The following is a 72,089-nucleotide window of genomic DNA, read 5'->3' on the forward strand; positions in this document are numbered from 1 at the left end:
TACAGTTTGCTTAGAAAAGATACAGGCACCTGCAGTTGTTGCCTACCACAATCACTTTGGAAAGTGATTTTAGAGAGTGGGAAATGATCCACAGAACCCAAATGAGGATAAAATCAGCTTGATTTTAGTAACTTGGACAGGTTAGGTTGTGACCTTTCAGACTGGAATAATTACCAGACTTTTTTGGGTGAATTTGGTGGTCTGTTAATTTTCATTAGATGGAAACCCCTAAATTGAACATAAAAGCCCAATTTAATGTCATTTGGTGAGTGGTTTTGATATTTACAGGGTTATGACTGTTGATTGTAAACTTCCATGTTAGTGCACTGCTTTTCATTGCTTTCTGCATTTGATAGTAAAATTCTATTTTTTGATTGATCTCTTAAGATGCTCTCCAAAGCTGTATGTGTAGCTTTTGACTCATCTGAAGATTCAGAGTCTGTAGCATTTGTATTGACTTAGATATTGACTAAATATTTCTAACTAGAAGGTTTATATTTTCTGAAGATAATTTATAAGGAGAGATTTATATGCAGTTGCAGAAACTTTGATGGAGATCTTGAGTTAAATATTTATCAATAATAAAAAAGTAAGAGTCTATTTTGGGGGATTCCCTGATTTGATTTGTAAAAGGTGTGTCTACCATATTTTTATTTCAGCTAGCATTTCAGCATTTCTAGTATATGTCAAATTTTCTACACAAATATTGCTTCCATGCAGGAAATTTGTAGCACTCATAGATATGCAGTTGCATAGAATAGACATATATGCTTACGTCCTCTATATTTGAAGATGGTTGGAAACCCTGTTTGATATCCATTGATCATTTACACTCTGACCAGTACATAAGTATTTCGCTATTAAGTAGAGAAATGGAATTTGGTATCTATAAAACTATAAAGGAAAATATTTTGTGGAATGGATGTTTTAAGTGCATGTTGTTTTTTGCATATTTCTAAAGATATGAATTGCTGCTAGCTTTGATTTTCTGTCTGTCTATGCATGCAATTACAATCTGTCCACTTAATAATTTTGTATAAATGAAGCCTGTTGAGCCTCTTGATTTCTCTGCATGAATAGAGGGGTAAAGAGTAAGAAATAAGACTTTGATGGAGATGCCTTGGGCTAAGCGGCTAAAGCATTTTTAAAGTCCAGAACTCCAGATAATGTTCAGAAGACAGACACCTCCCTAATTCATTCAGCTATAAGGAGGGGGAGGCGCAACATCATCAGACCTGCAAGATTTTATTATTATATCTAATCTCCATTTTAAAACATAGTTTTAGCCTTTCTGTGGAGTTGATTTCATGGTCTAGAGTAGCCCTCCTAGGGGGGGCTAAAAGGAGAATAATCCAAGGAGATATCTTGCACAGTGATAAGTTGTATTAGAGAAGTATTTTTTTAGAGACCTTTGTCATCTTTTATTAATTGATTGGCTGATTAAGGCTCTTTGCTCTCTTGTCTGATTTTTTCCCTGTAGATTTTTATGTTAAAGTTCAAAACCATTGGGGGTGCAAAACAGAACAGTTTGTCTCCAGCATTTGGCTGATTTAAGGTGCCAGTAGGTTACGTGATTCTGGTGGTGTATTATCAAAAACAGGAACTGGTTTATCTGATTGGTCCTTTAGGGAGGCAGATATCCTATGGATGAACTGTTCTGTTTTACATGTAACTAGAAGTTAGCATGGTGCAAAGCATCATGCCTTGGTGGCGCAGTGGTTAGAATGCAGTATTGCAGGCTAACTCTGCTGACTGCCAGCATTTCGATTCTCACCGGCTCAAAGTTGACTCAGCCTTCCATCTTTTCGAGGTCAGTATGGGGGCAATATGCTGACTCTATAAACCGCTTAGAGGGAGTTGTAAAGCACTGTGAAGCGATATATAAGTCTAAGTGCTATTGCTATCATCAAATACCTTGTTGGCCCCACATAAAATTCAAATATGTTTTTAGAAAATAAAATTAGTCACTGCAGCCTGTTCTGCTTGGAAAAGTGCTCACTTTCCTTAATTGATCTTCCTGGGATATATCTATTCACTTCAAAAGCTGGCCTGCCTTTATGTGTAGAAGTAAGGGAACAAGCATGATGCAAGATTATCAGATGGGTAAATTTGTATATACTAATTTGGCAAGCTTAAATAAATATTTGTTCAAGAAATGAGTGAGAATCCTAACTTGCTCTGTATCAAAACAAAAATGTAAAGAAGTCACATAAATAATGCTGTTCACTGTTTTGTAACTAACATTAAAGGTCTCTAAAAATGTATTGACTTCTATTATATAAAGGTGAAAGAAAAATTACTTGCTAAAGCTCTAGGTAAGGGGAAAAAAGTATGAAAGGTAAGAAAAAAATGTCATTTTCTTTCGTCACAATACAGTACACTTATACAGAATAAGCTGTGCAATCTTAAGTCACTTGGCAGCAATTAAAAATTTAGTTAATTTTACTGTAGATAGCTTATATTGCAACAGGACAGCTATAATCCTATTTTCAAAATTCTGTTTTGCTGGTCAGTGACCAAAATAGATAAACCATAAGCCTGTTAGGGTTCGTGTTTTATATACTCCTAGAAGTCTCTGCCAAGTTTTCCAGAATAAAGGACCATCTTACACTGATATTTTAGGGGGGGGAAACCTTTTAAGCATTTATATTTCTGAATCTTTGATCCAAGATATGGTTTCCAAGAAATTTAGGAAAATTATATAATTATAGCAGGCTCAGATGGGTTAACTTGATTAATTTAAGACTTGTAGACTTCAACTCCCAGACTTCCCCAGCCAGAAATCACTCAGAAAGATTGCTTTCCCGATCAAACAGGCAATGAGGCAGATGGTCTCCATTGCTTTGCTTTTGCATAATTCAGTTTTTTTCCAAACCGAATTATGTATTTACTTATGCAAAAAGCTTTTTCAAAAAATCACTTTGATTGCTATATTGCTAACCAAGTAAGCCTCTACTTCCCATGTTGCCTGAAGATTGTTACATATTTTATACGCAGTTTAACTATTTTGACTCAAAAATTCTTTGGAACAAACAAGCTGGTAGTTTCCTCCTGGAGATGCCTACAGTCTTTCTTGGTCAACTAGGGCTCTCTGACTTTGAAATTACTGGTAAGCCAGTTCAGGAAAGAAGATGAGTGGTGAAGCAGTTCAGGGGATATGATTGCCATTTGAGAAGAACTAAATATTGTGTCTGTTTGTATGTGTGTGCATTTGAATGTATCTAATATACAACCGCTCACTGCTGTGCTATTTTTGACTTCAACTGAAACATTAAATATTTTCTCTCTTGGGTATGCTCTTGTGGGTTGACACCAGTGGTGGGATTCAGCCAGTTCGCACCAATTTGGCAGAACCAGTAGCTAATTTTTTGTGGCCCAGGCCCAGAACGGGCTTCCGGAAGCGTCATCCACACAGAGAACCAGTTGTTCCCATATTTGAATCCCACCACTGGTTGACACACCCCGATTCTCATGCAGTTGGAGTGCGCTTTCCTCATTCAAAATGAGAGGCGAGAAAGTTCTAGAGAAAGATTTAAGTTTTGCAGCAGTCAGTCAAATGCACTTTCTCCTTATGGCGCCAGTTGGACTTGGCACCCATTAAGGTTGCTGTGAGATTTGTATCTTCCTGATTTTTTTCCTCCATTCTGCTGCCCTGCGTTGCCTTGCTTTAGAAGACCGGTTGTGATAGGCCTTTGTCGACATCAGCATTGGATTAGTGACCCTGTCCCGGGATCCCACAGGAGGCAGTGTGAAGCATGTACAGTATTCATTGTCTAAACATGGCACAGAAGGGAGCCTGTCTTTGAAAACTATGGAGGTAATGCATTGAACGCATTCTATTAAATAAGCTGAGCAAGATTTTGTGGCAAAAGCCTACTTCTAACATGAAAATCACGTGTGGCCAACGGAGTAGTTTGCCTTTTGTGCCGTGCTTGCTTTTTGCAGTATATGTGCTTAACAACTTGCTCCAGAACAATAGTGAAATTCTAATAATTAGGAGAGCGTCCCCACGGTGTGCTTAAGCAGAAGCTAGCAACGCACATCAACTTGTTTACTTGTTTCTTCTATATTAGTTTTGTTGTGTGCCTAGTTTTCTACTTAATCTGTCTTGCAAACTCCTTGTCTTGTCTTTGAAGTAGCAGTCCTGAAATGCAATGACTGTAAACATTATTTATAAGTTTATGCTTTTTTTGTTTCAATATTTAAATACGTTTGTCTTCAGGTTATAACCTTAAGAGATCTGTATATTTTTGCTAGGTATTTATGTTTGGTGGCATTTTGATTGTATATTTTGCATTGATTTAAAATATTCTGTATCAAGTACATTGTGACTACTGGATATGCCTAGAAATTTTTTGTTACAAATATAACAGTTAAATTTCTGTTGTACCTATCTCTTGTCTATTGTGTTTTTACGTTGCAGAAACACTCATATATCACACTAAACCCTAAACTTTAGTATAGCGCAAAGTGGAGTCAAACAAACCATATACTGTTCTCTACACGGCTTTCTAGGAAGCAAAAGGAGAGATTACTCAGAACTTTGCTGCAATTTAGCAGCATTGCCTAAGATTAAGTTCTATTTAATGGAAAATCCTTGTTTCTAACTCTGAAAAAGTGTCTTCAGTAAAGGGGAATGAAGCTGCCTATTAAAATGGCACATGATTCAGTCTTCCCCTCCTCTATATAAATGAATATCTCTTTTCCTTTTGTCTCCCTGCTCCCAATATTGTCTGCCTGTTCACCATTAGCCAAGACAATGCAATAGCTTAGCATTTATGTCCTGTCCCTCCCTCCCTCTGAAAGCTTGATGTTTCCTTGACATTAACAATATTTTCCTTTTGGAAGAAGACGGGGCGATTTTAAATGCTTCCATGCCACTTACCCATTCAATTGTCAGAAGAATAAAAAGAACCAATGTTTTTCAGTCACTTATCACAAAGTTATAATTTATTGAGTTTATGGCACTTGAGGTGTCTGAGGTGTCGACTGATTTTTAGGCATACGGCTTAATTCAGAGTTCCTTTAGAAATATTTCATGCTGTTACTGCAACATCGTCATCTTCTGTTTTGTTGGTGGAAGAGCTTTGAGATGTTTCTGCAGAGATCCTCTTGTAGTTAGTGTGAAATGTAAGGATAAAGAAACAGGATATCAAAGCGCTAATTCCAGCCATCACTAGTGTTGCATCTATAAGGGGAAAAAATTCTCTGGTCCTTTATTTTTTAAAAAATAGAAACAAAATCCAATAGCTCTTAAACTATGTTTAAATAAGTTTCATTTAGCTACCTAGAAATATCTCCTCTCGGTGAGAGGAATAATGCATAGAACTACGGCATATTGAATACTTAAAACTACCAGTTACAGAGATTTTACCCAAATCAGTTGCAGTTTGAATTATTATTATGGAATTGGTATTAGTATTTTGTAAAACAACATATGTCATAAGAAGCTTACTAAAATTGTATGAGAAAGTCATTTAACCAAAGATACAATGATACACGATAATGTCCTGAATTACTGTTTGATGCACAAACCAAAATAAGTCCATCCAATAAAACGCCCAAAGTATATACATCTGCAACACTGACACTAAACCTTGACTAGACAACATTTTGGCAGCAAGGCCACATTTCATAATTTGGGATAAACCAAATGCTGCTGATGGAGAGAGGGCGAGGCCATAATAAATGTTAGCCGTGGCCACAATTCCCCAATCAAGCAATTACCAAGTCAGACAAACAGTAAACAACAACCTAACCAACTACAAAGAACCACACTCTAGCCAACACTGGATAGGGCAAGCCACTGTACATAAACAACCAAGCTCAGAGAGCACCACAGGGACACAATTCTTTCCACTTTTTTTTTTATAAGGGGCTTGGAGTTGTGTTTTTTTTTAACAAAGTTTAATAGAATACCCTACAACTGTTTTGTACCATCAAACTTAAGTAGCTTGATCAAAGAAGCTGCTGGAATCCTCAAAAGGGATTGGGGCCACACCTGACTGGTTGGCCACAAATGATCTAAATAATAAGATGAAAGGAGTTTGTTTTCTGTCCTGGTACTAGCCATGATACTTTATTTATTTTATACCCCACCTTTATTATTTTTATAAACAACTCAAGACAGTGAATGTATTTAATACTCCTTCCTCCTTCTATTTTCCCTATAGCAACAACCTGTGAGGTGAATTGGGCTGAGACAGAGTGACTGGCCCACAGTCATCTATCGAGCTTTCATAGCTAAGATAGGACTAGAACTCACAATCACCTGGTTTCTAGCCTGGTGTCTTAATCACTAGACCAAATTATATATGGTATTCGAGTTGAACTGCCGTCATCTTATAGCAATCACATTAGCACACTACAAATTCAGAATACTAAAATTTTCTTCTTAAATAAATATCAGTGGGTATATCAACCACCTTTGATTTCACCTAGTATTGCCTATTTCAGCAGTCATTGGCTAAATTTTTCTCCTCAACATCTGGGTCCTTTCACTTGGGAAATGCCAATGGTTGAATCTGGAGCTTTCTGCCTTCAGATCAGATACTCGGCTACACTTGAGCTAGAATTAATCCATCAAGGTTAAGAAATAAACGACAATATCAGAGAACTAAATCGAACGGACTGCTTTCAAATGGCAAGCAAATAATTGTATGCTTGATTCTTCCCTATTACGATAGTATAAAGAAAACATGCTACATTTGTGGTGGTGGAAGACCCTGGCAGCATGGTGGCATAGACTCCAAGTGGGAGTGGATCTATTCCCTGTTTAATCAATCAGAAATATTACGCTTGACTAATCAATTGGAAATATTTGACTTGACTCATTCATACAATTTGTGACTAGCATCATTCTGGCTTGCTGATGTCACCCCCTTTGACCTCATGTGGTACAGCTCTACGAGAGCCACAGGATACAATGCTACTAATTATGTAGCTGTACTTAAACCCTAAGTGAGAAATGAGAAAGACCGAATGACACAGACGTTGTGTTCAACGGCAACGTTTTTGCTTTTGGATCATTGGTGAACACTTGCTTCATTTATTTAAGACTCCATGTGTTGACATTTTGTGGCTTTAAACAATTTACAAACATCTATACGCAGTATATTTTTTTGCTAAAAAGGGGTAGTAACTTAAAGTACCAGACTGGCAATCTTCACTATAGAAATGTACTGGGAGATATGCTGTAGATTTGTTGCCGTAGGGAGAACTGGGATAAGGGAGTGTAAGATACATCACTATGTGCGGCTGAACAAAAGGATACACATCTAATGATTAAAATTCTAAGAAACTCCGAAGCTTTGAAAAACACCATCGCATTTCCTCTAGGACTGAACCCTTAAAACTGTAGTAATCCATGGCAAATATAAGTCACAGTTGATTTTGTGTAGAAAACCAACCTAGGCATCTTCTAGATAAGATCCTTGGTTACTTCATCCACCTCCAAATAAAAGTCAATAGATTAAGCCATTTTTTAAGGGGGGGGGGTAATGGCCTATAAGCAACGGTTAGGATTTTATTCAACTTTATGCAACCCCAATGCTGGTGAAGAATCCGCTGGTACCTTCATGCGCCAACAAATCATTCCAAGGAACATACTTACTTGTCCAATCCATTGGTGGACCTAGAGATGGAGCACAGGTGGAGAAAGGGGCATTCTTTTTTTCTACCGCCACGTTCTGGAACAGAAGTATGAAGAGAACTCCTAGGATCTGGCTGTCGAAACAAAATTGATTGTTACCCATCTGGTGATGACATCTAAAAAAAACCGTCTATTTTGAAGCGAGATTTTTTTCAGCTTTAACAACTAAAATTTGCTTTTTAGGGTGACCCAGCTATTGATTTACTGTAGAATCTAACCTAGGTTTTTTTCTTAGCTGGCATCAATAAGCTGCATGTTCCAAAATTTCTAGCTACCCCAGCCAAAGAAGAATACACTGAAGAGGTCAGGATTTCTTTCCATTTTGGAATGAAGTAGTAGGAAATCTTCCTGTTCCTTTCTTTATCAGGAATCTAAAGGTAACTGTCCTTTTTTTCATATTGACGGAGCAGGGCAAGAGTTTGAGAAATATAGCTTTGCTTAAGTCACTAGAATACTGTTCTGTTTGTGAGTATATTACTACTGGAACTGGCGACACTGTAATGAAACAAAATCCAAAACATATAAACAAAGCAACTACAGTGATCAACGAAGCAGCACACTTTCCTAATAAGAATTCTTGCACTGTCCCTGTGATGTTTTTTCTACTTGAATGAACACAGTCTTCTCTTTTCGTCAATCTTGTGGTGACTTGAATAAGTACCTGTTTTGCAACACAGCTTATGCATTCTGATTTACGTGTAGCAGAGGGTTGAGAAGCAAAAGCTTAAACCAAGGCAAAGATGAAAGAGCCATTTCCTCCTGGGAAACATTTATTTGCTTCTATTCTGCAATGTCCAGCATTATTTTCCACTTTGCATACAAATCCTTTCTTTAGAAATGATTTGGTTTAGCTTCACTTACAAAGCGTGGGAGAAAAACAAGCTATTTACTGTAAATTTTATTAGTGATTTCCCAGGATTTGGGCAATTCTGACTCCTACTAGCTTCAAAGGCAAAAATAATCTATCGAGTCGTTGCTCCTGGAAGTGATATATTAGCTCAGTGTTTCTCAATCTTGGCAACTTTAAGAGTTGGACTTCAACTCCCAGAATTCCTCAACTAGCATTTGTTGCTGAATAACCAAAGCTCAAAGGTTTCGGTTCACATGAAATGCTGGGCCAGAAACTATGGTTTGCTAACCACAGTGGCTGGAATCGGCATCGCACTAAACCCAACCCAAATCAAGTATCCTAAAACCCAGTGAATGAATCTAGCTATTCTCCAGAGAAGATCAATTTCCATTTTCCTCACCCAATTTCAAATTTCTTGCATGAATTGCTTTATCTACCTGACCACAAAAATGATCCCTGATGACGTTCCTTCTCCTACGGGATAAGAGCATTCAACGTTTAGTTCCATAGCAATGGGATAGATAGAAAATCCAAAAAGCCCCAAAAGACTGCTGCATATTGCCACAGCATAGGTTTGGTCTCTCATCTGAGATACCTGCAGGAAGAGGAAGAGAAAATAACCCTAGCAAAAATGGGGAAGTCTCGATATTACGTCCAGCAGATATTCCTGCCATCCAGAGCGTGCTACACCTTTATATCTGAGCATGACAAATTAGGCAGTAATGCTTTCCAGTTTCTCCCTGATGCCAATGCATCCATATAGATTTAGTTCTTTAGATAATATTTCACTAGAGTGATGGGCAACTCCTGGGGTCAGCCAGTCCATGAAATTTTCTATGCAAAATTTTTGAAAAGTGGTTTGCCACTTTTGCTTGCTTCTTCCTAGCACTTGGTCCAGGGTTACCCAGCTGGTTTGGGGCTTAAGTCAGGACTAGAACTCAGAGTCTCCTGGTTTCTAGACTAGTGCCTTAGCCACTACACCAAAACTGGCTCTCTCCTTAGGTCAGGGGTAGGCAACCTCGGCTCTTTTATGACTCATGGACTTCAACTCCCAGAATTCCTGAGCCAGCATAGCTGGCTGACCCCAGGAATTCTGGGAGTTGAAGTCCATGAATCATAAAAGAGCCGAGGTTGCCTACCCCTGCCTTAGGTAAACTAAACATGAAAAGTAACGTGGAACATTCAACAGGGAATTATGGGAACTGAAGCCCCAAATCTTTTTGAAGTTGGGGCAAGTTGGGGAAGTCTGATCTAAAGAAATAATAAGTTTTTAAAGCAATAATAACAAGTGAACCCCCAAATATCCTTGGCATTATTTTAACCACCAATACATTCATGAGAACTTTTATACTAGTTAAAAGTTGGTAAATAATATGGATTAGATGATCCTATGAAATGCTGACAAGGGCTCAATTTTTATTTCTCTATTCCATTCATTCTATTTTATCCTCGTAAGACTTCAGTGAAATAGCTTGGGATCAAAGAAGTGTGATGATTCTACTTATTCTATCTTCCAATATTCCTCTCATCTCCTTCAGTATCAGCATGAAAGTGAAAATATTACAACCTTCATTATATCACTTGGCACTGGAGGGATTAAGTGTTAATCAGTTCATACTTAAACATCTATGGTTACATGGAAAACACACTTCCGCTAATAATCACATTATAAGATTTAGATGATTAACTAATTCTTAGAGGGCATGATTTATTTGGCTGAAAAGTTCATTATCTGCATTTCAGTTTCAAAATATATTTACCACTGCAAATCCAATGGAAGTCAAAGCAGATAGAATAAAACTGATTTTGGTAGTTTCTGTAAACTTCTTTGTCCTATCTACATATAATCCAAGGAAGAAGGCACCGATAAGCCCAAATATAATGAACAAGGCTCCAGTCAAACCTGCAAAAAACTGTACAAGATATTGGATTAGGGCACATAGTTGAACAACTTCAGGAATAAGAGATAGTACTCTTTCCTTCTTAATTATTGGATTTATGACTAAAAATAATAACCACCAAGCTGTGACAATTTTAGAAACAGCTGTACCTTGAAGGAACTCGATACCTCTGATCTCCAGTTCTAAAGTATTGAGATAGATAGATGATCGATAGATCGATAGATATAGAGATAGATACATTATTTCTACTTATATATATATAAAATGCATACGCGCGCACACACACACACACATATTAAGACAGTTTTAAAGTATTGAGATATATACATATTGAGATACTTCAGTTCTAAAGTATTGACATAAAGCATTGAGAAGTGGGGCAGTGGTTAGAATGCAGTATTCTAATTCTGCTGACTGCCAGGAGTTCAATTATGACTGGCTCAAGGTTGACTCAACCTTCCATCCTTCCGAGGTCGGTAAAATGAGGACCCAGATTGTTGGGGGGCAATAGGTTGACTCTGTAAACTGCTTAGAGCAGACATGTCAAACACAAGGCCCAGGGGCCGGATCCGGACCGCGAAGTGGTTTCATGTGGCCCACAAAGCCATCCTGGAAACAGTGAGGGAACGGCCCCCATCTGCCTTGGCCCTGGCCCAGAGACCCTCCTTCTGCCAGGGACCCTCAGATCTGTCCCACTCCTGCCCAGGCCCCCATAGGCACCCTTGATGCGAACGATGTAGAGCTGGCCACGCCCACCCAGTAGGCCATACGCACTCTAGCCACGCCCACCCAGTAGGCCACCCGGCCCCCTGAGGGCAACCGCAATGCTGATGCGGCCCTCAATGAAATTGAGTTTGACACCCCTGGCTTAGAGAGAGCTGTAAAACAGTGTGGTATATAAGTGTAAGTGCTATTGCTAATTAAAATGTGTGTAACCATCCCTGTAGAAGAATGAATTCAGAAATTTAAGTTAGTCATATTGGTAATATATTGAAATTAGGGAAATTTAAGAAGGAAAATAGAAGCCTCATAAGTCTTATAACATTATCAAGAGAGATCCTGGGTTCAGCTAAGTGATATGTGGTTAACCTCCCAGCTTTAATGTTCTAAGAACTGGAAAAGCTAGATGTTACCTGGGAAAACTTTGGGTCATCATTTTATGAGTGGCTTTAAAATGCAGGCCACGCAGCTGAAACATGTGGCCTAATTTCTGAGCAGGATGCGATAGAATACGACACGATACGATAGAATACAATACACAATACAATACTATAGCTTTTTATGACATTAACAAAAAAAGAGGATGACATTCTGATAACCAAAGTGGTTAACCAATAATTATAAAACCAATGTGATCAAAATTCTATTTTACAGCTGCATTAGTTAAGTGAAACTTAACCATATCCAGAGAATCACACTGATCGGACAATAATAATTGGAAATAAAATGAATTCAGCTGAGTAGACGGTGGGCTATTGGCTGAAGCAGGAATCTTTGCAGTAAGGACAATCTAGCAAAACATGGCTTAATGTTTCGACAACTTCACTTCAATGGCAGAAATTGTTATTTAAATTAATGTGTCTCAAACTTGGCAACTTTAAGATGTGTAGCCATCAACTCCCAGAATTCCATGGCAGAGATATAATACCCTTCCAAGGTCTTCTCTGAATTTGGGAGCTGTTGTTTAAGTTTAGATCTCTTGCCAGCTTAAAGGGGGGGAGTGACTGGGAAGGAACACATTTTGAGGTGGGGCAGCCAGATCTAATTGGCTTTCATATCTGCAGCATGCTGATTAAGTGTTGCACTGGAGGTTTCTATTCCATCACTGGAATCTCTCCAGGGAAAACTAGCATTTCAAATGGTCATACAAAATTTTACTCCTGGGTGAAACAAGGCCATCAATTAAAATCAGAGGGGCCTAATTCACGGGATCGGGAAAGGAAAGTTGCTTTAATCAATATGAGACAATTCCTGAGCCAGCCATTCTGGGAGGTGAAATCCACCAGTCATAAAAGAGCCAAGATTGCCTACCCCTGCTCCAGGTGAAAAACTAGCATTTCAACTTCTTGTTGTTAGTTGTGAAGTCGTGTTCGACCCCTCACGACCCCATGGACAACGTTCCTCCAGGCCTTCCTGTCCTCTACCATCTTCTGGAGTCCATTTAAGCTCACGCCTACTGCTTCAGTGACTCCATCCAGCCACCTCATTCTCTGTCGTCCCCTTCTTCTCTTGCCCTCAATCTCTCCCAGCATTAGGCTCTTCTCCAGTGAGTCCTTCCTCCTCATTAGGTGGCCAAAGTATCTGAATTTCAACTTCAGGATCTGGCTGTCAATGCTGTAAACATTGACATGTTTTTGCACTGACAATATAAGAGGCAGCCTTTTACTTTAACTATTTGGTTTTGAATCACTAAAGCACGGGAGGAATGCAACCCAGATGTTTTGACGAGATAAGGGATAGCCGCTTCAGAAGGGAAGTGAAACTTTGTGTGTTAAATTAATTGCTAAATGTGATTCATGATGTGTAAATAAGGGAGGGAAATTATGTGGTGTGTCGAGGGGAGGAGAATTCAGATTCTTGCATCACCCATGAGTGCTGATGCTCCGTTTTCATTATTATAGACTTTTTTTGAAATAAAACAATCATGCAGTGTACTTTGATCTGTCTTATTAATTGGAACCATGACACTGGCCTTCTAAGGAGCAGTCAGGGTTGATCTCCTCTAGGACTGACCAGTTTGAACGACTTGCAGTCCGAGGGACTCGCAGGAGTCTTCTCTAGCACCATAGTTTAAAGGCCTCAATTCTTTGGTGCTCAGCCTTTCTTATGGTCCAATTTTCACAGCCATACATTGCAACTGGGAAGACCATTTGAAAAGCATTTCATACAAAATCTTACTCCTGGGTGATTGATACAAGGCCATCAATTAAAATCAGAGGGGCCTAATTCACGGGATGGGGAAAGGAAGTTGCTTTAATCAATATGAGAGGGTGCATTTTATTTCGGCCAGTGAGCGTGACCAGCTTAAAACAAAATACAACAAGATTCGGCCATGTAAATATCATGCACTTAAGTATGTAAAACAATGAGTAAGTGCCCTATTGAAATGAAAATTAGGAACTAAAGATTAATCTAAAGACTTTTCCCCCAAATTAATTATAAGTGAATTGTAAAACTAGAGTCTCAAGTGTGTTGTAAATTAATAAATTAACAATATAAACATAAATTGCATTATAAAACCCAATGATCTAAAAACTCAGTGATAAGTTACAGTTCATAGTTCATTCATGCGTGATCAAATATTGGAGTAAATATGAAGATGTTACTCATGTAGAGCAGAAGTCATCAAAGCCTTGCTATAGTATGTGTAATACTGTAGGGCTTTTCTTACATGATAAGAAGAAGTTAACAAGCAACAACAAAGAAAAAAATAAACATTCCAGGATCTTTATAGAATAAAAGTGGTGACCGTGCCTGAAGGTGGATTCAACTGAGTCCATCAAATGATCTGGACCTGTTCTCCATTAGCTTTGAGAACGTTCTTAAATCTCTTAGACAAGCAATTTCATCTGAATCTGAAGGAAAAACCTCTGCTGAAATGGAGAGATTAGCAAGTGGATATAATTAGCTGGTTTCCACTTAGGCTGATCAAAGTGTACTTCGATATATTTCAGAAAAAGGTCCCTCATTATAAGATTCAGTATCAAAAAGCCTTTCTCTGATAACAGCTTGTGAAAATTTGACAGAATGTAGGAAATCAAGAGAGAGGCTTCACGATGAAAGTTTTCTAACAATTGTCTGAGTCCAAGAGGACTGGAATTTATTCAATAAAAGAAATGAGATCAACTCTACTGGGAAATCATGTCATTTAAGCCGGTAATTTGAAAATTAATAACCGGGCTGTTTCCTCAATCCTCATCTGGCCAGCTTGTACTTCAGAATTACCTTGGATTTGCGTTTTGGAGCTTGAAACACAGTTCGGATTGCCTTAGTGTGTTCTATTTCCATCAGCCTATACTTTAGGAAGCTCTATAGGGGATCCATAAAGCAAACAAGCCAACTACTGTATGGGACTGCAAATACGTTTTAGAGTTGTGGAGATGCATTTCCTGCCTTTTATGTGAAAAAAAAATGAAATTGAGGAGACCTAGATGATTTTGGGAATAAAATAAAAGAGAAAATATTTTCCAATAGAAGACTTGATCAGTTGTGTTTTCCTTCACTGTTGGACAATTTGGCACTATTAATTACTACCAACATACAAGCTATCGAATTCTGTTCATATGGCTGCCCTCTGCTGCTGACATATCATCTTAAGGAAATCGTTTATTCGTTTATCAAATTTGTGTGCTGCTCATCTCACAGTTTGAGGTGGACCAATTATGCATTTGGTTCGCACCACTATACGGGTGCTCTGTGTCCCCTTTTGCTCGCCAAAACTGTGTTCTTCTCCCGCAGAAGCCACTGAACAGAAGAATAAGAACGGAAGAACAGAACCAAACTTAAGAAGTTAAATATTCGTATCTCCCATTCTCCTTCTCCCACCAGACTCTTTGAATTAAATGCCCAGAAGGATCATTGCCAGTTTGGAGAGGACCTTTGGTATGCCTTGTGCAACCATTAATCACAAGTTCCAAAGATTCCCATGAGTAAAAAGGCACTTCCTGGTTTTCCATCAGCACTGTGTCTCCCACTGCCACACGATGGAAAGAAACCATCCAAGTTGGTGGGAGGGCTGAAGCAGGGAATTAGTCTGGATCTATTAGGTAAATACAAGAGGCCACAATCTGACTCCCACTGAATACCTTTAAACCTTATCTAGTCTTTCCCAGGCAAAAGCTGTCAAGTCTGGGGAGATTCATGTGCAACAGGCACACAACAATAAAGCAATTAGTTTGAACTCTACCCATGTGGGTCCGGTTAACCGCACCTGACACCCCGTGATAGCTTCTTCTCCTTATCCTACAATCCAATCTCACATAGTTCCTGGTTGTCTTAGCTTCTCCTGCCATTAAGCCCCATGTTGGCAAAGACACATAAAAAGAAGAAGAGACTTACATCAGAATATCCATTGACACACAGGATCTGTTCCAACAGAGCACTGAGACATGTGAATAGTGCTATCCCCGTGCCAAAGCAGAGGGTCAGGACAATGTAAGGCTTATTTCGCATCAGCTAAAAGCAAGCACAACGAGAAAGAGTTGTTAAAAACACAGCACACTATGCAAGATGCCAGTAGATGTTTTATTTAGTTTCGTATTTAATTTATATGCCACTCCCCTCGCTTTGCAAGGTGACTCTGGGTGGCTTATTATTACACTTATAAATATAAAAAATACTGAAATATGTTCATGCTGAGAATAAGTTGCTTTTGGGACTTCTGATTTGCAAGGCTAATGTTCAGAAAGTAAGGTTCATATTCCAGAGAAAGGCCACTTTAACGTGTGCAAGGGATGTCATGGCATGTCATGTCATGTCATGGCATTGTTCTGAGCATCCTGCTTCTACTGCAGACACCACTAGGCATTTCATCAACTCCTGTCTGCAAACAGGAAATAGGTCTTCATCAGCCTTTGGTCTCATCCAGCAGAGTTCTGGGAGAAGAATTGATTGATTCCTTAAACACTGACATAGGTAGTCAACCAGACTACCTAGCTAGAAGATACTTTTTTGTTTCCATATAACCTAGATTTGGTTTTACACACACACACACACACACACACAATTTATATACTAGCCATCTTGCTATCTTGCTGTTTGGGATAACTATATATACAGATAGTAATAGAGCCCAGAATTACAGTAGTAAGTTGTGCCAGTCATTAAGGGGGCCATCATGTGACCCCACCTGATTTTATAACCTTTTTTGCAGTGATCATTAAGTGAACGTAGCAGTCATTAAGCAAACACCATGGTTGTTAAGTAAACCCATTGTTTGCAATGGACGTTTTTCCCCCCCATGAAAACTGGAAGAAAACGGCAAAGCAGGAAACAGTTTCTTAGTGGGCAGCAAAAAAAAAAAAAAGAAAGCATCACAAATTGCAAATCACGTGACCACGAGACTCTGCAAATGGCTGTATATGTGGGCTGCTTGCCGAGCATCCAAATGCAATCACGTGACGGAGGAGGTAGCAATTGTAACAGGTCGAAAGTACCATTTGGGGGGGGGATCCGTCGTAACTTTGAATGTTTGTTGATCAAGAAGAACTACCTGTAATTATAGCGGCAATCCCCACGGTACTCCTTTGCTTTGCTTGCAGCTTACCATTTTCAAACCTTCACAGAAAGTTGGTGAATTTAAATGATCGGCGCTTGCTGACGGTGGAGTTGGGGGGACACTACTGCAAATCCCGAGGGTGGACAGGAGGCAGCCGAGGATCGCAGGCGCTGCAGACACTCCAATCTGTAAAACAAGCACCCAGCCAAATTTTAAAAACATCAGCAGTTGTGTAGTTTGCCCCCCAAAAGAACAGATACGTCGTGCTGAATTCTAAGTGAAATTTCATGTTCATTTACCAGTAGAGGGACATCTTTTGCTGCTGGAGCAAGTGTCGGTGACAATAGGCTAACTATGAGCATGCCCAACGGATTGGCTAAATGGAAATGCAAAAAGAAAGAAAGGGATGATTGCAAACGATTTCACCAAAGCAAACTGGAACACATTCAACATGCACAAGAATTGACAGGAGAACAAGTAGGATCCCCTTTCTGTCCCATACCTGAAGGCACAAATCTATTCAGAAGCTTTTCATTGGACTTCTTGCTTCACTAGAAAAGAAGCAAATTGAGAAATGGGAGCCTTGGGTTTGCCTCATTTTTTTGAAAAGCCCTCTAAATGGGCTTTAAGATTCTCGTAAGTGGCATAACTGTGCCGCACATGGAAAAAGGGGTTTAGGTGTCTATTTCATCAAATCAGCCCTTGTGATCAAATAACAATTTTTCAGGTAGAAGACTAGCAAATCAGGGAGAGCCCCTTCATTGACAACTAGCAAAAGAGGAAGAAGATTTTTCAGTTTGAGTCGTTATCTGACATTCAAGTGTTGTGGCCAATTCCGTGAGATCCCATCTACAGAATGGATCAGGACATACTGAGTTTCCCTGAAAAGAAGACCCGGACTTATATATATATTTTTGCCTCCAAAACAAGCACAAGGTCTTATTTTTGGGGGATGCCTTACCTTAGGACCACCGCAGCCAGGCTTCCCACACCCCAACATCTGTCGCGCCACTGCTTGACTTCTTCAGTGGCCATTTGCCACCACTTGCAGCTGGATGCCACGTGGCGCACTGCGCTGTTGCCACTGCTCACAGCAGGAGGCCGGGTGGCGCTTCGTGCCATTGCTACCACTCATGACAAGAAGCCGCGTGGTGCTTCAGGCTGTTTCCGCTGCTTGCAGCAGGAGTCCGCATGGTGTTTCATGCTGTTGCTGCTATGTGCTTTGGGCCATTTCCACTGCTCACGGCAGGACGCTGTGCGGCTCTTTGGGCTGTTACCATCGCTTGCAGCAGGACGCCACACGGTGCTTTGGGTATCCTGCCACGAGCGATGGCAATGGCATGAAGCACCCATGCAGCCTCCTGCTGCGAGCAGTGACAGCCCAAAGCACTGTGTGGCCTCCTGCTGAGAGTGGCAGCACCGGCATACAAGCCACACGGTGCAACAAGTGTCGGGGCATGGGAGGCCTGGCTGTGGCAATCCTACCGGTAAGGTAAGTGGGTGTGAGGTGCGTAGGGCAGCTCCACCCCCTCACCGGTCCTAGCTTGATTTTTAGGTGTGTGCCTCACCCCCAAACTAGGGCTTATTTTTGGGGTAAGGCTTATATTAGGCCCACCCCAAAAAATCAAGCTAGGGCTTACTTTCAAGGTAGGTCTTACTTTCGGGGATACATGGTAGATATATTATCTTTTTTTATTCTTCCTAAGGAGCAGGCAGCATTATTTATTTATTCATAGCCATCCAGAGTCACTTAGGTAAGATACCATGAAATAATGAAATAAAATTAATATTCAACTCAAGTTTAATTAGCAGCATGATTTCTAGAAAATATAGTATGTATACCTAGAGTGTCGCAGATGGAAAACATCATGAATATAGATGATAGATGTAACCTTTGGAGTTACACTTAACCTTTCTTTCTCTTTGGGATGACCCTCTAAACCTGTGTTTATCAACTTCAGCAACTTTAAATTCTGGGAGTTGTAGTTTCTCATATCTTAAAAATGGCCAAGGGCGAGAAACACTGCTCTAGACATTACTGAACTGCAATTTCCAGAAATGCTGGAAGTCCTACCTCGGCAACATCTGGAGGGCCAGAGATTCTCCACCCTACTTATATATAGTGTTTTTTAAAAGTTCAAAAATCTAGTACGTACACCTTCACAAAAATAGCCCTCTCCAGTAAGCTAGTAATAAATTCTTGCGTCGACGATGGCAGCCTCATCAGGGAAAGTATTGTGTTCCCAAGAAAAGCAACATCTGAACCCAGGGCTCCCATCTCCCTCGGCTATGGAATAACCAAGACAGACTCTTCAGTGCTCAGTTACTTACACATAGAGGCAATCATGTTGGCTGTGGCTCGTTGGTCTTCAGGGAACCAGAGAGCTGCTAGCTTAGTTGGTGCAAAGATGACGAGTGGCTGGGCCCCAGCACAGAGACACTGTCCTACAAGAAGGTAGATGTAGTTTAGGGAGCCTAAGCTCAGGCTATCAATGACACTGAAAACACGAATGATGCTGCCCACCATGTTGAGCCAGGCACAGAGTAGCACCTGCAAGAGAAAAAGCCACACAGACAGGGTTAACATAAATCAAGTCTTCCATGACCTGATGCTATTTATGGCCATAAGACTGAGTAACGATGCTAAAAATGCACTCCTGGGTTATATTTCCAAGTGTGTAACCACGTACTTAATAGAAGGCTGCCTAATCTTTGTATTAAAGAGCACGAGACAGCTAGCCCATGGTGAAGCAGAGAATCTGGATGATGGACAGGGATATCCTGTGGCACAAGTCTCACCCAGCATAAATTCAGTAAGTGACGCTAATGAAGCAAGTGGCACACTGATAAAGGTATAACAACCAACTCGTCTAGCTCTGCCACTGCCGTGCCACTAGCTGCCAAACAACGGATTGGTATCCTAGGCTTTGCAGCTCAACTCTGCTCTCAGCTGGTTTGCTAAATTCCAGAAAATTTAACAATTGCTTTTTACAAACCAGTATCAGCCAGCTGTGGCACACCACTGTAGGTAAAGCGTTCAAGGAATGACATTCCCTCTCTGAAATAATGAAAGGGGGCAAGGTGCTGGACGCTGTCCATGGTCCTCAAATGTCAAGACACTCTCAGCTCATTCTCAATAGAGCCATTAGGGCATTAGTGAAAAGAGACCACGTGCACGCAGGAGTCCCTTGCTCAACTGAAGCTGGATCAATTCCATTTGCAATTGGGTAAATGAACCCAAACGTATAGGGTTAGCAGCAAGCAGGCTCTGCCCACCAATACGGAATTTGCAGTGGCTGGGATGCAGCTAAGAACAGCTATTAAGGTATTTCCAAGCAAAGTTACATGTCCATGATCAAAGATTAGTTTTCAAACACAGTGAAATCAGATGGGAGGATGCCTACTCCAAAACCGTGGGCAGAAAGGAAATGGCAGCAAACCCAGATCACAACGTTGCTGCTAAACAAACATCCGCACAAAACTTCCTTAAAGTCATTTAAAGTGATTGTGCAGCACTGTGTTCTGGGCATGTTCAAAATAACATTTTCCAGCTCCATGGAAACATCCCCTCATCCATGGCTGCTGAAGAATATAGGTACAAAGGATCCTATCACATCTTTTAGGATGTACGCTGAAGGCCAAAACTAGGTGATGTCTTCAACTAGTGTCCATATTTGTACTCCCTGAAGTATAGGCTATATAGGCTATGGGGGTAGGCTATAAACACTGTACCAACTAACCAAATGTATGAATAAATAAATGCGCCATTTTAATACTTTGAGTCTATTGCTTTGGGGTTATCTTGGGATTCTAGTTCCCAGAATGTCTATCCACCCTATGCTGGCTGTGATTCTGTGAATAGAAATCCCAACATATATAAAAGCCAAATGAGAAACTAGAACCTTGATACTTTAATGCTCCAGTATTAAAGTAGCAGTTTTTTGAGTATTTAGTTGGGTGCTTTTCATGTGATTCAGGTTTGAAGTGCAGGAGCGGACAACTCTTTCGCTACTTCCCCAGTTGCAGTGAAAATCCATAACACATTCCTCTCATGAGCTAAATCAGGTGTCTCCAAACTTGGCAACTTTAAGACCTGTGGACTTCAACTCCCAGAATTCTGGCTGGGGAATTCTGGGAATTGAAACCACAAGTCTTAAAGGTTTGGAAACCCCTGAGCTAAACTGCAGTGTGTTTGCGTGTGTACATACACACAGAGAGAGACATGTTTTTATTAGAAAATTGAATGGAGGGGAAAAAAATCCAAACCAGGTCCCGAATTTTGTTTTGTTTTGTTTTTTGCTTCTTAAAGCAAAGAAAAAGCAAGTATGAAATCCATCTCTCCCTTCAACCAAACATCTCACTGTTTTGCACTGCTGTCTCCATGCCTTACTGCCTGCCACACGTCTCAATGCCCCTCAGCCACGGCTTCCGGTTGTGTCAAGTCAGCAGTGGAACGTGAGTCATCTGATTTGGGGGGAAGCTCACTGGCCACTTCTGATTTTCTAGTGAAGAAGACCCCGGCAATTTTTGGAAAAATCCTGAGAACCCATTCCAAAGATCATGATAGGGTTAAACCAACTCATGCTCATCTCCATTTTGCTTACAGCACATCTAAGTCCGATGGTGTCCAGAATCCATATTGCTAGAAGCCCCACAGGAACTGATACCACAAAGTACACAATGGTGAGCCAATTGACCATATCCAGTGAGGTGTGGAATCGTTCAGCTGTTATGTCAGCCACTGGAGCAAACGTCAACCATAGCTAAAGAAAAGAAACGAGAAGAACAAAACACTGTCAAACATTCAGGTACCCTTTTTTTGTGAGTACTAAAATCGAGGCACCTTCTAAGCTACGCGCACTATGGTTACTTACGGTACATCTTGTATATAATACAACATTTTCAAGCACCCTATATCATTTATCATCAGCATCACCACCAACACCCTCTTTTGGATGAATATCTAGCAATTCTGAAGAATGTGCTTAAGACAGTTGACAACAAAAAGAATCCTGCTTGTCTCATCCACAACATTTACAGTAGAGAAGTATGAAGATGGCCTTAAAGAATTCAATAGCTGTAATGTAAACACAACTCAGCCCTGAAAGGGAGGAGTAATAAAGAAACTCAAAGCTGCCTTGCTTTGATTCTCTTTCGTATAATATATAGGGATGAGAGAATCTCACTCAGAGTTTCAAGATTCTGTTATTGTACCATGAAGCAATAAAGTTGAGTTATGCTGATTCTTCTGGCACTGGTTTCCTGACCAGGTCTATTTTGAAGGGTTGACAGAGTATTATTAAAACTGAAATGATTTGCTAATGATCTGGAATCAGTTCCATATGATACAATGTATGGATTCAAAACAACATGATCACTGAAATCAAAACATTTATATGTCTTTATAGTATATCAGCCTAATAGAATCCGAAATAGTAAAGTTGTTTTTTTTAACCACCAATGAAGATGTCCATTTCAAAATAGGACATCTTCATGATCAGAAGTTAAAACCTGGAGCACTAAAGTTTACTTATCTGTAAAGTTACACTCCGTCACAGAAGACAGAAAAATTGTTTGTAGAATATTGTGCAGTAGGTTTTCCTCTAACCTCAGAAATACAGCCCTTGAAACAAAAATAAATAAATAAATCCAGATCTAATGTAAGATATAACCGGGTTCTGAATGCTGACTCTGAAGTTGTTGCTTTGCGTTCAAAAGCTGGAGCATGACAATGACAGCTTGGTTGTACTCAAGAGCTGCTGATTCGTTTTAGATTTATCTAAAAGATCAGATCTTTTTCAGCTCAAAAAATCATCATTAATTTATTTAGAACAATGATGAGGATCTTTAGCCTTTAGGCCAAGTGAAAGCCAGCTCATCTAATCTCCCGGACCTTTGGTCAAACTTCTGCCCCTGACCACTAACTCTAGAAAGCCATACTGGAAAAAGATATGTAGTGAGCAAAGCCAGGTCTCAAATCATAGTTCTTCAGGGTGTTTCCAACTATGAATACTTTCAGTCTCTGGCTGAAAATATTCCTGGCTGTTCATGGAGTTTCTTCTTGGGATCTGGAAGACATCCGTGAGAGGGCGCACAACTCTCGGCTTCCCTGGTCATGTCATCTGGCTCCAAGGAACAGGCTTGGCCTGGGATTAACCTTTTGGAGCAAACCTGGTTTCTTGATATTTCCCTGCAGCCTAGACCCATAGGGTGACATAGGAAAAATAACAGAGGAAACACAATGGAAGGTCAGCAAAGGTAGTCATAATAAAATGCAGCGTATGTTTTTCCAGAGATGGAAAAGAGTGCGATAGATATAATTTAAGATAATCAGGGATGAAGCATTACTTCAGAGTGTAGGATATATCATCATCATCATCATCATCATCATAAAAAATTGGCAGTAAAATGATATACTGAGATTAAGTGCTCAAATTAAAAGTTATTATAAGGCAAAAAAAATATCCATAAGGTATTCGTCAGTTAGAAAAGGCTTCTTTTGAATAGCTAGTTGGCATGCAAAGATACTTGGAACAGAGCTTCTCATGTTGGCTTCAGGATTTCAAGGGATGTAGATACAGTACCTAGGATAGTTACATTGCCTTGCTACGGTACCACTGAACTGGTTTCCTTCCACGTAATTGGTTATTCCTTTCATGAAATTAGTAATTAGTTGCTGCGAGTCAAGCTGCATATAAATTTAATAAACAGTCATTACAGTAATTATTCTCATTATATCCAATGGAAAAGCTTAGGGATTTATAAATTGGTATATCTGATCTAAGAGGTGCAACAAATCCAAGGTCAACATCAACATTAGTCTGATTTAGTTGTCAAAACCCAGCAATGACGTGTCCATCAGCACTGTGTCTTCTGCCCTTCCAAGGATGATTTACAAGCCCGTCTTAGATAAAAATCCTACCTCCACAACATTCTCCATCATCAAGCATGCCTAACTCTGAACTGAAACTGCTAAAAGAAATGAAGTTTATGAAGCTTTAAATGAGTCAGGCAAAGTGACAGGACCAGCCAAGCTAACTGTAATTCAAGAACCATAATCCCAAAATAAAACATGCAGCATTTGAAGCTGGGAAAACAGCTTGCAGAGAGGAAATATTTAATGGGTAGATTTTTTTTTCTTTCCAGCTTTCCCCCCCCCCCAAGTGCATAGTCTGCTTTTTTTTATCAACCGATTAAAAATGCGCTCCGCAAATGGGGCTGCTAGCAGCAACATGAGGCTCGCAGCTCACAGCTCAGCTAGCACTGGCGCGAGGCTTGAGGCTCAGCTAGCGCCGGCTTGGGACTTGGCTAGCACCGGCGCGAGAGGGGGTGAGCGCACGCACTGGCCAGCCACTCACGCGGCCCAGTGGCCAAGAGACCACAGCCCGGTAGCAGGCTGCGGCCCATAGGTTGGTGACCTCTCCTCTAGAAATAAGGCAGAGAAGAGCAACAAAAATGATTAGGGAATTGGAGGCTAAATTATATAAAGAACGGTTGCTGGAATTGGGCATGTCTAGTTTAATAAAAGGGACGCGGTGTCTCAGTGGGTTAGGACGCTGAGCTTGTTGATCAGAAGGTCGGCAGTTTGGTGGGTCAAATCCCGAGTGCCGCGTAACAGTGAGCGCCTGTTACTCGTCCCAGCTTCTGCCAACCTAGCAGTTCGAAAGCACGTAAAAATGCAAGTAGAAAAATAGGGACCACTACGGTGGGAAGGTAACAGCGTTCCGTGCGCCTTCGGCGTCTAGTCATGCTGGCCACATGACCACGGAGACGTCCTCGGACAAGCGCTGGCTCTTCGGCTTTGAAACGGAGATGAGCACCGGCCCCTAGAGTCGGAAATGACTAGCACGCATGTGCAGGGGAACCTTTACCTTTACCTTTAGTTTAATAAAGAAAAGGACAACGGGTGACATGATAGTCATGTTGCAATATTTGAGGACCGCCAGAAAAAAGGAGCCAAGCTATTCTCCAAAGCACCTGAGGGCAGGACAAGAAGCAGTAGATGGAAACTAATCTAGGAGAAAACCAACCTAGAATTAAGTAGAAATTTTCTGACAATAAGGACAATTAACTAGTAGAATGGTTCACACAAATAAAGGGATAAGGCAAGGGTGTATCCTGGCCCCATTATTATTTAATTTATACATCAATGACTTGCCTGGGTTAATGAAGGATACCATGGTACACATGCCGATGATCCTAAATACTTATTGTAACAGCTTGCTTTATGCTGATGATATGATTTTATTATCATATTCACAAGTAGGATTACGTAGGCTATTAAGAAGTTTCACCTCTTATTGCCAGGATAACTCCCTAATCATTAGCAAATCTAAATCAAAAATAATGGTGTTTGGAAGAAACCATCAGAGACATAAGTGGCAATTAGATGGTGAACCAATTGAACAACACCTCTGTATATTTGGTTGTAACTTTTTCCAAGACTGGATCTTGGCCCTGCCATCATCAACGGAGTACATTTAGAGCAAAAGACCGTTTGAATTTACTGCTCAAACTAAAGAACCATAGTTACCCAGGGTCCCTAGCCCCATTAATCAAGGATACCACAATGCTCTTGTATGGAGCAGAAATTTGGGGTCCTTACTCAACCACAGTCCTAGAACAAACACAGTCCCAGCATTTGAGATGTATTTTGGGTGTAGATACAAGAACATCTGCTGCAGCAGTTAGAGCTGAATTGGGAATTCATACAATTCATGCATTATCTAAAATTAGAGCTTATAACTACAGTACTGGTGCAAAGTTAATGAAATGGAGACTGATAGACTCCCCAGGTTATGCCTACTAGAGCAAATAAAACTACAATCACAAATCTCTTGGATCACCAAACTAACAAATTTTGTAAAAAGCTGTGGCCTTCCCGTCTCTTGCGTAACAGGAGAACAATCCAAAAAAAGAGTTGCCCAAAGAATTAAGGATATAGAAGCACAAACTGATATAGCTATCCTTGGTAAGGTGGGTAACTTGAAATGGCTGAGTAAATACAAACATACTTTTCAAGTAGACAGTTATTTGAAGTCACAACTCCCAAAACATCTTAGGGAGATATTTACGTGAGCGAGATTCAAACAGTTTGACACAATGGTCAGATATTGGAGATTTCATGCTATACCCTATAATGAACGTCTCTGCATTTGCAGAGCAGCAGAAGTAGAAGACCTGGCTCACATCCTATTTGACTGTTCCCTGTATAAGAGGGTGAGAGACAGGTATCTTGGTCTATATACCAAACAAATGACCCATTGGGATCCCCACATCAAAAACAACTTACCTTATGTCCGGCCAGAACTTGAAAATAACATTTAACGTAGCACAGTACCTAAACAAAATGGTCCAGTTGAGATCTGCATATGTGGGGCTGATTGGGGTAGATTGCAAGGGCGACTCCGAAATATACTTTTATCATATTTTATCTATATCTTAAATGATTGTACATTATTACAATTTCATTTTAGATTTTATTTTATTACCATTTCATTTTAAATCGTATTTTATTCTAATTCAATTTTAAATTGCTTTTATCAAATTTTAGTAACAATTTGTGCTGGAACTTTGCACTTTGATATGGCCCAAGGGCTAATCAATAAAGTTGTTGTTGTTAAAAAAACAAACAAAAAACTAGTAGAATGGGTTGCTTTCAGAAGTTCTGGGTGCTCTGTCACTGGAGGTTTTTAAGAAGAGATTCAACAGCCATTTGTCCAGAATGGTATAAGACAGAGGTCCCCAACCCAAAGCCTCCCTAGCCCAAAAAACCTGAGAATATAGGAAAAAGTAGAATCACTGGATGAGCTCACAGGTGAAAACAGAACCACATGTGTAGAATTTAAACTAACTACTTTGCTGCCTATAATACAGGAATCTGCCCAAACTGCCTTGATCTATCTTGTTGCATGGAGCTCGGCAGGCTGTGTGTGTGTGTGTGTGTGTGTGTGTGTGTGTGTGTGTGTGTGTGTGAAAGAGAGAGAGAGAGAGAGAGAGAGAGAGAGAGAGAGAGAGAGAGAGAGAGAGAGAGAGAGAGAGAGAGAGAGAGAGTGAGTGAGTCCTGGATCTCTTGTGGCCATGTAATAATTCAAGGCTAATTCCCCACTTCAGTCCTCCTCCCTACCTGGCTGGGCGTTTCCCGACAACTGCACTTCTTTTGATATGTTATTTGTAGGAAAACGGAAAGAGGCAACTCTTTGGTATGCACTAATTATGGGGTTTAATTAGTTTCATTGGAGAGCGGTGGTCTAAGAGATGTCAAGTAAGTAGAACAAATGTCAAAACAGAAGGATTTGTCACCACACCCTGCTTACAAATACCCCTAGAGCATTGAGCTGCTTGCTGTTAGAAAGAGAGTGACAGAACTTGTGGATCTGAACCATTAAGGCAAGCCTAATGTTACATATGCTGGTCTATGATTGCAATAAAAATCTGACCTAAACATTATATGTGGCAATTTTAAAATACACATCTACCTGTAATGGGAAGTTGAAACAAGAGGAAGAGCCACAACCAAGTCAGATGAAAGAAATCTGAGTTTTGGGCAGAAACATAAGTTGATGATGAAGCGTCTCAGACATGAACAGTCCCAGTTCTTTTGAAGATAAAGAAATAGGGTGCAATCAGACTTACAAGATTCTGTTATTGTATAATAAAGTAGTATTAGCATTCATAAATCTGGCATCCTAGTCTGGTCTAAGTTGAAGGGCTGCTCTTTGGGAATGACCCTTCAGCAAGGGGTGGAAATCTCCAATTCTTCTCATCCCAGCCAGGATGTTAAATTATTCCTCTTTCCATTACAATGAATTCAGAGAAAGCTGAAAAGCTGTGTAGCATGTCCTACTGTATGAGAGAGAAACCTTCCCAATTCCCTAATCATAAACTACTTTAATATATTTTATTTTGTTTCTATATAGCAGTGGAGATCTGTTACCTTCCAGGAATTCTTGGACAGTAACTCCCAGCATCCTTCACCATTGGCTGTGATGGTTCACACTGCTAAGAACTATAGTCAAGCAATGTCTGAAAACCTCCAAGTTCTACTGAATATGCCATTAACAGGCAAGTCACATGCTCCTACTTTTACGTGATAACAAATTTTACAAAGCAGATTGTGAGTGCTCAGCAGTTATTGATCCTGACAGCTGATTGATAACCTCGGCAGAAAGGAAAAGAAGAGACGCAGTACAGGTAGTCCTCAACTTACGACCACAATGGAGCCCAAAATTTATGTTGCTAAGGGAGACCCTTGCTGAAGGGTCATTCCCAAAGGGCAGACCTCTGCAAACTTCTGACAAGCAAAGTCAATGGGGGAGCCAGATTCACTTAACAATCACGTTACTAACCTAACTACTACAGTGATTCTGTAGTAGACATTTGTTAAGTGCATTTTGCCCCATTTTATGAACCTTCTTATCACAGCTGTTAAATGAGTCACTGCAGTCAGTATCCTAGGACACTGCAACCATCTTAAGTATGAACTAGTGTATGAATTTTGACCATGGGGAATGCTACAACGGTCGTAAGTGGGGAAAATGGCCATAGGTCGCTTTTGTCAGGGCTGTTATAACTTTGAACAGTCCCTAAATGAACTGTTGTAAGTTGAGGACTACCCGAATAGCAGTAATAGTATGAAACAATGTAGCAGCTTCCATGTTCCTTCCTGCCAGAAATAGGATGCAGAGATGAAACAGCATCTGAGAAGGCAGAAAAGGATTCCTCCATGGATGTCTCTAGTTGTTGCCATGGGAACCTAAACCCTAGAGAGGGCTGTAAAGCACCATGAAGCAGTATATAAGTCTAAGTGCTGTTGCTATTGCTAAACCTAGGGACAGAAGCTGAGTGACAGAATCCATAGCCAATTATATGGTGTGCCTCATTTCCTACATTAAACTGATCCTCAGCAAATGTATACAACACGAAAAGTAGCCATCAATCAATCTTAATCCCAACGTTTCCTCCACGCAAACAAATTTGAGTTTACTTAAACTCATGTTTAAGTACTTAAACCATAAACAAGCTGCGGTATTGTCTATCCTTGTAAGCCCATCCTACAGACCTGATTACCCAGATTATTAAACAGACAATGAAGATTAAGAATGCTCCTTGTACCGTGATTCTATAATCGCTGAAGTCTTGGTAATCTAGAAAGATCTACACAATTTTAAAAGATTGTGTATGATCTCTCCAAACTCTCCAAAAAAAAATCACTGTGTAGAAAATAAGTGGTTTTTCTCCCTCCTCCATAGTCTTAGAACTTGGGGTTATCCAGTTACATCCTGTATCCATGTGGGAAGATAATAAAAGGGCACAGTTCTTTGCACAATGGGGCATTGACAGTGGAATTTGCTACTACCATCTGATGATGGTCATCAGTTTAAAATAAATTTCAAAGGCTGATTCATGGAGAATTGACCTTTGGGTGGTTGTATCCTGACTCCAAAATCACCAGCCTTTAATGGCAGCCGCTGGAGACTGACAGCATCGGAGAATTAGCAATGTGTTTAGTCCTAAATTCATCTGCTTGGACCCCATGGCTTAACAGATGGCTGGGCTAGATGGGCTATTGGCTTGAGCCAGCAAAATGTAACCTGCTGTACATTCCTATGCATTTAGGAAGTTTGCAAGCACGGAGCAAACAGGAGGCAAAATGTACTTTTTCACTCTGTGGCCGGCAAGGGACATGTCAGATAAGCTACCCAAGATGATAACAGTATTAAAGCACTTAAATATGTTAAGTCTTGGAAGTGGCTGGCTCAACACAAATCCGTCTCCCAGTTAGAAAAGCATTTAACAACTTACATGCCTCTACATCTCAGAAGAGCTTTTTTCTAGAGATCATTTCCAACAACTGGACTCCATGGGACAAGATAGATCAAGGACAGCAAGCATGTGAGTTGCCATGGAGTTCTGCTTGAGGAAAGGCTGTGCATTCGTAGTACAGGAGCCACTGAACATATTGGATATATACTTTTTGCCTGCAAACTATGTGCTGCAGAAAGAGCTGCTTATTTAGATGATTTAAAAACTAAAAAAGGGGTCTTATTTTTTGCAGGGAATGAAGCCGCATATTACTAGTAAAATATGTGGCGAGATGGGCAGCAAACAAATTTAATAAATAAATAATTTTAATAATCAAATAATCAAAGCCCATTTCAGACAGAACAAAAAGTTTAGATCAAATCGGAGTTAAATGTAGGGCCGATGACTTACTATGTACATGTCCTATTGTTTTCTTAATCTATTTCTATTAGTTTTATACACTGATATGGTTAAATGACTAAATCAATAAAGTTGCTAAATAGGTAAGACTGTGATTCCAGAAATGGAACATCTTATCCCAATGACTTATTTTCTCCCCATCTTCTGCACATCCCAGAAAATTAAGTATCTTTAGATTATTAAGCCTCTGTTGGTATACAAAAAATAGCTATAACAAAACAATCAATTATTTTATTCAGTCTCTGTTGGCTTTTGATGCAAATTACCGTAGATTATACAGGTGACGCTTTGGCCCTTCACTTGGGTTGAAAGTACTAAGAGGGGAAGTGCATCCTGTATATAGTCAGACTATAGCTAATGTTTATCAGTTTGTTTTTTTTACATTCAAGCCTGGAGTAAAACCTGTAATAAAGCAAGGTTCTTATTGAATACAGAATTGCAGAAGAGATCCTCTTGGATTTTTTTTCCAAGCCTGCTGCCTTCTGGATGTCTTCATCTCCACTTTTCAAAATCCTTAACCTTTGATTATGAAATTAGGGTCCCCAACTCCGGCTCTGTGGCATGCCAGAAACCAGCCCCCCTAAACAAGCAAAGTCCGTGGGATGCAGGCAGCATGCGAAACCACAACCTCTCCTGTCCGTGGAAAAACCTCTCTCCACAGAATTGGTCCATGGTGCCCAAAAGGTTGGGGTGGGGGAAGGCGCTGAATTGGGGGATGATCGGATTGGGGAAAAAATGTATTCAACTATTAGGGTGCCTCTGCCATGAACCTCACTTGGCTAATTTTTCAGCCTACTTTGGAGGGCTGTTGTAAAGATCAATAGGGGGGGACTATAAATGCTTAACGAAAGGGACACGGTGGCTCAGTGGGTTAGGACGCTGAGCTTGTCGATCAGAAGGTCGGCAGTTTGGCGGGTCGAATCCCGAGTACCGCGTAACAGAGTGAGCGCCTGTTACTCGTCCCAGCTTCTGCCAACCTAGCAGTTCTAAAGCACATAAAAATGCAAGTAGAAAAATAGGGACCACTACGGTGGGAAGGTAACAGTGTGCCTTTGACGTCTAGTCATGCCGGCCACATGACCACGGAGACGTCCTCGGACAAGCGCTGGCTCTTCGGCTTTGAAACGGAGATGAGCACCGGCCCCTAGAGTCGGGGGAACCTTTACCTTTAAGTCCTTAGCGGATAGCCAAGAAATTAATGAAATTAATTAAAGAGACACCCAAGTCGTTCAGACCGACCTCGCTATGGAAGAAGACACGCATGGATCGCATGTTCTCACGTTTCTTTTTTAATCAGTCTCAGACGAGACTAGCGCACTCCCGCTTCAGGAAATGCAAGGGCCTTTCCCCCAAGCAGGGAAAGGCGTAGAGAACTTCACATATCTCCTACAAACCCAAGTCCCCCACTACAGACACATCCGGAAGGAGCCTGGCTGGGGATGCCGCAGAAAACTCTCAACTCTTCCTTCCCCCCCCCCCCCCGCCCAGGCGAAGGCACCAACCCAAGTCAAGGCAGGCGGAGGCGACCTGATATCCGGGCGTTGTGATTTGCGTTACGTAGTACACCGCCGTGGGGTAAAAAACAAAACAAAAACCCGCCTAGGATCGTCTTGTGTACTGTGTACAAGATAGGCGTTTGCAAAGAGATTAATAAAAATGAGCCAGGACAGGTTGGTTTGGGAAAGCGGAAAAGTAGGAAGAAAGTCCCGACCGGCTTCCACACAGACGCGGCCGCCGGAGGTGGGAAGGAGACGGAGAAGCGGCGGAGGAAGGAAAGCGAAACTCCCCCTGGCCATTACCTACCATCGCATTGGAGCAGTTCACCACGCAGACGGCCGTCAGGATGAGCCAGCGCCGCTTGTAAACCTTGAAGGCTTGCTCCGAGGGAGGCTGGGGCTCATGGTTGATGCAGCGGCTGTCATCCATCGGAGCGCCCTTCTTCGCGCCGTCCTCTCCCCTCCGCCGGCCGAGGCTGCTTAGTGGAAAGTCTCCGCCGCGCGGCTAAACACCTTCTGAACCCATCGCCTCCCATATGCGGGTTTGCCTGGAACGTCGGAGTCGGCAAAAAAAAGGAATTGCCACATCGCGCTAGGAGGGGGCCTGAAAATCCGGTTTCCTCCCGGTGCGAAGCTCTCGCCTCCGCTGCTTTTGGCAGCGGCGGCCGCCGCAGAAGAAGACTAGCTGACTTCTCGCTTTGGGAAACAGAGCCTTCTGCAGCCCGTAGCCTCCAACGGGTCCGCGGGATCCTAGCGCCTGCCCGGTTCTGTCCGCGCCAGTCTGCTTGCCGCCGGCCTTGTTTTCAAGCTCTGGCGGGTTGTCTCAAAGGTGTTTTTTTCATGAGGCAACTGACTTAGAATTGCTTAGAATAACAGAGTCGGAAAGGAACCTTGTAGGTCATCTCATCCAACCCCCTGCTCAAGCAGGAGACCCCAGGGCTTTTTTTCTCATAGAACACAGCACCTTTTTTGGATGGAACCTTGTAGGGTAGGCAAGGTGGGTTGTATGACATGTGTGAGTTCCAGCACCTTTTTCTTTTACAAAAAAAGCACTGGGAGACCCTGTAGCATTTCAGACAAGTGGCTGTCCAGTCTCTTCTTGAACGTCTCTGGTGATGAAGCGTCCACAACTTGGTTGATTGTTTTCACTGTCAGGAAATTTCTCCTTATTTCTAGCTTAAATCTCTGCTTGATCAGTTTCCATCCTTCGGATGCTTTGGAAAGTAGGTTGCTCCCCCTCTTCTCTATGATAGCCCGTCAAATATTGGAACACTGCTATCATGTCACCCCTGGTCTTTCTCTTCACTAGATCAGCCATGCCCAGTTCTTGTAACCGTTCTTCATATATTTTAGCTTGCAGGCCCCTAATCATCTTTGTTGCTCTTCTCTGCACTCTTTTTAGAGTCTCAACATTTTTTTTTATAGTGTGGTGAGCAAAACTGGATGCAAGATTCTACGTGTGGCCTCACTAAGGCTTTATAGAGCAGTACTAGTACCTCACATGATTTGTTAGTTGGTTAGCAAAAAGTGCATCTGTTTTTTCTGCTTGGTTGGGTGGCCTGTAGTATATACACCTATGCCAGGGGTAGGCAACCTCGGCTCTTTTATGACTCATGGACTTCAACTCCCAGAATTACTGAGCCAGCTGCTCCCCCTCTTCTCTATGACAGCCCGTCAAATATTGGAACACTGCTATCATGTCACCCCTGGTCTTTCTCTTCACTAGATCAGCCATGCCCAGTTCTTGTAACCGTTCTTCATATATTTTATCTTGCAGGCCCCTAATCATCTTTGTTGCTCTTCTCTGCACTCTTTTTAGAGTCTCAACATTTTTTATAGTGTGGTGAGCAAAACTGGATGCAAGATTCTACGTGTGGCCTTACTAAGGCTTTATAGAGCAGTACTAGTACCTCACATGATTTTGATTCAGTCCCTCTGTTAATGCAACTTAGATTGCACTGGCTTTTTTGGCTGCTGTTGCACACTGCTGGCTCATATTTGATTGATTTCCACTAGGAATCCAATATCCCTCTCACAGCTACTGCTATTAAGCCAGGTTTCACCTAATCTGTACGTGTACCTTTGGTTTTTCTTGCCTAAGTGTAAGATGTTACTTTTTCCTATGTTGAATTTCATTTTATTAGAGAGGGCCCAACGTTCAAGTCTGTTGAGATCAATCTGTATTTTGAGCCTATTATCTAGATTCTAGGATGTTGGCTATTCCTGCCAGCTTAGTGTCATCTGCACATCTGATGAGTTTCCCTTCTATTCCCCCATCCAAGTCATTTATGAAGATATTGAAGAGTACTGGGCCTAAGAGAGAACCTTGTGGTACCTTCCTGCTTACTTTGCTCCATGTAGATGTAGTACCATTAAGGGCAACTCTTTGAGTTTGGTTTGTCAGCTAGTTAAAAATCCATCTGGTAGTGATGCTATCTATCCCACTTTTTTCTAGCTTACCAGGAATTAGGTTGTGGTCTACTTTCCTCACTTCATCTTTGCAGATTCTGGCTATCTGCTGATATTCTGCCTTAGTTATGTGACCTTCTTTCCATTTTTTGTACTTCTCCTTTTTGTTTTCCAGTTTGTTTATTTTTATTTATTTTATTTTATTTTTATTACATTTATATCCCGCCCTTCTCCGAAGACTCAGGGCGGCTTACAAGCTTAGCAGTTTATCAGAGAAATCCTTGTGCAGCCAAGCTGGTTTCTTCTTGGATTTCTTTTTCCCCCCCTTTTTCAATGGTATTGAGCTGGATTAGACTTTTATGATCATATTTTTCAGTTTCCCAAGCTTCTCCCCTTTAGGATTTTCCTCCAAGGAACCTTTCCCAAGCTCTGAGTTTGTTAAAATGAGCTCTTTTAAAATCTAAGAGTCTGGCATGATTATATTTTATTGCTTGTGTTTGCATTAGGTTGAATTCCAATATGACACAGTCACTCTCACCCAAGGTTCCTGTAATTTCAACTTCTATCACTTCTTCTCTGTTAGTAAGAATTAAGTCCAGTATGGCTTTCCCTCTAGAGGAATACTCTTTGGACAACAAAATTGTCAGCTAGTTTGGTCAGGAACCTGTTTGATTTCTCACTTGATGCAGAATTAGTCTTCCAGTTTTTGTAGGGTAATTAAAGTCCCCCATTACTACTACAATGTGTTTCCTATATTTGTTAGTTGGTTAGCAAAAAGTGCATCTGTTTTTTCTGCTTGGTTGGGTGGCCTGTAGTATATACACCTATGGCAGGGGTAGGCAACCTCGGCTCTTTTATGACTCATGGACTTCAACTCCCAGAATTCCTGAGCCAGCTGGCTCAGGAATTCTGGGAATTGAAGTCCATGAGTCATAAAAGAGCCGAGGTTGCCTAACCCTGACCTATGGCAATGTCGTTCTTTTTTTTTTAATTGACCCATATGCATTATAGGAGGTTTTCATCTTTGATTCCGTGCATTTCTGTAGCAATATAGTGGTCTTTCATATATAATGCAACTCCACCTCCTCTTTTATAGGGTCTGTTTCTTTTGAACAGTTTGTATCCTTCTATCAGTATGTTCAAGTCATGGGTTACATCCCACCAAGTTTTGGTAATTGCAACTATATCATATCTGCATCTGAATCTCCCCAGAGAGCCGGATCATGGTTGTCCCAAAGGTGCTTTTCAAAAGGCAACTTGGACTTTCTTGGGGTTTTTTTTTCCTTGAAAATGTTTCGCATCTCATCCGAGAAGTTTCTTCAGAACTGATTGGATGGATGAGAAGCAAAACGTTTTCAAGGGAAAAAAACAAGAAAGTCCAAGTTGCCTTTTGAAAAGCACCTTTGGGACAACCATGATCCGGCTCTCTGGGGAGATTCTCAGTCAGTCCGGGTCATGGTTCTCCCAAAGCTGCTTTTCCAAAAGGCAACTGCAGTTTGTTTTTTTCCTTGAAGACGTTTTGCTGAAATGAAATAAAGAAAGCCCAGTTGCCTTTTGAAAAGCGCCTTTGGGGAAGTATTCTCACCCGGCTGCTTAAATGAGGAGGTGGAAGTGAGGTGGAGGCAGAGGTGGGATTCATGTATGTCAACAACCAGTTCTCTGTGTGGATGCCACTTCTGGAAGTCCATTCTGGGCCTGGGCAACAAAGAAATAGCTACCGGTTCTGCCGAACTGGTGCAAACTGGTTGAATCCCACCACTGGGTGGAGGGGTCTCCTAGGAGAAGCCTTAGTACAACCCAGTTGAGCCTATCTAATCTAGGCTTGGTTATGATGGCTAGGAACTATCTGAACCGAAGAACAAAGCATCTGAAAAGTCCCAGATGGGTGCAAAGACACTTCGATCATCCAGGAAGGTAGAAGATCGGAGAGTCCTAAAATAGGATGTTTTTCCAGAAAAAGGATTCCTTAGGCAAGGGATCAAGCCCTTGCTCCCCTTAAATCAAAGATGCAGAAAAGTTCCCAAACCAGTTGGGGCTGGTTTCTGAAGTCAGAAAAGGAATGGGTGTTATTATTTAGCAGCCTACTTCATTTGGCACAAGCAGGCGGACAACTGAGGCATCAAAGTTTGAGCCGCACAAGAGAGCATTTTTTTTTCTTTTCTTATTTTTTTAAAAATATAAACAACTTCTAATTGATTTCATCGCTATTGCTGTATAATTGCCAAGGATTGAGATAGAATCCTGAGGATTTTTTATTTATTTACTTACTCATCTCAGTGCCAAGGTCTTGGCTGAGTTGTCACTTGCAAGAAGAAACCACTCGAGCTGTGCGTTGAGTAGAAAAATACCTTTTGCTGTTCCAAAGCATCACTAAGCTTTGGAGATTAACAAGATGTGGGTACTCATGGATATGACCAAGTATATGGGGAGGTGTCATGTAGTAAACATGGCCAGTCACACCCTTGCCTCCATTTATCTGCTGAGTAATTCCTTGCCTCTTTTGTAAATTCTCCCTGCTGAAGCTTTTTATGAATACAGTTGACTTTAGAAGAGAGTATTTGTAGCTCAGGGTTGAATTGTGGGGTCCTTGATGCTCTGTGAGCATCACCACCAAATTCAGGAAGCACCAAGGACTCCACAGTTGACTTTGCTTTCTTTCCAGGCTGGTGGATGAGCTGGACTGTAGGTAGCTCTTGGGTTACAACCGCTTAGTCAGCGACCATTCAAAATTATGATGTTGATTTCTGATGTTCTCTGCCAACTTCCCACAAGCCAAGTCAATGGGGATGCAGGAGGAAGTTGGAAGTTGTGATCATATGAGGTCCTTGCCTTGCTTGTGCAATCCTTGTGAGCAACAGTCACAGGACTTCCAGAATTGCCATCACTAAGCGATGTAGTCATGTTACATTACATTTTACTAACTCTATCACTTAGCAATGGAATTCCCGGTTCCAATTGCCATCTAATTTGAGGACTATCTATAGCAGACACCATTTTTTACATTCTAAGAAGAAAAAAAATCTGTGTTTTAAATCAATTCAGCTCCACTCAATTCTGGTGCAGAAGAGAGCTCGTAAATGCCAGAAGGAGCCACTGTGAAATTTTGGGGGCACAGCCAGCCCTGGATTAACCGTTAAGCAGAATAAGTATGTGTTTAGGGCACCAAGGGAAGGCAGCACCACAGAGTATTTTCCTTGTAGCTATATATACTTAATTATTTCAGGCAACTGTAGCTTTCAGCACTTACTGAATCTTAATGTGCTGTCCATTAAGCAATGGAAGATGGGCAGAAGCATCATTGGACTGTGCTTCAGTTGGCATTTATATGGCCCTGCAGAGAGTAACCACAGATGGCAACTCCCTGGTCTAAATTATTTACTGCATTACTTTTCCACCTCTTCTCCTAGGGCAGGCGTAGGCAACCTCGGCTCTTTTATGACTCATGGACTTCAACTCCCAGAATTCCTGAGTCAGCTGACTCAGGAATTCTGGGAGTTGAAGTCCATGAGTCATAAAAGAGCCGAGGTTGCCTACCCCTGTCTTAGGGATCTCCCATTCATATCCCGCACTTTGTGTATGGAAAAAAGTGGGATAAAAATAACATGGTGGCAAAAATACCTAATACTCCTTTGTCCTCTTATTATCCCAACAACCATCTTGTGAATTCTTCAAATGGGCTTTCGCTTCCGCAAAGTAAGTATTATGTGAAAGAAGGGAGAGATGTTTGGGGAAACTTTTTTTAAAAAATTTGAGTAGCCATTATTAGACAAGAAGGAGAAGTGAAAACTCTTTGAGTTTAGTCCTAGGATTGAAACTTAGGTTTGGCAATTCAAGAGATCGCTCCAATAGTTTCCTCAGAAAGAAGAGCCGTGGGCTGGAGGACAAGTGGAGCCCAGGATTTTATTGCAGTAGAAGGAGAGAACTGAAGAAGCAACACCACGTTTCAGCACCTTATCTCTCCTAAAGGATTTTCGGAAGTCCACTGCATCCCTACACGTCATTGTGGGAGGAGAGTTGGACCTTCATTCTGCATGGTTTTCATCTCCTCAGCCATCTCGTAGCGTGACATTTGTGAAGTGGCTCCAGCTTCCTGCACTCTGGAGGAAGGACCACCTTCATAGGATAGAATGAGGGGCAGATGTTGGGGAGGGAGGGGGAAACAGCAACATTTTAAAGATCAGACCTTTGCATGATCTGGTTCTGATGTGGTAGAAAACACTATCCTCGAACCAGTTTCCTCTGCCGGTAGGTTCGGCTTGGAAATGGAAGATCAGTCTTTCCATCTCTAGCAGTATAATTTCTTGGTTTTGCCCAACTGAGGTCTGACAAAGAGAGATGGAAAAGCAGAAATTGCTCATACGGCCAGTGACTCAGTTCCCACAAACACACCCACTGCTGAACAAACAACTTGGTGATTCTAGAAATGCACAGCAGATGTGCTGCAGACGCATATTGTGGACGGTATAGTAATGCAGCAGCTGGTGGTCTTTCCTTCCACTTGATTTCTCTGTTGTTCTTCTGGCCTGTGGCCACATCTGACTGATGAATTCATGTCTGCTCTGTCATTATACAGTTTGATCCTCATGGAACTTGTTAAAAGAATGATGCAAGTGTTTTTCAAGTGTTACACCTTGTGACATATGGTGTGGGAAAACGAGGATAAGCCTTCAGGCTTTCGTCTTCTCCATTCCAACCTTCCCTGTTGAAGAGCATCTAGACTAGAGTAATACCTACAAATATAGTTAAAATGTAACCCCAGGTCTTTAACAACAGGGAAAGGTGAGCGTGGATAAGGCAGTGTAAGCATCTCCAAAGAAGCTACTGATTAAATAAAAAAAAGCATCCGTTGAATTTAAAGCTGTTCTAGTCTGTTGCCCTCCAGGTGTATAAGGATTATAGTTACCGGTATTGCCAGCCAGCATGGCTAATGACCTCCCAAAATATCTGGAGTACATCAGTTTTGGAAATGCTGCTCTGCTTCATTTTTGTTCCTAATTAGCCCTTGAAGTTGATCAAAGAGCTTCATCTATAGCTATTTTATAAGGTTTATGTTAATTTTTATTGTACATTTGGTAAAATTTAGTAAAATTATAGCAATCTTACAAGGCTGAGGTCTCGAACATTTCTCAGTTGAAGGGAAAGGGAGAGGGAGAGAAAGGGAGGGGGAAGCATTTTACGTGCACACCCACAAACGGGGCCGCGAGCACACGCGACGCCAACAGGGCAGTGCTAGTGCCTGTGTGACATTTGCTAGTACCACCCAGTTTTTGCTGTGCGACACCCCATTTTCACCACGTGGCGACCTGTTTTCACTGCATGGCGCCATTTTTGCCACATGCCCCATTTTCACTGTGTGGCACCCTGGTTTCACCACGCAGCATCCCATATTTGTCATGTGGCACCCCATTTGTATAGCGGCTGCGCTAGTGTGAGTAGAGGAGAGTGCGCGCACGTGTGCACACACTGGCCAGTCTGTCCCGCAGCCCAATGACTAGGCCACAGCCCACTAGTGGGCTATAGCCCACAGGTTGGGAACCCCTGTTATAAGGTAGGCCACTATCAATATCATCTCAAATATCTGAAGTATTGGGCATCCAACATTTACCCTATAAGTTAGGGTTTATCAAATACACCCTAATGGAATGGATTCATCCATAATGCAATACTATACCCCATAATTTGGTTGAGTTTACTCATCATACTAAGCCAGGGGTCTTCAAACTTGGCCCTTTTATGACTTGTGGACTTCAACTCCCAGAATTACTCAGTCAGTAGTTGAAGTCCACAAGTCATACAAGGGCCAAGTTTGAAGACCCCTGTACTAAGCCAAAGCCAAACCATGATGACTTTGCCCAATCCATCAACCCAACTGTATGTCACCTGAGAGTTTGTGGATGTTCTTGAGGACAGCTCGCACTCTTAGTCTTTAGATTAGTTTTTATTTGCTTTTCTATACCTGAAAATACCCTTCCTCCCAAATTTGTCTATAATCATACTACAGATACCCTCAGATCTTGGGTGTATAGCTTCACCAGCTGGAGAGCTGCATCAGGCTTTTTTAGTAGTAACAGTTTTGTTTACTATATGCTTATAATGATGCACAATCATGGAATAAAATAAATGCTTAGGGAGTTAGATCTCAGATTATAGCGTGAGAGACATGCACAAAGAAGTAAGGGTCTCTGGAGATGCTCAGTCATCCAAGTCATAGTTGTCCCAAAGGTGCTTTTTCAGGAGGCAACTGGACTTTCTTGTTTCTCTTTGAAGACAATTTCGCTTCTCATCCAAGAAGCTTCTTCAGCTCTGACTGAATGGTGTGGAATGGAAGGATTTATGTTCCATCTTTGGGAGAAGCGTCACTTACGTTTTGAAAACATAAGAAGACACCCACTTCAGATATTAAGAATTCCTAGAAGCTACTGCTATATTGAGGGCCATATTCCATAAGTGGACTCATGCTACATTTTTTGGTGTAGGGAATCATTTAATGTTAAGAAGTAAAATGAGTGTTTTTAACAAGGTGATCTAGCAAACATTTTGCTTGTTAACCTGTCAGTTCCCCCCCTCCCCCAGAGGAAAAAAAGCTAACATGTTTGGCCCCACCATCTTGAGGCTACAAAGGGGAAACTATCAGCAATTCCCAAACATCAGTTTTGTACCCTTGACCTAGGCATAAAGCTGCCTTGTATTCACTGTTGGCCTATCTAACTCAGTATGTCTTAGCGTTTGAGTTAAATTTCTTCCACAGCCGACTATTTTGAATCTTTTTTGCGTGCTTTTGTCATAAAGTCACTATGATCCCTTGTTTTCTTTTGCCTTATTTGTATAGTGTGTGGTCGCACAACTTTATTGCCATACAAAAAATGTTGCTGTACTGTCACAACGAATCCAGAACCAGAGTCTGAAGGTTCACACCTATTTACTATAGTTTATCTTCACAATGACGTGCCAGATTTGAACTTTGCACACATACTTGCTGGTGAACTTTGGCACAATAAGGATCAGGGTGTTTGCATACGTACTTATCCAAACTGGAACTTTGATGTGATATTGTGATGGAACCTATTCAGTGGTGGGATTCAGCCGGTTTGCACCACTTCGGCAGAACTGGTAGCTCATTTTTTGTTGCCCAGGCCCAGAATGGACTTCCAGAAGTGGCATCTACACAGAGAATCAGTTGTTCACATATATGACTCCCATCACTGAACCTACCACATGATGCATTCTGACTTCTTCAGACTTAATGTGTGAAGAGTGAAGGGAAAGAATTTCCTTCCCATGAAAAAAAGTAAAGTTAAAGATTTTCCTTCAGTTATGTTTGACTCTAGGGCAGAGTGCTCACTTTTGTTTCTTGAGAGCCATCTACTTGCATTTGTACGCTTCTGAACTGCTACGTGGGCAGAAACTTCCCACCAAAATTGGTGCTCTGTGCAAGAGGTGGAGACAATCATATGCAGCTACGTTAGCTTGGATCTTGCATTTATAGCCTTGCCTAGAACAGGGGTCTTCAAACTTGGCCCTTTTATTTTTTTATTTATTTTTTTATTTTAATCCCATTTATATCCCGCCCTTCTCCGAAGACTCAGGGCGGCTTACAAGCTTAGCAGTAGCCTTCATTCTATGTATATGCCTGCTTATTAGGGCTTTCACACACCCCCAAGCGGCATTATTACAAAGTCAGCTTAATTGTCCCCAACAATCTGGGTCCTCATTTTACCTACCTCAGAAGGATGGAAGGCTGAGTCAACCTTAAGCCTGGTGGGATGCGAACCTGCACTAATTGCAGGAAGCTGGTGTTACTTAAGGAGGCATTAGCCCACTGCTCCACCAAGGCTCCTTATGACTTGTGGCACGCTGGCTGAGGAATTCTGGGAGTTGAAGTCCACAAGTCATAAAAGGGCCAAGTTTGAAGACCCCTGCTTTAGAAGGTTAGATCTATTAATTCAGTTTTAAGCTCACACTTCATTCTTTCTGCTTTTTAAAGGCTGCTTCTATATTATTGGGGTGGGTGGGTGGAGAAGAATAAACATCAAACAAAACTATTGACTAGCTTTGACAAAAGGAAAGAAAAATACTGAGGATATTTATTTATCTGTATCCTACCTTTATTATTTTTGCGAATAACTCAACACAACTTCCTCATCCTATTTGCCCCACAATAACAACAATCCAATGAGGTGGATTGGGCTCAGAGTGAATGACTGGTTCAAAGTCACCCAGCCAGCTTTTCATGCCTAAGGCTAATGTGAAGCCTTACCAGGTAGGCCCCACTAACAAGTGGATAAATGTAAATCCTGATTGTTAGCTTGAGGGGGTGGGGAAAGAGGAGCCCTATGTTCATCTTGCTTCTAGGCCTGTGCAAAAAGGTCAAAAATCAATCTTGGCTTTATTATAAATTTTTTTAGCATCAGGAATAAATATATATAATTTTTAGTGAGAATTTTCACATGAGTAAAAGACAAATGTAAGTAAAATAGGAAAACTAAAGAAAAAAAATGTGCACAAAGTAATGCAAAGTAAGGACAAAGAAACAAGAATCAGAAAATATAAACGATTTCTGGTTTTCTTGTCAACCATTATAAACAAATTTATTTTCTCTCCTCCCTCTTGGTGTTAACGGAAATTCCTTCAGACCCTTTTTAATCCCTTCTCAATCGTCAAGTCAATAAATCATCACTTTGCTTTTTTCCCCACTTTGAGCAAAAGGTCTGTAAAAGGTTTCCGGTCTTCTAGAAAAAGTACTTATTTTTTTGTCCAAACAAATCGTTTTTGCCATTTCTGCCAATCCTGACAAATCACAACCCATTCCTCCATTGTGGGAGTTTTAGTATTCCTCCATTCCTGTGCATACAAGTAATCCTCAACTTACAACCATTCATTTAATGACCATTCAAAGTTATAACAGCACTGAAAAAAAAGATTTATAACCGCTTTTCACACTTGCGGCCTTTGCAGCATCCTCATGGTCACATGATCAAAATTTGGACACTTGGTAACTGGCATTTATTTATGATGGTCACATGATCCCCTTTTGTGACCTGACAAGAAAAGTCAATGGGGAAGCCAGATTCACTTAACAACTGTGTTACTAACTTAACAGCTGCAGTGATTCACTTAGCATCTGTGGCAAGAAAGGTCATAAAATGGGGCAAAAAACAAGTGTCTTGCTGAGCAGTGGAAATTTTGGGCTCAATTGTGGTCATAAGTCGAAAGCTACCTGCGTAATAATCTTGCTGCAGTTACCATATATAATATCAATCTAGTTCTTTTTGTTTTTCAGTACTGTTTTTTAAAATCCTTTCTATCATGATATGTATTCAATGAGTTCTTTACAGGTCCACTATGTAAAATGTCCCTTCACATTTTTCCCATTCCAACCTTGGCTTGAAGTACCTTTATGTATCTGTAATAAATTTTCTGTGTCATGTAGCAACAATACCTCATTTTATATATGTTTGCATGTATGTACATACAGTATGTGTGTCTGTGTGTAGATATATATATAGATACATAGATAGAAAGAGATAGAGATATATAGAGATGGAGATAGAGATAGATATAGATATGTATATAGATATATGTGTGTGTGTGTATGTGTGTGTGTGTGTAAATTTTTTGGCTTGCTAACACTGATATGATCATTTCAAACTTATTTGTTCTCATCAGTCAGCCATACCCTTCTGAGATTCGAACCTGGGCCGACTGCATCTCAAGCAGTTGTTTTAACCCCTAGGCCACAAGCTCTCTCTCCCTCTCTGTTAGCTGAGAAGCAAGGAAGATATGTGTTAAATGTTTGTTAAGCATTCAGAATATACTTGCTTAGTCCCAGACACGGGACAAATCTTATATCCTGTTTCAGCCTAGCCCAAGGCCATCCACAGGCAGTAGCCACAGCAGTGGCAGCTCATATTTGTGTAAATTGTTTTGGCTTGCTAACATTTAACACATATCTTCCTTGCTTCGAGAGAGAGAGAGAGAGAGAGAGAGAGAGAGAGAGAGAGAGAGAGAGAGAGAGAGAGAGAGAGAGAGAGAGAGAGAGAGAGAGAGAGAGAGAGAGAGAGAGAGAGAGAGAGAGAGAGAGGGAGGCCTAGGGGTTAAAACAACTGCTTGAGATGCAGTCGGCCCAGGTTCAAATCTCAGAAGGGTATGGCTGACTGATGAGAACAAATAAGTTTGAAATGATCATATCAGTCTCCCTTTATTCTTTGTTAGCAAGCCAAAAAAATTACACAAATATGAGCTGCCACTGCTGTGGCTACTGCCTGTGGATGGCCTTGGGGTAGGCTGAAACAGGATATAAGATTTGTCCTGTGTCTGGGACTAAGCAAGTGTATTCTGAATGCTTAACAAACATTTAAAACACACACACACACATATATAAAATGTTAACACCATGTGATTTTCATCCCATTTATCCACATTGCCTTCCATTAATCCATCTGTATTTTATAACCAAAATTCATAGTCCATTTTATCATGTAGTCTTTAACTCGTTCTTCTTTTCTTTCAAACCACACCTGGAATACTGCTACCAATTTTGGTCACCACACTTCAAAAAGGATGTTGAGACCTTGGGAAAAGTTTGGAGAAGAGCAACTAAAATGATCAAAGGCCTGGAGACTAAAACATACGAAGAACAGCTGCAGGAATTGGGTTTGGCTAGTCTAAAGAAAAGAAGAAACAGGGGCAACATGATAGCAGTATTCCAGTATTAGAGGGGCTGCCACAAAGAAGAGGGGTCACGTTATTCTGCAAAGCACCAGAAGGCAGGACAAGAAACAAAGGATGGAAACGAATCAAGGAGAGAAGCAACCTGGAATTAAGGAGAAACTTCCTAATAGTGAGAACAATTAACCAGTGGAACAGCTTGCCTCCAGAAATTGTGGGTGCCTCATCACTGGAGGTTTTTAAGAAGAGACTTGTCCAGTCACTTGTCCAGTTCTCCTGCTCGAGCGGGGGGCTGGTCTAGAAGACCTCCAAGGTCCCTTCCAGCTCTATTCTAGTCTACTATTCTACAAATCTTAATAAAAAATTGTACATTTTTCAAAGCACATCATCATTTATATTATTTATATTTATTTATATTTATTAAATTTTTATACCGCCCTTCTCCCGAAGGACTCAGGGCGGTGTACAGGGCAATAAATATTAAAAGACAAAGTACAAAAGTTAAAAAACAATTAAATAATTTATGCCCGATGTATACAAAAGTTAAAAGTTAAAAGCCATATTAAAAACCCAACCCCAACCCCATCAGACCAGGCTGGATTGCTCAAATAAATAGGTTTTCAGATCCCGCCGGAAGGAGCGAAGGTCGGGGGCCATCCGGAGCTCAACCGGCAAGCGGTTCCACAGGTCTGGCGCGCCCACAGAGAACGCCCTGAACATAGTTCACTTTCAAATTTCACCTTCTGTTAATTGGTTCCAGTTACTGTTTTACCTATCTTTCTCTGCGTACAAACCCCATTGATCACTAAACCTTCTGCCATCTGCAGTGAAGCACTGAAGTGGAGGCTGACTTGTGTTGATCAGCTGCTTCCCTTAAAAAAAAAGGCTTATGCACAAGACCAGTAAAGGGGCAGAGAAGTGGCCAAAATGGCACAGCCAGCCAGGTTCAATCAATGGACATTTTGTGTCGCTTTATAGATCAGCTTTACTGGGGAGGAGAGGAGGTGTTCAGGGAATCACCTTGGAATTTGATCATCCCATCAAAGCTTTCCACTACCGTAATAATTTCTCACCCTGGAAACTTGTGTGTTAAGCACTTCTGGTTTGTTAAATAAATGCTTATTACAGAAGATGTTGCAGCAATCAACATGCCTGTGGCTCTGATATTTGGTTACACGGTTATTGCTCCTTTTTTTGTTGACATCGCAATTTAGGATTATTTTATGTGTGATGATGCCAGCTAAGCAACACCATAGCCTAATCCATGTTCATTAGGCTATGGCTGAGAGGAGACCTCAATTTGATTGGTCTCAGGTTTTTCTTAAAATCTATATATCTTATAAAACTAAATTTGCCCCCATTAAAGATTAAAAGATACAGGTAGAATATGTGATAAAGTCTAGGACCCAAAATAGTATTAAAATAGTATTAAAAATCACCCCTCACTTCCTTGCTATTATATTAAATGTGCTGAGTTGGTAATTCTTTATAATTTCTGTGAGAAATGCATATAAATACAAGAGGTTAATGAAACTCTGATGAATATGAATATGGAAAATCACCAGTTAGGTAACATATAACACATTAAGGTTTCAGAAAAAAAGATGAGGTGCATCAGGTAGAAAATACTATGCTTAGATTGGGCATAGGAGTTTAATTTTATTTTTTTAATTAATTTTAATTATATACTATATATGTATAATCCAGTCTTATTAAGGCATACAGCCAGTTGAAAGAATCTTTGAGTGAAAACACAAAGATATGAACTGCTTATAAGATCTCTGATACAGTTCATACTGCTACACCAATAGAACATATGCCCTTCTGTGCAGTAGGAAGATGGATGTGCTAACCTAAAGAATAGAATGCAGAATAAAAGAGATGGAAGGGATGTTGGAGGTCTTCTAGTCCACCCCCTGCTCAAGCATGGAGCTGCACAGTTCCATGTGTTAAATCACCTAAAAACCAAATGTTGCCAATCACAGAAAAAACAGCCATATAGAATGGGTGATGGGATAATGTTTATAAGGTCTGGATGCTCAGTTAGTCAATTTTGTCCCCTAATTTTTTTCTCCAAAAGACTTTCATTCTACAACCCACAACAACCACCAGAGGGTAGCAAACAGATAATCTATCTCATCTTAAAGTTGCCAAGGTTGAGAAACAGTTTGAGAGTTTGACTCTCTTGGCTGCCATCTAGTGGCCATCTGGATTTGGACAGCCACTAGGTAAGAGCTGCAATATGAGAAATCACTTCTATTGATTCTGGTATTAGATTGGAATATACATAAAAAGAGGGGCAAAGACAGCAGTACCGGTATTTTGAAGCCATATCTACAACGGATTGTATTCCAGGACGGAGTGAACTTTTTCAAAGCAGAGAAGTTGGGAGCCAGGTCTTCCTTTCCTGATGTTCTCTCTTTGGAAAGCCCTGCCTTTTTGTTGCCCAGAAAACGTGAGCTAGTTGAGTCAGGCACAAGCAAGTAAATTTCAAAGTCTCACATCCTCTAAGCTCAGTCACAAGGGGACGCAATAGCTCAGGGGTTAACGGAAAGCTGACAATCTGAGTTCAAGACTTGAGCGCCACGCAATGGGATGAGCTCCCGTTCCTTGCCCAGCTCCTGCCCACCTAGCAGTTTGAAAGCAAGCAAATGCGAGTAGATAAATTCCATGTACCTCAATATGGGTCCACCCTGGCTGCCTCTCTAGGAAACGGAGATAAGCACTGTCACTTAAAATCAGACACAACAGGATAGGGGAAACCTTTACCTTTACGCTCAGTCCATTACCCAATCTTGCACCTCCAAAAAGGTAGCAGTGAAAAACCATTTCCATACTGCTGTCCCCAAAATCTTGATAAATAACAAATTCTTCCATAATATCACTAAGAGCTGAGCTCAGCACAAAACAACTTTACTTTTTAACGTTATCTCTACCAGAATAGTTTTTGTTGTTAAGCGGAAAGGTCTTCAAATAACTTTCTTCTCCAAATAATAAACAGGTCAGTCATCACTAGCCCTGTTCATTCATTGCCTAGAAGCACTAAAATCTGGGGTGGAACTTTTCTTTCTTTTTTTTTTCAAAGAGGGAAGAATAATGATTATACGTTTGTCCCATATCTCAGCTTCTAAAAGAGCTAACTTTTCCCTTCCCTCCCCTCCCCTTTTTCCTTTTTTCTTCCTTTGACAATTGTTCCTTGTTCCTCTTGTGGGTACATGAATATAAGAATTCAAGTTGGAATACTTCTTGACACTGTAATGACAAGATACACTCAATTACAATGTGAAAAGCTCTCCCTTCCATTTTCTTTTCCCTCAGTCATTGGATGGCCTCAGGTAAGCCAAAGGCGCTTGCTAAGCTTCCACCCCTTAATCAAATACTAATATGGCAGAGGATGATTGCATTGTAAGGATAGAATGACTCATACTTGATAAGTATTTGGAACACGTTCAATTACTAGCTTCCAGTTAAAGTTCCAAGTCAGCTTTCACTGAAAGATTGCAAGTGATTAGATTAGATTAGATAACCTTTATTGTCATTTTTTATCCTGTGGGCACAATGGCACACATTAAAAAAAAGAAATTTAGTTGCTTCCTCTCAAAGTGTACACATACATAACACACATTTAAAACATACTATATACAACATATGTATAGACCTAAGGTAAAGGTAAAGGTTCCCTGCTCATCTCCGTTTCAAAGCCGAAGAGCCAGCGCTTGTCCAAGGATGTCTCCATGGTCATGTGGCCGGCATGACTAGATGCCAAAGGAGCACGGAACGCTGTTACCTTCCCACCATAGTGGTCCCTATTTTTCTACTTGCATTTTTACGTGCTTTCGAACTGCTAGGTTGGCAGAAGCTGGGACGAATAACAGGCGCTCACTCTGTTACGCGGCCTTACATATAAGTAACATATAATCATGCACAGTATGACAAGACTTCTGGGCCTACCTTTGCACCCAAACAGCTTTTGATCAGCAACTTATCCTATTCCCTGTGTGACCACAGCACTGGAACCAATAACGGCAGCTGAATTTGCCTTACCCCAATCTGCACTTTTGAAAATCAAATCGTGTCTAAAAGAAATCATGTTGATGTCATGCCCTTCTTGAAGTCAGAAGGGAATCTTAGACGCCGGATACTCTCAGAACCTTCACAGATGTGGCTCCATTCCACTGTTAGGCAGACCTGGTGACAGGAGGAGAAAGATGAGGAATAGTGGAAAGGTATTGAAGGACACAGTTTAGTCTCCTTTTTGCAGCCTAGCCCATGATGGTATTACCCAGTTGGGTAATGAAACATCTGAAAGAAAACAACCAAACTCTGAGGACCCCACAAAATGCAGTTTTCTCTGCCATGAGCTCTGCTTCCAAGCTAGTCTGTTTGCCTGAAATCTGGAGGATACATGCATTGCTAGGAAGGTCATTGTCCGTGCGGACAGCAAACTCCCGTAGGCTCAGATGTAGGGTGTGATCTTGGTAAAGAGAAGAGCAACAATGATGATTAGGGGACTGGAGGCTAAAATATAGGAAGAACGATTACAGGAAGTGGGCATGGCTAGACTAGTGAAGAGAAGGACAAGGGGGGACATGATAGCAGTCTTCCAACATATGAGGGGCTGACATGGAGAGGAGGGGGGTCAACCTATTTTCCAAAGCACCTGAAGGCCAGACAAGAAATAACGGATGGAAACTGATAAGGAGAGATGCAACCTGTTATGTATTGGGCTCAATTGTAACACCACGTGGTAAGCTGGAGCAGCTAACGGCTCTCCAGCAACCCAGACTCCAGGTCTCCAGTCCTGCTATTGGTTGCCCCTAGGCGCCAATGGGTTGCTTTAAACCTATTGGCTGCCGCCTAGGGGCCAGGCTATAAATTGCTGCAAGCTGCAGCCCAATTCTCAGTTCAGATCCTGCAAGCAATAAACCATGAGCTTAGTGGAACTCACTTGCCTCGTCTCCTTTCCTGCGCGAAGAACTCACTACACAACACAACCTAAAATAAGGAGAAATTTTCTGACAGTGAGAACAATCAACCACTGGAACAGCTTGCCTTCAGAAGGTTCATCACTGGAAGCTTTCAAGAAGAGACTGGACTGCCATCTGTCAGAAATGGTGTAGGGTCTCCTGCTTGGTTGGGGGTTGGACTAGATCAGGGGTCCCTAACCTATGGGCTGCAGCCCAGGAGCAGACTGTGGGCTTTTGGCCAGTGGGCCGTGGAAATGGCTGGCCGGTGCGTGCAAGCGTGGGCGCGCATTCCCCTCGCTAGTGCCAGTGGCCCTATTTGCACATGCGTGCGGGTGCGAATGGGGCCGCTAGCGTGGGGCAGGTGTGTGCAGCCCATTTGTGCATGCTCAAATGGGGCTGCTAGCACCAGGCGGGTTGCGTGGCTGTTCACTCATGTGCATGGCGCCAGTGCATGCTGCATACCACATGCGTGAACGGGGCTGCTAATGTCACACCAGTGCATGTGGTCCTGTTTGCGTGCACGCCCATGTGCACACCAATTTAGAGCTGCTCTCCTTCCCTCTGGGCCGTGAGTCCGGAAAGGTTGGAGACCTTTGGACTAGATGACCTACAAGGTCCCTTTCAGCTCTGTTATTCTATTTTTCTAAATTAAAATTCCCATATCCTACCTCCTCAAATTGAATACTTCATTGAGCAGAAGATCCTGCCCATATCCCTGATGGGATGATGACTTCTTTGGGATTTAAATAAAACATGCATAGGCACAGTTCCCGAAGATGGTTCCAAAGCGCCAGGGAGTACAATATATTGCTATCAGGATCTTGGCTGGGTCAGGATAGGCTTATTAGCACTGGCTTCCACAGAAGAAGCTGGTTTAAGAGGATGGTGATAAAAATAGCCCTATAGGGTTTTTTTTATTACAGTCACAGACCAGCATCACAAATAGGAAGCATTAAATATCAATAATGACAATAAGCATTACTTCAACTGCAAAAGGCAGCTTTACTCAGAACAATTTACATCCTGTGACAATACCTCTTAACACCATAAACTTCCACACCTGCATATCTCAGGTCCTTTAGGGCTTGATAGGTGGACAAAAATACCAAATGCAATCTGAACATCTGGCTGACTGGGTGATGGATCAAAAGACAAGATTATATATATCACAATTAGTTGTCAGCGGGCAAAGTCTGCCTAATTTTGGAGACAGTGCAACAAAATTTAGCTGCGTTCAAGAGACTGCATTGCTCTGATCTGATAACAGTAATTAAACATAAAAAAGATCAGTGTTTCCTGGGTATTTTAATCAGGTGAGGTGTTATGAAATGGGTTCATGAGTCCTTATAGAAGGTACAGTATAGTAGGACGTGCAGTGTAGTTTCGATAGCTCCTTGTCCACAAGGGCACAGTCTCAGCTCAAATTGATGGTTGTTTTTTTTTTACTTTTACACCTATCTTTAAAAACTGCTGTGGGAGACCTCACTTCAGAGTAGTTGAAAAAAAATGCCTTCTCCCATAAGAACCTCCTTTAAAAGTATGAAGCTCTATAGCAGAGGTCCCCAACCTTCTGGGCACCAGAGGTTTTCCCGTGGACTGGAGGGTGTGTGGTTTTGTGTGCTGCCTGCATCCCGCAGATGGGGCTTTGCTTGTTTGCGTGGACTGGTTGCTGGCATGCTACAGCCCGGTACTGGTTCAGGAACTGGGGGTTGAGGACCCCTGCTCTATAGGTTAATCTTGTTCTGGTTTCTTCCATCTATAATATAGAATTTTCTGATACCTGAAGTAGAGGCTTTTCACAGGTGGGGGATACCCATCCAATCTTTAAAAAATAAAAATAAAAATGGTTCCCCCGATGATAAACACAAGTATCTTTGCTAGGTGTTTTATTTGGTTTCTCCTTTGTGTTTATATGTACGTGTGTTTGGCTTAAACGAGTACATCCTCTTTTTCTAAATACACACTGTCACGCACACTTAACTTTTGCATCTTGTTTTGACTGATGGAGTTACTTGGATGAGTATTGAAATGTCTCAGACTAACACACTTTGGTCCAGCTGCCATGATTTAACCTTTTTTAAAAGATGTTTTTGGCCTGGATGATTGAGTTTTCATTGACATAGTTAACCTTTGTGGACTTAATCTACCAACAAATCAACTGGGAATCAACTCGGAGTATCATTTTAATGCATTCCACTTTATTTGTATTATTAAACTTGAAGGCTGCTCGCTGAACTAGATACCAAAGCTTTTTTAAAATTTGCTTGGAGTTGTCTCTTTTCTATTTTTTTTAAGATTGTTTTGTTAATTGTGTATGTTAAGAAGGTTAGATAAATGAAAGAAGAAAAAAGAAACGAGAGGCTGCTTGATTCCAAGTGACTCCAGGCAAGCTCACACTTTAAAGGAGTCAAGAATAAATAATAAGATAAAAATAAAAGATCATGTCTGGAAGAAACAAACACAACACGCCAGAGAAAACCAACAAGGACTAAAAGAAAAACCACCCTACTGCCAGGCCTGGGAGATCAGCCAGGTTTTCAAAGCCTTTCAGAATATTATCTAGGTGGGACCCCCAACAGATGGCTTGAGAGTTGTCTTTTCAGAAGGCAGCAGCCACAAGAGACAAAGCAAATTTCCTGGGGCCCAGAAGGTGAGACTGCTTCATTGAATGGACTTAGATTGCACCCAAACCTACCAGGAAGACAGAAAGATTGGAGATAAGTGGTCCTTTAAACAATCAGATTCTAGCCATAGACCAATCATCATTTGCCATGCATATTATGTAGGTGTTATATATCTACCAAGAAACTAGAATTAGTTTAGGCTTCCTGTTAATGGTTTATTTATTTAGCATATGGCACCTGTTAATGGTGAAAAGACATCTTCCGATCAACAAGCACTGCTATCCAAAGGTGCTGACTGATCTGGTTTCACACCTTGTGCTAAGCCACTGTTCATTTTAAACATAGTTTACTAAATAAACTTCAATTGGCTAAGATCACCCAACAGAGTACAGGTAGTCTTCGACTTACAACAAATCATTTAGTCGCTAAAGTTACAACAGCACTGAAAAATAAATGACAATTTTTCACACTTGCAGCATCCCTACGGTCATGTGATTTACCTTCAGATACTTGACAATGGATTCACTTTTATGACAGTTGCAGTGTCCTGGGGGTGGTGGTCATGTGATCCCCTTTTGCGACCTTCTTACAAGCAAAGTCAAAGGGGGAAGCCAGATTCACTTAACAACCGTTTTACTAATTTAACAACTGCAGTGATTCACTTAAACAATGAAAGGGGCGAGAAAAGTCGTAAAGTGGGGCAAAACCCACTTACTTAACAGATTTCTCACTTAACAACATAAATTTTGGGCTCGACTGTGGTTGTAAGTTGAGGACTACCTGTCACTCAATCTACCTATCAAACATGTATGCTGCCCGCAGCTTAATGACTCTGAGTGGCTCACCGCATTCAAAACAAGGAAATTACCATAAAAACATTTCTTTAAAAAAGATAAAAGAAGTCAAGAGCAACAGATTGGATGGAACAATGCAAAGGGTCTTGCTCTCACCTTACCAAAGGTCTGGGTGAAGAGCCAGGCTTTCACCACTCTTTTAAACAACCACAGGATGGGGAGCTTCCGAATCTCAAAGGAAAACCTCATTTTGGAAGGCAGGTGTCGCTACAGAGATGCTTCTGAGATGACATATTTGAATCAAAGGAATCTGGAGTGCATCAACCCTGCAAGACTGAATCGATGATCAAGTAACCAAGCCCTATGTCATGTAGGGATTTACAACAACAACAACATCCAGCACCTTGTACTGCTGCAGCACCCAGAAGCAAACTGGCAACCAGCATAATTCACAAAGCAGAGATGTTACGTAGGCATATTGAGGCATGCCCTTCACTGCCTACATTGCTGTTGTTCTGGGTCAGTTGGAGCTTCTAGATCAGGGGTAGGCAACCATGGCTCTTTTATGACTCGTGGACTTCAACTCCCAGAATTCCTGAGCCAGCCATGCTGAGGGGAAAGGGAAGGTTTCCAAGCTGAGCCATGCTGGCTCAGGAATTCTGGGAGTTGAAGTCCACGAGTCATAAAAGAGCCAAGGTTGCCTACCCCTGCTCTAGAAAGTTAACTCATTTTAGGCATGGTGGGTTATGGTTAGACTATCAGAAAGAGACAGAATATATGATTGTAGCAGCAATAAAAGGAGTTCTGATTGCCACAAACTCTTAGATCCACCATTGGATCCAAACTTGGTGGCTTCCATCCCTTTGGTTAGTACACGGGTAGGCAACCTTGGTTGTTTTATGACTCATGGACTTCAACTCCCAGAATTCCTGAGCCAGCCATGTTGGCTCAGGAATTCTGGGAGTTGAAGTCCACAAGTCATAAAAGAGCCAAGGTTGCCTACCCCTGTTCTAGATGGTTTTCAAGGATAGTCCCATATAGATCACATTGCAGCAGTCCAAGGGTCTTAATGCAGGGTGTGAACCTGGCTGATGGTTAGCTGTGAAGTTACCATGATACGTACATTGTATTTCCCTAGCCAACTGAAGATAGTCAATATACAGGCAGTCCTCACCTTATGAGCAGTCACTCAGCGATAGTTCAAAGTTATAAGCAACTATTTGGGGGTTACTTATAACTCAGATTTGAAATTAAAAAGGTTGTTTTTCCTCTCTAGTCATGTGACCAATTTTCAGGTGCTCAGCAACATGGCAGCATTTGCGGGCTTTTGCATGGCATTCCGTGGCCAGTTGACCACATTTTATAATGTTTTTGTCAAAAAACTGGCACAATTGCACCTATAACAGACTGTTGGTTTCTGAAAAGATTGTAAAATTGGATCGGTCATACAACAGACCCATTTTACAACCACAATGGCTTGCGATGGTGATGGGCAGGCTCCATTACGCTCATAAGTTAAGGCTTGCCTGTAGAGCAATTTGGCTACCCCTTATAGACATTATATATACCCTGCCACTCTTACTACAAAATATAGTATTGCTTTAGATGCAAACCTGGTTTGATATTATAATGATAAGGAAAGATTTGCTATCATAAACCCAAGCCATTCACTTGCATTCTTCTGGAAATCTGACTATAATGAGGGCAAAGTCTGTTTTGCATCCGGCTTCACTCTTAGAGACCCATCAGTACAATTTTATTTGGATGATACAAAATAAAATTGTTTGCCATTTCCTTTCTCTGGGATTTTTTTGTGTTTTATTTTTAATTTCAACTTCCCAGTTTAGCCTCTACAGTAGTCTAGTACAGGGGTGTCAAACTCGCAACTTCACTTGACGTGTCGCGACTTTTTCCCCATTACCGGCAATGGGGTGGGCGGGGTTTTGGCATGACGCATCCGGCCTGTGGGCCGGCAGTTTGACACCCCTGCTCTAGTACTTATCTTCCAAAGTAAGGTAGTCTCTCTCCAAGTACTTAGTAGGCCTGATTTTGCCTAGCTTTCTAGATCAGCTAAAGGCATTGCTGCCATCTGCTGAGGGAAACAGAAAAGAGAAGCAGCACTAAAACCTACTGTAGGTAGTCCTCGATCTACGGCAATTGAGTCCAAAAATTCTGTTGCTAAGCAAGAGGGTGGTTAAGTGAGTTTTGCCCCCTTTTAGGACATGTCTCGTCAAAATTGTTAAGTGAATCCCTGCAGCTGTTAAGTTAGTAAGACGATTGTTAAGTGAATCAGGCTTCCCCATTGACTTTGCTTTTGAGGAGGTTGCAAAAGGTGATCACATGACCCCCAAGGCCCTGCAACTGTTATAAATACATGCCAGTTGCCAAGGATTTGGATTTTGATCACATGACCATGGGGATTAATACCATGGTCATAAGTCTTAATTGTAAAAAGCGGCCACTTTTTTTTCAGTGCCTTTGTAACCATATTTAAAAAGGTAAAGGTTCCCCCGCACATGCGTGCTAGTCGTTTCCAACTCTAGGGGCCGGTGCTCATCTCCGTTTCAAAGCTGAAGAGCCAGCGCTTGTCCGAGGACGTCTCTGTGGTCATGTGGCCGGCATGACTAGATGCCAAAGGCGCATGGAACGCTGTTACCTTCCCACCGTAGTGGTCCCTATTTTTCTACTTGCATTTTTATGTGCTTTCAAACTGCTAGGTTGGCAGAAGCTGGGACAAGTAACAGGCGCTCACTCTGCTACGTGGTACTCGGGATTCGACCCGCCAAACTGCCGATCTTCTGATCAACAAGCTCAGCGTCCTAACCCACTGAGCCATATTTAGCAGGGTTCAAAAAGCAGTGTGATTCTACGTAATTCCTGATGGAATGAATCCAAGGTCTTCCTGGGTTCAGTTCTGTTGTATCACTAAAGGTATGGTTGTATGTTGAGGACTATCTGTATTGTTTCTTCTTCACTCTGCCCATCTCTGTTGGGAAGAGCTGGCATTTCAGGCTGATCAGTTCAAAGTTTTCCATGTTGTTTCATCAAGCAAATATTGTTGTTGGCAGCCTAGATTAGCACACCCATGCAGTTTTCTTTGATGATACAAAAATGTTTACCATGTCTCCTTTTTGGACTGTGTTTCAACCTTCCAGTAAAACTACTGCTTTGGACCACCCAAATAATCAAGGAAAACCCTGCTTAGTTTCTAAGGCCAACTAAGATAATCTAAAAGAGCCTAGTTACTAACCAAATGCAGAGCAAATCTTTTAGCATTGATGTTTTTGGCTGTTAAGGGTTAAGCTCTTTGGTCTGTTTTATTTCTGTAGCCAACACATTTTTTGATATATTCAACTTGAAGTCTCATATTGTGTTGGAAGACTGTGATAGTGCGATTTGATAAAGCTAATCTGCATTGCAGCACAGAAGAAGTTAAAATTTCAGAGAGAAATGACCTTGTTAGCTTGCTGTAGCCAAAACAGTTTTCTGATAACTATAAACTTATAAATAATAGCATATTTTTGTGACTTAAACCTCACTTTGTGGATCTGATGAAGCAGATTCCAGTCTGTGAAAATAATGCCTTAATGCATTTACTCGCCTCTCTACAATTCTTGTTTATGTAGTTCTATGAACTACATCCAAATAGGCAATCTTCATTTTAGTTACTAGACCTGAAATGATGGTTCACTTGAAAGGCATATATTGTTCAAGGTTTGATTTTAAAACTTCATTATCTTCATGAGAAGTAACTTCAGAGTGTTCGTAATTGTTAACTTTCCTGTTTTAAAACAATGATTTATCAAAAACTCTTACATGTTAAGCCTATTTAAATAACAGAAATCTGGGCAGCTTATAAAAAAAACCCACAAAAACCACGCAACCAGGATAAAAATGACAAATAGCAATAAAGAGCAATATGTGACCTAGCTAACATACACAGGAAATGCCAGCGCAGCAGGGGGCTGGACAGCTCCAGGCGATAACCGCTAAGGCGGGAAAAGCCGGACGGAGCTAGTTTGACAGCCCCCGGCATGGTCAGCTCTGGCGGGAAGCCAGGGTTTAAACCTATTGGCCACATGCACTGGCGGGAAGCCCAGGTTCAATTCTATTGGCCATCATTCACCTGGGCAGGTAGAAGAAACACCAGGTAAACCCCTTTGTCCCTGATTCATTCCTGATCCGAATAAAAGAAATACTACCCAGCTCAAGTGTCCGTCTCTCTGTGCGACCACGCGACTTTGCACTGGCGACGAGGGTGGGATCCTGCATCGGACAACGCTAGCCGCGGACGGAATCCAATCGGCAGCCCCGGATCCAGACGCAGGACAACCGAGACGACGAGATGACACAACTGGGTCAGTATCCCCTTTTCAATAGCAGCCGCCCCGAGGAGTGGGAAGCCTTCGTGGGGCAGATAGAATGCTACCTGCGGGTGAACGGGGTGAAGGAGGACCGGCAGAGAGCGGCGGTACTACTCTGCAGCTGCGGCACAGAAACCTACCAGCTGGCGGTTGGTCTCTGCGCTCCCGATGACATCCACTGCGTCGGCTACAACGAATTGCTGGCGAAGCTGTCTGAACATTTCAAGCCCGAGACGTCCGAGATCGCCTGGCGGTATCGCTTCGAAAAACGGGATCAGCGACCAGGTGAGTCTGCCAAACAGTATATGGCAGCTCTGAGGCTGGCAGCTCGCCTCTGCAATTTCGAAAATCTAGAAATTAGGCGGCGGGATCGGCTCGTTTGTGGGGTGAGGGACAGGAAGCTGCGCCAGAAACTTTTTGCCAAGCAGAAACTGACCCTGAGGGATGTCCAAGACGAACTCCTAGCCTGGGATGCAGCCGAGGAGCCCGAGACGAGGGAAGGCGGATCCATCCACCAGGTGAGAAGAGGCACCGACGCAGACGGGGCAGAGCTGGAGGTGGATGCCATCAACCGACCTCAGCGATCCTTCAATCCCGACCGAGACAACAGAAAAGAACCGAGATCAACCACGGCAGGCGAGAGAGACCAGGAGTGCAGATGCGGAGCGAGCGGACCCCGGTCTACCCAGCCTCACGGTCACAGCGCGAATCGCCCTCGGTCTACCCAGCATTGCGGCTGCAACTCCCGGTCTACCCTGAACAGCGGCTACGGACAGCCCCGGTCTACCCAGTGCTCCGGCTGCGGCGCGAGTGGCTCCCGGTCTACCCGCTGTGCAAGCTGCGGAGGACAGCATCCCCGGTCTACCTGCCGTTTCAAGTCGGCGAAGTGTCGGTCGTGCGGGAAAACGGGGCACATCGCGGCGGTCTGCAGAAGCAAGCAGCGGGACAGCCTACACGAGGTGGAAGCCGAGTTCCAGTATGCCACAGGTACTGGGAAGCGGTCGCTGGGTCTGACTGTGAGTCACACGTCGGGACGGCCGGGCGTTTTCAAAACAGGGGCTCCTGCGGCGCTAGCCCGAAAAATAAAACTGAGGGTGAGGCTGCAAGGGGTCCCCTGCTTGATGGAGCTGGACTCAGGGTCAGCCGTATCCATCATCTCCGCCAGAACGTTTTTAGACATTTGCAAGCAGAGCGGCCAACGGGTTCCCTTGAGGACATCCAGACTGACCCTCTCTGACTTTCAAAATTCTCCGATCAAAATCCGGGGGGAGGCGTTGGTGTGGGTGCAGTACAAGGGATTCAAGGGTAAATTAAGTGTGCTGGTTGTCGAGGGCCAGCGGACTAGCCTTGTGGGGTTAGGGTGGTTTAACGCCTTGGGCATCAAAATCACAGGGATTAATCAGACATGAAGCCATTTGTCCCTAGAAGCAGTCTGCGAGGAATTCGCGGACGTGTTCGATGGTCAGTTAGGAAAGTACACGGGTCCCCCAATCTCATTTAGACTAGATCCCCAGGTGCAACCCATAAGGATGAAGGCGAGGCGTGTTCCATTCGCGTTAAAGCAAAAGATAGAGCGGGAATTGGATAAGCTGGTAGACCAGGGGGTGTTAACACCAGTTGATGGAGCGGATTGGGAAACTCCCATCGTAACGCCAATTAAAGCAAATGGGGAAATTCGTATCTGCGCTGATTATAAAGGGACTATAAACCAAGCTTTAAGTGCCCATTCCTATCCGGTCCCTGCAGTCAGCAGCATCTTAGCGTCCCTACAAGGCGGGTCGGTGTTCGCTAAATTGGACCTCGCCCAAGCTTATCAGCAACTGCCGGTAGACCCAGGGGCTGCCAGAGCACAAACGATCATCACTCACAAGGGAGCGTTCCGGGTAGACCGGTTGCAGTTTGGGGTTAGCGTAGCGCCTGGGATTTTTCAGGAGGTGATGGAAAGGACGCTTAAGGGAATACCAGGGGTTTGCCCTTATTTTGATGACATCCTGATCGCAGCCAGCTCCCCGGACGTGCTGGCAAACCGTTTAAGGGCGGTCCTTGAGAGGTTCAGGGGGGCAGGTCTCAAACTCAAAAGGGAGAAGTGCAAGATTGGGGTCCCAGAAACAGAATTCCTGGGGTTCAGGATAGATGCTCAAGGCATCCACCCATCTGCATCAAAAGTGAAGGCAATCAAGGAAGCCCCTGCTCCCAAAAACAAGCCTGAATTGCAGGTGTTCTGGGGGCTCCTCAATTTCTACCACACATTCCTGCCTCACAAAGCCTCAATTGTGGAACCCCTACATAGGCTGCTTGACAAGCAAGCGCCTTGGGAATGGACTGACAAACATGCAAAAGCATTTCAAACACTAAAAAACATGTTAGCAAGCGATGCCACTGTCACCCATTTCAGGGAGGATCAGCCAATCTGTCTTGCGTGCGATGCATCCCCTTATGGGATTGGAGCAGTGCTCAGCCATCTCAAGGAGGATGGAACTCAGGCTCCCATCGCCTACTACTCCAGAACCCTGTCAGCTGCAGAGCGGAACTACGCCCAGATAGACAAGGAGGCACTGGCAGTGGTTGCTGGAGTAAAGAAATTTCATGATTACCTGTATGGCAGAGATTTCATAATCTTCACAGACCATAAACCTTTATTAGGACTATTCACAACAGAGAAACAAACACCACAGATTTTGTCACCTAGAATGCTAAGATGGTCAATATTTCTCTCTGCATATTCTTGTAAATTGATACACAGACCAGGGAAGGAGATGGGGCATGGTGATGGTCTCAGCAGACTGCCCCTAATGGACAGGGAGCCGGACCCAGCACCGGCTGCCCAAATCCTGGCAATCCAAGAACTGCCAGAATGCCCCCTCAACGCGAAGGACATAGCCACAGAGACACCAAAAGACAAGGTTCTGAGCAGGGTTCATTCGTGGGTGAGTAGTGGGTGGCAAGACAAATCACCAGGGCAAGAGTTCACTGCTTACTTTTCAAGAAGGTTTGAACTGTCCACACACAAAGGGTGCCTTTTGTGGGGAAACAGAGTCATAATTCCCACAAGGCTCAGGGAAAGAGTTCTCCAATCACTACATGAAGGACACCCAGGGATAGTAAGAATGAAGGCTCTAGCAAGGAGTTACCTGTGGTGGCCAGGGTTGGACAAGGAGATAGAAGCACAGGTAGCGGGGTGTTACACATGCCAGAGGACACGGCCAGAACAACCACATGCACCAGTCCATAAGTGGGAGGAAACACACTCACCCTGGTCCAGGGTGCACATAGACTACGCTGGCCCATTCCAAGGTCACACATTTCTGGTAGTTGTGGATAGTCATTCAAAATGGCTTGAGCTGGTACCTGTAAGCAGCATGACATCAGCAGGGACCATCCAAGCATTGAGGGGGATATTTGCTACACATGGGTTGCCTGATGTAATCGTGTCAGATAATGGAACGCAATTTACTTCCTCGGATTTCCAGGTGTTCCTGAGGACCTTGGGGATTAGACACGTCACCTCGGCCCCCTTCCACCCTGCCAGTAATGGATTGGCAGAACGATTCATGAGAACAACAAAAGATGCACTCAAGCGCATAGTACAGGGAGATTGGAAGCAAAGACTAGCCACATTCCTCCTTCACCAACACACAACACCTTGCACTGCCACAGGCAAAAGCCCAGCGGAACTCAGATGGGGGAGACGCCTCATTACAACTTTAGACAGGCTCCATCCAGACAGAGTAGCCGCAGACACGGGGAACCCCAACATCAAGACACATTTTACCTCAGGGGACCTCATTTGGGCCAGGAACTACAGTACGGGTTATCCATGGGTGCCAGGGGAAATTATAGAGCAAACAGGGCCCCTTTCCTACAGAGTAAGGGTGGAGGGGGGACTCCTGTGGAAAAGGCATCTGGATCAACTGAGGAAAAGGACTCCTGAAAGGGCGGCAGAGGACGCACTGGGGGTTGAGGAGGAAGATCCAACACAAAAGCCAATACAAACACATTCACCAAGGAGGATGGTTGGGGGGGAGCAATGGCAACCCCTGTACAGGCAGGAGTCTGATAGAGAAACCAGGCAGTCACCAGGAATCAGCAAATCACACACACAGACACACAGCAACCTTCCTCAACAGGAGCTTCAGGAAGGAATGAATAGCCATGCCACCATAACTCCGGAAGAACATGTACCAAGAAGGTCAAGTAGGCCACACAAAGCGCCAAGCTACCTCGCTGACTATGTACGTTCATAAGGGGGCAACAGAACAACAAGTGTATCCATTGTAACCATGTTTTGTAAATATGTGTATATAGTTGGAGATGGTATGACAGAGGGAAATCCTCACTATGGGGGAAGGGGTGTAGTGTATGCTGCTAGCATACACAGGAAATGCCAGCGCAGCAGGGGGCTGGACAGCTCCAGGTGATAACCGCTAAGGCGGGAAAAGCCGGACGGAGCTAGTTTGACAGCCCCCGGCATGGTCAGCTCTGGCGGGAAGCCAGGGTTTAAACCTATTGGCCACATGCACTGGCGGGAAGCCCAGGTTCAATTCTATTGGCCATCATTCACCTGGGCAGGTAGAAGAAACACCAGGTAAACCCCTTTGTCCCTGATTCATTCCTGATCCGAATAAAAGAAATACTACCCAGCTCAAGTGTCCGTCTCTCTGTGCGACCACGCTACTTTGCATTGAGAATGATAAAGTATTTTTCCAATTAATTTCTCTACTCTTCTTCTTCTGAGAGGAGCCCAGAGAGATACAAATAAGTAGGGGGAGTCAAGAATGAAACCATGGCAATAAAAACCAAAATTGCTTAAAAGCAGTAAGTACAAATAGTGCAAACTAAAAAGAAACAATATAAAAATAGACAATCTTTAAAATAACTAGTTCTAGAGCAGATGTTACCCTCCAAAATGCCTGGGTAAACAAGCCTGTCTTCATTTGTTTGTGACAAAAATCCTTAAGTAGGTAGTGACACTGAGAGAACGTTATTCCTGGCCTCTGTATCATGAGCCAAAGCTATTGTACAGGTAGTCCTCAATTTACAACCACAACCTAGCCCAAACTTTCTGTTGCTAAGTGAGACAGTTGTTAAATTTTGCCCCATTTTACGACCTTTCTTGTCACAATTAAGTGAATCACTGCAATTAATTTACTAACATGGTAGTTAAGTGAATCTGGCTTCCCCATTGCCTTTGCTTATCAGAAGGTCACAAAAGGTGATCACATGATCCCAGGACATGTACAGCCAACATAAATATGAACCAGTTGCCAAGCATCTGAATTTTGATCATGTGATCATGGGGATGCTGCGTTGGTCTTAAGTGTGAAAAATGGTCATAAGTCACTTCTTTTCAATGCTGTTGTAACTTTGAATGGTCACTAAATGAGTGACGGTAAGTCAAGGAATACCTGCAGTGTGAGAATAGATTGAAGCTGCCGTACCTAAAGATGAAGCCGGCGTAGAAGCAGGGTGGGCAAAACCCAGGAATCTTGTCAAAAATATCCCTTTGGGAGATAAATAAGAAGGAACCAAGTTGTTAAGGAAACAAAGGCGGGGGGGGGGGGGGAAATGTCACCTGAGCCAGACAAAGAAAATTGGGTCTGAGCCCATGAGAAACCTCTCCCCAAAAACCTATCAACGGCTACCAGAGTTTATAATCAACCAGGCAAGAGTATCTACCAGCCTTATGAATCATCAAAGTAAGGACTTGGGGGTTAAAAGGAGTTCTGAATGCCACAAACTCTTAGATCCACCATTGGATCCAAACTTGGTGGCTTCCATCCCTTTGGTTAGTACAGGGGTAGGCAACCTTGGCTGTTTTATGACTCGTGGACTTCAATTCCCAGAATTGCTGAGTCAGCCATGTTGGCTCAGGAATTCTGGGAGCTGAAGTCCACAAGTCATAAAACAGCCAAGGTTGCCTGCCCCAGGGTTAGTGCCTGCCAGCCTAGGTAAGAAGAGTGCAGGTAAGTGTGAATGAATGTGTGTGTGTGTGTGAGTGTAAGAGAAAGAGAAAATGAATATTGCAACCAGTAATGTTTTGCTGTTATTTTAATTTCATTGGGTCTCCATGTATTCTGAAGACCTCCAAGGTCCCTTCCAGCCCTAAACAAAGCCTTTAGGAACTAACTCTAATGAATGCAATTAGGGAGGAGACCTTAAGTAACTGATCCCTCAGCCATTTAGAGCTTTTATTGAGCTGAGGAATTCTGGGAGTTGAAGTCCACAGGTCATAAAAGGGCCAAGTTTGAAGACCCCTGCTTTAAGGGCTGTTTGTGTAGCGTTTAGCATTTAAGAACCAAGCAGCTATGTTCCAAATTAGTCCTTCTGAACCTATTTATATACTGTTTATATGTCACCTCAATTCCAGAGAATTCTGGGCAACACACAGCAAGACAGAGAAATATTAAATTGTAAGGCATCACCATTAAATACAGAAAATGAACACACTCATTCAAAACCAGTGGCTCATTCAAATAATCCTGTCTTCACTTCTTTAGGGAGCATTAATATCTTGAATGATGGCCCCATGTGAAGTACATTAGAGAATCTAATTGAAATTTATTGGGGCATAGATCACTGAAACTAGGCTAAGTAGGGAAGGTGGTAGCTATACAAAACTAGGCAAGAAAATAAAATTTGCAGTTGGATAGTAGTTTCTAGAATATTCTCTACATCTTTGGGAAACTTCTTCAAGGATGACTGGCTCTTAATGTTATAATATAATCTCAGCTAGATCTGAGTTGATTTGTTCCACAAGATAGGTCAAGGCTGTACTGTAGAAGTCTCTCTTTGTGAAGCACACAACAACAATAAAAGCTTGGGGAGGCTGTAGAAAATCGAAGAGAACTGGAACTCATAGTAGTATTAAGGTAGGAAAACTTTGGTGCCTTAAAATAAATACTACTTATATCCTCAGACATCTGATAAGCAATGAATGAAATGCTGAGAGCTCATGATCAGTTCGCCTAAATGGAATTTAAATCTCGATCAGACTTATCCCAGGTGATTAACTACTTTGAATAGAATGGAGCAGAAGATTTAATTAGGCAGCAGAGACATATAAGAGCACACTTGTTCTTCTGGTGAATGTAATTCTTCTGACTGTAAGATTTAATAATGTTCTGGGTTAATGGTAGTGTTGGCTAAGGATAGAGTGGCTATCTGTTGTATAGACATTGAATTTTAGTGGATTTGGCTTGTGAAAATGACGATCCCTGTTGAAGATCTTGTTTCTACCTCTGATCATCTCAAAGGTAAGAGCTTTGAAACATTGTTTTCTGGAAGCAGGTTATCTCAATTTTCCTAGAATGATAGGCTTATGGTCTGTTGGTGCCAAGTTCATTAATATCTAGAGAAGGTTGATATTCCTAGAATTGAATCTAGATCAGGAGCCCCCATACATGATGAGGAATTGGAAGGTCTTCCAGAATTCAGCTTGGGAAAAAACCCACACAGCTGGTGTTTACACTGTAACATTGTTATAACCAATCTTTAGCCATGTTTCTTGGAAATAATACTTCAGGAAGGGTACAGCAAACCGACATCCCTTGAGGTCTCAAAGAACAGCAATTCTTGGGGAGTCTAGACAGACGAAATTACTATTAAACTCTTTAAAATCTCTTGGGGAATCTGTATTATTGACTGGCTTCAATTAGGTTTGCATTAAAATTAAACAGGGAAAGCTTTCTCTTGAGTTCCTGGAGAATAGGTGGGATATGAATCTAATAAGAAAAGTAATTGAGGATTAATGGTATTTTACGGGTGAGAGTTTTTATTGGAATTCTAATAGAAAAAGATTGTTTATCTGTTCTATTTCATGCATTCTATTTCTAGTGAAAAAAATCACTGTTGGTTAATGATAACACGCACTCTCACAAGCTAGCCAGACGTGTTGTAGCCTAATATTGTGGAACTTTTGCCCATATGGTTTATGATTCGGTGTTGTGCAAAATTAGACAACTTGCTGTAGTTTTTAACCCACGTGGATATTGGCAACCTTGGCTGGGAGTGATCTGCCATGGGAGAAATTTGAAAGTCTTCCCGGCTGGGGAAATTTGCATGAATTTTTGGCCTAAGATCAGTTCCCCCCACCTTCCTGACTATTTATGGTTTCCTTTCTATTTACACATTCCTTTTTCATATAAGTAGATCATCACAGAGAGCTAATGAGTTTTCTTTCATCCTGCCAGGAGCTTGTGGTTAAGGTTGCTCAGGAATAGGACTCAGGCCTTCACTGAGTCCATAGGTAAAGACTTGCCTCTCCTGAAACCTGGTGTGACATCTATCAACCCTTTGATCCATCGCCACCGTCCTATATCCCTATTACTTTTTGGCTGGTGCCATAAGATGCAAAAGCTTTAAGCACACAATGTGAGCCAGACTGTGGCTTATAATCTTGCCTGCCTCTCAGTCTTACAATAAGCTAGAATCGGCAAAAAACAACAAAAAAAGTACACCGACTATGGCTACTCTATTTGGGTTGCAAAGACATACAGGTATATCTCTTCATTGCCATCTGGTGGGCTAGAGGAAGCTGATATTCGTTGACGGACCTGTATGAATCCTTATGCAAGTCATTGAAATTTTAGAATCGGGGCCAATTTGATCATTGCGCAGAGTGATCTAATCCATCCCCAGTTTGATCCAGGGATTTTGAGGCATGAGTTCAAAAGGTCTGTAAGACCTACTGCACAACATAACTGGCTTTCCAAGCAAAAGTTTACATTTCTGGGTTGCTTTTACCATAAAATAATCATTTCTACTCTTCAGCCAAAATCCTGACTTGCAGCATGAAATCTAGCCCAGTCCATAGAAAGCAAGACCTATGCAAATACCTTTACAGATCTTTGAGCAGTATCGTTATTTTATTCCTCTCAGTTTTGCCAATTCCTTCCATCTTTCCCGATAGGCTTATTTTCCATAGCACTAATCCTTTCCGATGGCTTTTAAGGTAAGGCATATAGAATCAGGTAGAATCCATATAAAGTTTATAAATTAAATACTATTAATCATGCTTGGGTATGGCAGTTTTATTAATCTAATAGGGATGAGATGGTTCCTCAGGTATTTTGGCCCCCATGCAATGAAGGGTTTTAAAGGTAATGGACAACCCTTTGAATTGGACCTGGAAGCAAACTGGCACCCAGTGAAGCTCATGTAGTAGAGGTGTTAGGAGCACCCAATACCTATACCCAAAGCAATATATTGAGTCCTGCAAGAATGAGTCAGGAAGGTGTACAGCCATCTTAACAGGGATGGAGTCCAAAAGCTAGGAGATGCAGGGAGACAGGAGTTCCAGCAAATGGAGAAAGATGTGTCCCATGAACCCCAGAGATGTTTATGAGATTTCTTGTGGTTACAAATACAATAGGGGTCAGCCAGAAATTCTTGAATGCAGCCAACATTGGGGAATTGCAGAAATCTGGATTTGCTTTGGGCCTACCGTTATATCCTTGTGAGAAATTGCTCTTAATGTCTCTTGATCTGGACTCGTTTGGAAAATACACTCCCACATGAACGTATTTGTGAAGAAAAAGCTATATTGTGCCAAGTATTTTATTTTAAATGTATGTCCTTTAAATGTCTTAGTGTCTTCCAAACATGAGCCTGGGGAATAACGTTTACCCCCATCCCCAGCATATGGTAATCTATATGTGGTTTGCACCATAGTTATTTACTGAAATGTAAGGGGAAAAAACGAATAGAAACACAGCTGCCTATGGTATACTTAATGAGAAATGCAATTGGATCTAATATCAAGGACAGACATTCTGTTGAGCTTCAGGATACTGAAGAAAGGGTAACATCTCAAAAGGGATGCCCCATTCACAAAATAAGTTGGGACTAGGGAGAAATACATCCTTTAAATAATCAAATTAATTACTATTTCTTGTAGCAGCAATTTCTTCTCTTCTTCTCTCCAGCCCTCCAAGCAAATTAACTTCCAATCATCTCCTACAAATAAATTTATTTTCTCATCTGCATGCAATAAATCAACATACACAAATATTTATTTTCCAAAAAAAGTCTGTTTATGAAAAGCCTTATCTGAACCTTTTCCAGGAGATCAACCAGAAATTCTATTATCCAGGCTTTTTTATCGGGAAAAATTTCAAATTGCAGGCCAAGACATTATGATTTTAAAGGAGATACCTCCAAAAATTCTTAGAAAAAGGAAAGATTTTGCCTTTCTGTCCGATGAGCTTAAGAAGCGACAAATCCAGTTCAGATGGGAAATACCTAATGGAATTGTGGTAAATTACGCAGGGACCAGATACAGATTGGATACAATTTTAAAAGCAAAAGATTTCTACACTAAGGTCCTGAAAGCAGGCTCACCACCGTCTCCTCTTATCAAAAGAACAGAAGCAAGACAAGAAGATAAACAATTGAGTGAAGGGGCAATGTCATTACCTCTTGAGAAGATGCGGCAGGCGGAGGTTACGGAGCAGAGTTTGGCATTAAAGGAAGACCCAAAAGAACAGAGGATGACAAGAGCTGCATATAAGCGTATGGAAAAAGAGCAAAAACAAAAGCCTGTATCTGGTCCAACTACGCAAGACACGGTTGTCTCAGAGCCTGTGGGAGGAGCACATTCGAAGAGAGCAACAGCTGAACTTCAGGCCATGTTCCAAAGGCTCATGGTCACCAGAGATGGTGAAGTTCCTGACATGGAATGTTAATGGCTTAAATTCACCACAGAAGAGAAAGTATTTTTTTATCTGAAGCAACATAAAAATGACATTGTTTGCTTACAAGAGACACATATTGCATTAAAAGACCAAAAGTATCTGATTAATTCCCGATTGGGAACACATTTTGCATCCTTTGCTCCTGACAAGAAGGCTGGAGTGGCCATTTATTTAAGAAAAGACTTTTCGGCAAGATTGATTGAATCGGATAAACAAGGGAGATATGTTAGTATTGAATTAATACTACAAGGAAAGAAAATTCTTCTTATTGGATTATATGCTCCAAATCAACAACAGCAAAAATTCTTCAAATTTTTACATCAGAGACTAATCGAATTGGATTATAAATCTGTTATTATGATGGGGGACTGGAATGGAGTTTTGGTGCCATCTGAAGACAAGAAGGGATCCTCCAAAAACTTTTTAAATTCGGAATTGCCTAAAGCTTTTTTTGATTTGAAGGAAGATCTGGAATTAAGAGATGTATGGCGGGAAAGGAATATGAGAGACAGAGATTTTACTTTTTTTTCGGATGGACATAAATCTTTCTCCAGGATTGACTTTATTTTGATTACTACTGATCTTTTTTCTTCGGTTAAGAACGTTAAGATTTTCCCTAGGACAATGTCTGATCATAGTCCTGTTTGGTTGGAGTTTTTTGCTGAAGATGGCCATAGAATGCCTTGATATTTACTTTTTGATAGCCTTTTTCAGCTAATCTTCTCAGTGTAAGAAAGCAGTAGTTCTGCTATTCTTTTATGGCTGTTAGTCTTCTTGTCATAGTTTTGCAGTATCCCCATCGTAGTTTTCTCCATAAAAAGCACCCTATTTGGGGGAATTTGCTTGAAATATGGAGGTTTTGGCTAGTTGTAATTCAGCAAATGGATTCTTGCATCAAGGAACGCAGAGTGTTCATACACAGAGGACATATTTAAACCACTAAATTCAAGTTTCTGTGAGACTTTCTCCAAAATTCTTCTGGGAAAGAAATAATCAAAAGGAAAATGTTTGCTTCTGTGCATGGCACTCCTTAAAAATTTCAAAATGCTTTCCCACTGGATAGTTCTATGTATTCTGCTAACCACCCGAACAAATTTAATTGTAGGTTACTAACAGAAACTTGTCGGCATCCACATCAATCGATGATTCCTGGAATACCTTGGGGGAAACCATGACAATGAAACTAGCATATCACAAATATTGGTCTGTTTGGTTAATCTCCTTTTCTTGTTTAGCAGAGAAAAGGAGAAAAGCAAAGAAAAATAGGGATCAGTGACTTTGCCAAGAACTGTAGTAAGCAAACAGTATAGCTTAGTGGTTTCCATTATCATCTGGGTAAGTGCAAACTTTCTCAGCAGTTTCTTATTTTAATAATACTAAAAAAATACCTGGGTGCATAACAAACTACGTAAGAATGTTTAGGCTGGAGAGCTAGGAAATGAATGGTTGAGTTTTCACTTGGCAGTTCTTAATACTCCCCTCTTGTGCAAATGCATAGATTCACCGTAGCTGAGTAATGGCCTGGAAACGTGAAGGAAAGTCTCTTTCACAACGCAGATATACAGTTTTGCAGCAAGGCTGAATTAAGCCATCAGTCAAGCCATTTCTTTAATTATAGTGGAAGCACTTCTGACACCATTAGACTGTTAAGTGGTAGACGTATATCCTGCTTTTCCTAAAGGTAAAGGTAAAGGTAAAGGTTCCCCCGCACATGCGTGCTAGTCGTTTCCAACTCTAGGGGCCGGTGCTCATCTCCGTTTCAAAGCCAAAGAGCCAGCGCTTGTCCGAGGACGTCTCCGTGGTCATGTGGCCGGCATGACTAGACGCCAAAGGCGCACGGAACACTGTTACCTTCCCACCGGAGCGGTCCCTATTTTTCTACTTGCATTTTGACGTGCTTTCGAACTGCTAGGTTGGCAGAAGCTGGGACGGGTAACAGGCGCTCACTCTGTTATGCGGCACTCGGGATTCGACCCGCCAAACTGCCGACCATCTGCCACAATTGTTAAGTGAATCACTGCACTTGTTCAGTTAGTAACATGGTTGCTAAGTGAATCTGGCTTCCCCCATTGACTTTGCTTGTCAGAAGGTCACAAAAGGTGATCACGTGACCTCCCTGGGACACTGCAACCATCATAAATATGAACCAGTTGCCAAGCATTTGAATTTTGATCACCATGACTGCAAAGGTTTTAGTGCCGTTGTAACTTCGAACACTCATTAAATGAACTGTTGTAAGCCACGGACTACCTGTACAGCTCTCCTTTCTCCATTTTTTCCTCCCACCAGATCAACTGAGACACCACAACAGGCTCAAGCTCACCCAGGGAGTTAGCTATTTTTATAGTCTGGATGTAAACTAAGGGAGCTATTTAATCAGGGAGACGTGGATTCAAATCCTTCCCTTAAGCTATGAAGGCATAGGTTGCTTTTCTTCCTAATTTACTTTACCAAATTGGGAAGGGCAGCAATGGAATGATATGTCTTCTCTTCAACCTTGTTGCTGTGCCTCTTCAGGATGGGGAGGGAATAACACAACCAGGAACATCTCAAAGGCGGTTTGGTAACAAAACCATCTGACATGCTTTATTAATTATTAAGTTCAGAATTGGCAAACTCTAGGACTCAGCATCCAATCACCACTGCTCCTTCATCATTACAGAGTATAAATACAAATCTTTTTTACTGCACCTAGTTTTGATTTTTTTTTTAAGTTACAGTTTTGCTTCCATAAGCTCCCTGCATCAGGGTTGAAAACATGAAGTATAGCTGCCTTTAGGGAAGGCTGATCCATTGATCAATGTCTAGTGTTCCATTATCTCATTGAAAAATACTCCTCGCAACACAGTCTCTGTTTACGTGAATTTCACAGACTTCAAAGCAGCATTTGATTCCATGTTCTGAGCGGGGGAAAACTGAAGGCCTTGATTGACCGACTTCTTCATTTAATACAGTGCATTCAGAAAGTATTCAGACCCCCATCAATTTTGTCAATTTTATTGTGCTGCAGCCTGATTCCACAGTTGTTGAAATTCATTGGTTTCCTCATTAATCTACATTCAGCACCCTATAATGGCAAAGTGAAAACAGAATTTTAGAAATGTCTGTAAATTTATTAAAAAGAAAAAGCTGAAATATCACATTGGCGTAAATATTCAGACCCTTCACTCAGTCGTTTGTTGAAGCACATTTGGCAGCAAATACAGCCTTGATGTCAATGCTGCTAACATTGGATGTTCTTGCTTTGACAACATAGGGAGATGCAGCCTTTTTTCTTTCTATGCTTTACTCTTAGAATGTGATGGGAATTAATTAGACAAAACAATTCTGGAGCTTTTGAAATAAGAGATGATAAGAAATGGTGGGTTGGAAACAGGAGGGAAAGCTTGCATTTCAAACTAATTGGAGAATGTGATTTATGACCGTAAATTAGGGGACTGAATTGTGCTTGATACTATGACATTTGAGTCTTTTTGGGTATGATGCAACAAACTTTGCACACCTGGATTGGGGGATTTTCTGCCATTCTTCCTTGCAAATCCTCTCAAGCTCAGTCAGGTTGGATGGCAACTGTCGGTTGTCAGCCATTTTCAGGTTCCTCCAGAGATGTTCAATAGGGTTCAAGTCAGGGCTTTGGATGAGCCACTCTAGGACATTCACAGTGTTATTCTTAAGCCACTCCTGTCTTGTGTTGGCTGTGTGTTTAGGATTATTGTCATGTTGGAAAGTGAACCTTTGGCCTAGTCTGAGGTCCTGAGCAGTATGGAACAGGTTTTCATTGAGGATATCCCTGTACTTTGCTCCATTCAGCTTTCCCTCAACCCTATCCAGTCTCTCAGTCCCTGCTGCTGAAAAACACACACACAGCACGATGCTGGCACCACCATGTTTCAGTTTTGGGATGATATTGGGCAGGTGATGAGTGGTGCCTGGTTTCCTCCAGACATAACATTTAGATTTGAGGCCCAACAGTTCAATCTTGGTTACATCAGACCAGAGAATCTTGTTCCTCACAGTCTGTGAGTCCTTCAGGTGCTTTTTTGCAAACTTCAACCAGGCCTTTATGTACTGAGGAGAAACTCCCATCTAGCCACTCTGCCATAAAGCCCACATCGGTGGATGGCTGCAGTGATGGTTGTCCTTCTGGAACTCTGTCCCATCTCCACACAGGATCTCTGGACCTTAGAGTGACCATTAGATACTTGGTCATCTCTCTTATTAAGGTCCTTCTCT

The 72,089-nt window shown here is 41.9% G+C and overlaps 1 protein-coding gene across 1 annotated transcript; it reads right to left on the reverse strand.

Moving 5' to 3' along the window:
* Nucleotides 1–4,929: 4,929 nt before the first annotated feature.
* SLC49A3 (solute carrier family 49 member 3) lies at nt 4,930–32,026 on the reverse strand. The gene is made up of 10 exons (XM_081318770.1): nt 31,647–32,026; nt 21,224–21,382; nt 18,951–19,170; nt 16,919–16,995; nt 16,668–16,805; nt 15,461–15,577; nt 10,262–10,414; nt 8,939–9,096; nt 7,613–7,725; nt 4,930–5,188 (listed from the first exon to the last, which is right to left on the reverse strand). The coding sequence occupies exons 1-10, from the start codon at nt 31,767–31,769 to the stop codon at nt 5,037–5,039; spliced, it is 1,410 nt and encodes a 469-aa protein (XP_081174896.1). The 5' UTR covers nt 31,770–32,026; the 3' UTR covers nt 4,930–5,036.
* Nucleotides 32,027–72,089: the final 40,063 nt, after the last annotated feature.

The sequence above is a fragment of the Vipera berus genome (genome assembly GCF_964194415.1).
Source record: "Vipera berus genome assembly, chromosome: 2".
Taxonomy (NCBI): domain Eukaryota; kingdom Metazoa; phylum Chordata; class Lepidosauria; order Squamata; family Viperidae; genus Vipera; species Vipera berus.

Excerpts from the sequence above, each read along its gene's own strand:
- SLC49A3 (XM_081318770.1), bottom strand. The coding sequence starts at position 31,769 with ATGGATGACAGCCGCTGCATCAACCATGAGCCCCAGCCTCCCTCGGAG. Across the intron at positions 10,415-15,460 it reads GTGTCAATGGATATTCTGAT|TTTTTTGCAGGTTTGACTGG; the intron begins GTAAGTCTCTTC and ends TATCTTGTACAG. Across the intron at positions 7,726-8,938 it reads GGGATCATTTTTGTGGTCAG|CCAGATCCTAGGAGTTCTCT; the intron begins GTAGATAAAGCA and ends TTGTTTCGACAG.